The following is a 72,089-nucleotide window of genomic DNA, read 5'->3' on the forward strand; positions in this document are numbered from 1 at the left end:
ACAATAGCGTCTAGGCTGTTAATGGAGTTACCAGTTAATACTCTGAAGTGGAACTACTCCCTTGGGTTAGCTGCCCAGAGCGTCTGCTGTTTGCATGGCTCTAGTGTTACTATTTAGCTCTGGTAGCCTAAACGCTACCACTTTTGCCTGCTCTCTGCATTGTGTGTCTGATGTTCTATCTCGGAGTGTCCTTGATAGCTCCTAACAGCCTTAACCATGACAAACGAACCAGTCATTACGTCGTCAATATATGAAAAATTCCACCACTGTAAACAGAATAAGACTTTCGATCGATATTCCTTGGAATATTATTACCTATGGTCCAAGGTCATTGAAACACAAGGCCTTGTATTAGGTGTCGAGGTATCTAGCATCAGCAGACATGAGCACGCACGTTGCGCAGTCAAGTATTTATGTGGCTCAGTGATGAACAAAGGGTAAGCTGAAACAATGACAGAGAAGCACCACTGGCTTGTTGCTCCTTTCTAAGTGCTTGACGAGCAAGGTGTATCCAGAAAGGAAGGTGGAGAATCACAGCTGGCATGTTGTTGCTTGTTAACTTGTTAATTGTGAACAGGTCTTGGGGTGGTCCTGACCGATTCCATTGTCATGGTAGTTAGAGAGAAACGGTTCTTGTAGCACAGAATTGCAGCTGGCTACAGTTCGGCCATAGTAAACTAGTCTCCAGGTTTTAAGTGGCAACATGGTTTGGAGACATTATGGGGTTTCACTACAGGAAGTTTAATACTGTAGAGGATCTTGCGGAAGACTGTGCGAGAAGGCTGGATCCCACTAGTAATCCTCTGTTCGTCGACAAGCGCAAGGGGTACGCTGTTTATTCCAGCTCAGGCCTCACGCTATCTGCTGCCTTTGCTGCCACATAGAGTCGCCCTTATAGGTCATCATATGTTAGCGAGGAACCCCCTCTGAAGAGAGCCCCTGCTTCACGCAAGGCTTCCGTCAGCTGTCCGGGCTGTGGGTCACGTCTGGCCACCAACTAAGCTGTCGTCTTCATCTTCCTCGGTTCCCAAGTCTCTGTCCACATCAGGCTGAGAGGGTGTTTCCTAGTCCATGAAATGTTTTGGCGTGAACAACTCTGCGCAGCTCTCATACAAGCTACGTTACTGTTTGACTTATAGCTAATTCATACACAGTATATTGATCAAACTATAATGAACAATGGATGTAAAACAAAGAAATGTATAATTGGCTAACAATTAATTTTGGGTTGGTGAATAAGTTTGCAGCTTTTCTCCACAAGTTTTATAAGCACAACAGATACACATAGCAGTAACTTTAGTCATCAACAACACATTCTCCTTCACTATTTACAACAGCGTGTCAACGCTGAGAGTATCTTTTCGATTCCGTGACTGTAGAAATCACGTGGCTTTGAGGCAAAGAACTCGTTGAGCCATGTTTGGAGCGCATTTTCATCCTGAAAGGAAATTCCTTGAAAATTGTTCGATAGAGAGCAGAGAAGGTGAAAATCTCAGGGCAGAACAGGTGAATAAGGTGGATGTAGAATGACGTTCCGACCCAACTCCTTTATAGTATTTTATTGTAAGTCTAGCAGAATGTGCGCGCTCTCGTAAACTGACATACGGCCGCGAGAGCGGCGTGCTACCACATGCCCTTCCATATCGGCATCCTGTGACGCCTTTCGGCTGAGGATGACACGGCGGCCGGTCGCTACCGTTGGGCGTTCGCGGCCTGTTCGGGTGGAGTTTATTTTTTAGCAGACTGTGGGTCGGCAATCTCATGAAGTAGCATCACTTCACACAGTCTTCCTGGTCGTTTATCTTGGATTGCGCCTGCAAGATGTCTCAGTTTTTGACAATAAATGTCGGCAGTGATGGTTAAACCTTAGGGAAGCGGTTCGTAGTACACCACACCGTCGCTGTTCCACCAGATGCATAAAATTATCTTTTGTGAATGTACACAAGTGTTTGTATGCGGAGTTGCTGCTTTGTCTAGGCTCAACCATTCCTTTCTTTTCCTTATGTTACCATAATCACCATATCACGTCGCCAGAACAATACGCGGTAGGAATGATCGGTGTTGTTCATGAGCTACTTGAAGACGAGCAAGCAGAGATGCACATATGTCGACCCGCTGATTTTTGTGATTTTGGCTTAGAGCATGCGGAACACATACATCCTATTTTTGAACCTTCCCCACTACATGCAAATGTTGCACAATGGTGGAATGATCACAGTTCATCACATTTGCCACTTCCCGAGCGCACTGACGTGGATCATTGTAGATTAAGCTTTTAACGATCCTCAGCAAACCCCGAAGGTTTTTCTGAACATGGAGAGTCACTAACTTCAAAACGATCCTACTTGAAACGAATAAACCATTTTCTTGCCGATCTCTGTCCAATGGTGCTATCCCCAGACACGGCACATATGTTTACGGCTGCCCCCGCTGCTGTCACACCTCCACTGAACTCAACAGAAGAATACGTAGGAAATTTCCCGATTTCTCCACTTGGTACTCCATTTTCTAGCGTCCACAGCTCCAATAAGTATCTCCAAATGACAAAATAATGGTACAAAACCTCAGACAGCAACAATGAACTACGAATCAAAAATGATAATCGATAAATAAGCCATTAGGAACCGCAATACGAACATACAAAACAAAAACACTACGAACTTATGCACCAACCCAGTATTAACTATATATACAGGGTGGCGCACGAAATTTGTTACCAGTTGTTTCTTTCACAATTTACGACGCACATTAGATATCCCGCTGGGATCTCTACAGCAGTACCAGCAGAGCTTGGAAAAAAAATTAGTTACGAAATGACGTGTAATTCACGATACTGCCGCTAGGAGACTAGTAAGCAGCAATGGCTGACAATGGAAGACTGACGATACAGCAACGATCGGCAATTGTGTTACTTTTTCATGAAACGAAAAGCCTTGTTGTGACTCAGAGGCGTTTTCGACAATAGTTCAACACACGATGGGTCCCTTGCAAGAAGACCATCCACAGGTTGTACGATAAATTTTTACAGGAAGGAACAATATTGGAAGCGAAGCGACCTCGGCGTAATCCTGTTTGTTCGCCGGAGAATATTGAAGCGGTCCGAGCTGCTGTACAGAGAAGTCCCTGGAAATCTTGTAGAAAGGCAGCAGTGCAACTGGAAATATCGAGACGCTCTGTTCAACATATTCTTAAAAGTGACCTCCATATGTACCCATACAAGATGACCTGTGCACAGAAGCTCACTGAAGAGCACAAGCAGCGGAGACTACTGTTTGCTCAGTGGGCGGAGGATAGGGAAGAAACTCTCAACAACGTTTGGTCTTCAGACGAGGCGCATTTTCATTTAGACGGTGTGGTTAACAAAAAAAATGTACGCTTTTGGGCACAACACTGTGTAGGAGTTTTTACACGAGCATTTCGACATGCGGATCATTTCACTCAGGTTTCCATGTCGGTTCAATGACGGACAAAATTGGCCCCCCAATAGTCCAGACCTCAGTCCATGCGACTTTTTTCTTTGGCGGTACCTAAAGGAAAAAATTATCCCGAAACGTCCACGTGATTTAATGGAGTTCAGAAGACTTATTCTTCAAGCTTGCAGTGAAATTACGGAAGGTATGTGCCGTAGGGTAATCACTAACTTCAGTGTTCGTTTGAACGAAGTTAGGAAACGAAATGGTGAACATATTGAGCATGTGCTGAGTTAGAACAAATCTCCATGGACGGCTCTTCATTGTAGTGTATGTTCCTTTCAGATTGTATTGACAATAAAGTTTATATTCAAAAACAAAATGGTAACAAATTTCGTGTGCCACCGTATATATATATATATATATATATATATATATATATATATATACACGGTGGCGCACGAAATACAAGAGCAGAACTGTAGGATTTCACTTGCAGTACACAGAGTATCCAAAACCTGGTTTCTCTTCACTAATGACTCAAAAAGCTGTACTGGACCATTAAGTCCCGACGATTCTAGGTCTCTGCACATCATGATATATATATATATATATATATATATATATATATATATATATATATACACCAGAATACTTACCATATAGTTAAGGATAAATAAACGAAGCTCCACTATGTACAAAACTAGAGCGAATTTCTGCCATTTGCTGTCGACTCTACGTAATGTAATCAACACAAACAAACACTGCAAGGTTTAAAATACAATTAACTTTGTGGTTACATACCTTCTGCTTATCACTGACACATGAGTACTGTCCCGATTGAATTATTCGGCTGGTGGACGCACAGTTCAGATCCAGGTCTCTGCACATCATGATTTCTTGTTTAATTCTTTCTTACGTCTCTTGTGACCAGTAGCTGCAAGGAAGGCATTTGTGTCTCCTCGTGAGTACAACAAGTGGTCTCCATTCCCCACATTCTTTGTGTCATTGATCCTTCCATTTGACTGCAGACAAATTCTGATTCATATCCTAAGAGCTAAGAGGGGGCTATTACTTAATCAAAATGAGCTATCCAAGCTTTTGGAAGCAATGTATTACCACTGTCATTGTAATTCTGAACATTTTGCAGTGAGATGAAGTGACTGTGGTCAAAGTTTCTGTCAAATTGTACTTGTTGTTTCTTGTAGTCAGATACTTGCAGCTCGTCAATATGATGCGTGATCCCATGACCCAACTTACTACTGTTTCCTGCTGCACCGTCTTCCTCTCTGACATGAGAGTCGCAGTGCCCGTGTGGTACACACCTGTGTGACGGCGCGATGGTGTGCTCCCTCCTGGTGAACACACATGAGCTGGCTGACATACAGGGGATTCTATCAGATGTGCACGCTCCGACGTTGCAGAATACGATCCGTCCCTACAGTCATCTCGCTCCATATGTTTTATACAATCCTGGTCCTCTCTTCCTTTTCTAGCACTTCGATACTCTACTTGCGTAACACAATCCCATGTTTCCTTTGCATCTTTATTTAACTCCGTGTTTTTGAACGGAAACGTGAATGTGAACGTCCTTCCATTCAGGCAGATCTTTATGTGTGTTCCAGCAGAACATTTATCTCAAAGTTTTTTTTATATGTATTTCCTCTTTTCTTTCTTTCATTATATTCATATCCTGTTCTTGTATTTTTCCAAAACCTCCTTCATCTGAATAACTGCACTTTTAGCTTTCCTCTCATGTTTTCTCACTACTAGTACCTCAGTCCTCGCACCCAATGTTTCAATTCTGACTACCCTTCTTTCTTTGCTTCAATGACTGTTTTTTTTCTTTCCCTACTTCTCTACTCTCTTTCTCTTTGTCGTCTCTGTTACAACTTCCTTACGAATTCTAGGACCGAGTCCGTCTGTGTATTCATATCCACGCTTGTTATTGGCATAGATGACCGAGAACTCACAACTCTATGTCACTATGGCAGCGAAACTGATGTCTCATTTTGTGTTACTGGAGCATACTTATGACCAATGTATCTAAATGTCATGAATTTTCTTCCCCCTTGTCTTTGTTTTCACCTATTTCACAATTTAGCTCCTCGCAATCTGACGTAGATTTTTCAGACTAGCGTCATTTCTTCTGTATGAAAAATTACCTGCCTGTCAATAGACTCATGTCTCCTCCTATATTTGTCTTGACTTGAACTACTAAATCCTCTCATTTTATCTTCTGCATGAGCTAATCATGCCTTACTTCTTGCGAATATTCATGTAGCAGTCTACCACCTTATGATCCAAAACACTTTTCCCCATGACGTTTCCAACAGTAAAAAACCAGTCTACTGGCACACAAATAAATCAGTTAGCCAATCCCTCGAAAAGTGAACAACGGTCGTGGTGATTCATAAAGCACACACACAAATCATCTAAAGTGAAAGACAAACACATCGATTAGTATATTAGCACTAGCAGTTCTATCATGGATCTGACTGTTCACGGTTATGTCAAATAATTAAACTGAAAAAGAATCTGACTCCCAATTAATTTCTTATGTCACAAACATCAATAAAAAGGATGAGCTAGCTATTCATTAAATTATGCACTACATAACGTGACGAAGCTCTACGCGGCAAGCACTTAACATTTTGATGATCAACATTCAGAGTTCGAATTCTGCCAAATTCTATGCATAATTCCAACATCAGGATTCGGAAATTTGGCTCCCTGGCATAATTCTAAATAAAACGTAAGAGATCAGGGTGCCAGGAAAGGAGATCCCGGTACAGTCGCCAGTTATATAGAAAACTAGTAGCCGGCCGGTGCGGTCGAGCGGTTCTAGGCGCTTCAGTCTGGAACCGCGCGACCGCTACGGTCGCAGGTTCGAATCCTGCCTCGGGCATGGATCTGTGTGATGTTCTTAGGTTAGTTAGGTTTAAGTAGTTCTAAGTTCTAGGGGACTGATGACCTCAGATGTTAAGTCCCATAGTGCTCAGAGCCATTTGAACCATTTATACAAAATGTCTGCGCAGCGAATCGATTTTGGTAATATGGGATACCACTCTTTACTTCTGTCAGGTAATGTCCTTCATACAGAAGAAACCTTTAGCCACACCACTATAAAAAGTATGCGCAGTGGGGATCTGACTCTATCTGATTAATATTTTGGTCCTAATGGCCAGAGTGAAGTGGACGTAATGTAATAGACTCTCAACAACTTTAAGTACAGTCCATATAAATTAATCTAAAAAGTGTGACAGAGACTCGTTTCTACTGAAATTAAAAGCGTCCAGTACGATTACACAGATTTACTGTCGAAAAACGTAAGGGTGAAATTCGACGAACAAACAGAAATATCTCTGATTACAAAGAACACGAAAGGTGCTGCAGTGCTGCTGACAGAGTCGCCAATGCGTGGAGCCTCTACCACGGTTCCCACTTTTTTTTCTTTTTTGTTTTTTGTGTAGAGGCGAACGCCGTACTCGGTGAGCCATTCACGTCTGGTATTCCTTTCAAAGTGGAGCAGCACAATGCTTACTGTGCACCATCGGGAGACTGTAAAGCGGTGAACTGCATACCACTGTGGTGACTCGATCAAAGTACCACAGCTCTCACTGCTCCATCCAAGATCTAGAACTGCATTTGCAAACCGGACACTACATAGCGATGCAACGCGGATCAAGTCATTTGGTCAGCAAATTCGCTCAGATTGAACTCGCGGCAAGAAATCGAAATTTGAGTAGAGTTGCTTCGTACCTAATACGAAATGTATGGTGGGCCTTGCGGTAACCACATGACACCTCCTTCTGATTACAAGTCTCACTCCGGCAGTCTGATCACGATTGTCCTCTGTCTCCGCCTTCCTGCTACTCTCTCTTCCTCAGTCTGATCTCGACTCTCTTCTTTAGTGCTCTTCAGAAAACATACGCTCCACCAATGGTGGGGCATGCGCCTTTTTCCGTCTGTAGCATATCGTTTAATACTTGGTACTCGCTCCCTCCAATACATGGGCAGATCTTTTTCCACCAATCTTCTCTCTACTACAGCATCGAATAAGCGCCGTCCAGTACACGCCTCGATGTCACAGTCAGCTCCCCAGTCAAAATATAGATTCACCATTAATGCAAGAACACTGGTGTGGGAGCCAACGTATCGCTCAAAATAACTGACAGCTTTCGGAACGCCAGTGCAGCGGACGTCCAGCTGCGCCGACCCATTATGCCGACCGGGCAAAATGGTTTCTTTTACAAGTCAATAACGCGTTCCCAGGAAGGCACATAGAAAAAAAAACATTGCCAGGGCTATGTGCGAAAGCTGAGATATGCTCTCTCCTTTGCAGGGATCAGTTACGACCGCCCGAGGGCGCGGAATTCCCAAAAATTCTGTGGGTCCATATCGGAATGTAGTATCTGCTTTTGGGGGAGTGTCGATATTTCTTAAAATGATTACCTTTCATTTACAATCTTTTATGAACACTGCTTGTGTCGTAAAGATCTGCGCTGTGGTAAAGGAAAGTATACTGATATTGTAAGCATTCGTTGGGATTGCAATAGCTCAGTTGGTAACACAGCTCTGACTTAAAAGTAACGGAAATGAGATCAAAAACGGGTTCAAATTTACTTGGACGAACCAACAGATCCAGAGGCGTAACGTAAGTGATATGGACTCGCCTGCAAAAATCAAAATCCTGTTCCACTAACGTAAGATGTATAACCTACCACTTAACTAAAGTAACTTTCATTACAGTAGAAATTTAATGGTGTTGCAAAAGCCAATGCATATAAACAAAGAATTCATTCATTTAATGTATTCAAAGCATTCTACATCTACATAGATACTCTGCAAATCACGTTTAAGTGCCTGGCAGAGGGTTCATCGTACCATCCTTACAATTCTCTATTATTCCAATCTCGTATAGAGGTCAGAATGAACGAACACATATCTTTCCGTGCGAGCTCTGATTTTCCTTATTTTATCATGGTGATCGTTTCTCCTTATGTAGGTCGGAGTCAACAAAATATTTTCGCATTCAGAGGAGAAAGTTGGTGATTGGAATTTCGTGAGAAGATTCCGACGCAACGAAAAACGCCTTTAATAGAATCTTCCGTCGGTTCTTGGTAGAACAATACTATAATAATAAATGAAAAGAACCAGTTTGCTTTTGTTCTACAATACTGTAGAACAAAAGCAAACTGGTGCTTTTCATTTATTATTAAAAACGCCTTTGTTTTAATGACGTGCAACCCAAATCCTGTATCATTTCAGTGACACTCTCTCTCCTATTTCGCGATAATACAAAACGTGCTACCCTTCTTTGAACTTTTTCCATGTACTCTGTTAATCCTATCTGGTAAGGCTCCCACACGGCGCAGCAGTATTCTAAAAGAGGACGGACAAGCGTAGTGTAGGCAGTCTTCTTAATAGGTCTGTTACATTTTCTATGTGTCCTGCCAATAAAACGCAGCTTTTGGTTAGTCTTCCGCACAACAGTTTCCGTGTGTTCCTTTCAACTTAAATTGTTCGTAATTGTAGTTTATAGGTATTTAGTTGAATTTTCGGCCTTTAGATTTGACAAAAATTATTAACAGTGTTATTCAAAATTACTTTAAGGTGATTGACAGTCAGTATCAATAAGCATAAGTCTATAGTTCTATCTGTTATTTGATTCGTTTGTACTTATAAAATCTCACTGTACTCATACTGACCGCTAATGAAACTGGACTATGTGGTCTACTTTCTGTGATAGAAGGTACTGATTATTTCACTGGCTTCAGTATATCAGTTTGGTCACTGTGGAGGCTGAGCTCATTAACTCTCCCTTGGGTAATTGTATTTCACACACTGTTTTTTTTATAAATATGAACTTCAAATAAAAGCATTCAGCTGAAGAAACAACAACAAGAATAGTTAAAAACAGGTAAAATGTTGTGCATTAATCCAGAACGCTACAGCGACAATTGAATTCTGTGTTTTTAATAGTTTTGTTAATCAGCGACCGATGTTAATGAGGATATTTCTTTTTTCAGAGCTTTTTTGGTCTGGGAGTTTACTGGACAAATCCTCCTCATATTCATCTCTTCGTCGGAAACAGAGTTTATAACTTTTGGGAAAATAACTTGGAAGAAATAGCTAACATTATGCATACCCTCAAATTTACTCTTTTACTTAGCTACAGTGATGTCCAGACAGTCATTGAAATGCCCCATTTGTACTTCAAAGATGAATCCGATGACATTGTTTCTTGAAAATTGTGTCGATAGCAAGATAAATTATCAGCTACATCTGAACAAGGCAACACGCTTTATCAAGCTCTACATTTTTCGATTGCGTAATTTGAGATCCTAAACTGCAAAGCTTTGATTGCAGCGCTCTCTAAAAAATGAATTCACATTTATCTAATTGGTTTTTCGAAACAACAGCTTGTTCTCTTACTTCCCCTTACTTGGATGTCAATATTATTTTTTACGGAGCCTTAAGCAGCTTAATAGGCGTAAGCATCACGAAGGACTTCTACAGACTGGTATTTCGAAGGCGAACGTGTTTGGCCAAACTTTGTAAGGTAAAGAAGATAGTAAAACTTCCCTTCTTTTAATTTTATGATTGACGGAAAGATGCAACGTATCTACAGCGTCGTAAAAGGACTTGACTTATTGAATTCCACAAAAAACATTGTGAAGTGCTAGACTTGTAGCATGCACTTCACAATGCACATATTTCGCAGTCTTTCGTCTCTGATCAATTCTCGTTTTGATAGCTGTGAGTTATCGAGTATTTCGCTCTCATTTAAGTATATGGCCAAAAGAGTCAGCCTTCAGGAATTGTGAAACGAACTCTGTCGTCCAGGACCGTGTGCCACAAAGAGCACAGATTCGCCACGAGATGGGGAAATTCACAGGCCTAGGAGCTGTAGTGTGTGAGAGAGACAGACGAGAACCTACGTTATAGAGAAACCCTGTAGAATGAGGCCAGGGAGACATAGCAGTGTTAAATATGGCGAACGTAAGATTGGCCATAAAGGGAAACATTTATGAAAACTATTTAATTCTGTAGTAATTCAGGGAATTAAGCCACAGTGAGCCGGTGGGTTTCTGTCACCAGGCGATATCGATTCTTACTTCCATCTTTGAACGTTGTCCATGTGCCTTCGCATTCGGGAGGACGACGGTTCAATCCCGTCTCCGGCCATCCTGATTTAGGTTTTCCGTGATTTCTCTAAATCGTTTCAGGCAAATGCCGGGATGGTTCCTTTGAAAGGGCACGGCCGCTTTCCTTCCCAATCCTTCCCTAACCCGAGCTTGCGCTCCGTCTCTAATGACCTCGTTGTCGATGGGACGTTAAACACTACCCACCACCACCACCTCCATGTGCCTTGTTCTCTTTGCGTCTTTGAGGCAGGCTATTTATGGTGGCGCGCGTGCGCAAGTCGAGGAGAAGGGGTCCGCGCATGAGCCGAGTCAGTCTGTGACGTGAGGTGCTTTCGATGTTGTCGTTGTGGGGAGTTGGCGACACCATGTCACTAGGCACGGCCGTATGCCGTGAGGACGAGTTGAGTTCTACATCTACATCCATACTCCGCAAGCCATCTGACGATGTGTGGCGGAGGGTACCTTGAGTACCTCTATCGATTCTCCCTTCTATTCCAGTCTCTTATTGTTCGTGGAAAGAAGAATTGTCGGTATGCCTCTGTGTGGGCTCTAATCTCTCTGACTTTATCCTCATGGTCTCTTCGCGAGGTATACGTAGGAGAGAGCAATATACTGCTTGACTCCTCGGTGAAGGTATGTTCTCGAAACTTCAACGAAAGCCCGTACCGAGCTACTGAGCGTCTCTCCTGCAGAGTCTTCCACTGGCGTTTATCTATCATCTCCGTAACGCTTTCGCGATTACTAAATGATCCTGTAACGAAGCGCGCTGCTCTACGTTGGATCTTCTCTAAATCTTCCATCAACCCTATCTGGTACGGATCCTACACTGCTGAGCAGTATTCAAGCAGTGGGCGAACCAGCGTACTGTAACCTACTTCCTTTGTTTTCGGATTGCATTTCCTTAGAATTCTTCCAATGAATCTCACTCTGGCATCTGCTTTACCGACGATCAACTTTATATGATCATTCCATTTTAAATCACTCCTAATGCGTACTCCCAGATAATTTATGGAATTAACTGCTTCCAGTTGATGACCTACTATACTGTAGTAAATGATAAGGGATCTTTCTTTCTATGTATTCGCAGCACATTACACTTGTCTACATTGAGATTCAATTGCCATTCCCTGCACCATGCGTCAATTTGCTGCAGATCCTCCTGCATTTCAGTACAATTTTCCATTGTTACAACGTCTCGATATATCACAGCATCATCCGCAAAAAGCCTCAGTGAACTTCCGATGTCATCTACAAGGTCATTAATGTATATTGTGAATAGCAACGGTCCTACGACACTCCCCTGCGGCACACCTGAAATCACTCTTACTTCGGAACACTTCTCTCCATTGAGAATGACATGCTGAGTTCTGTTATCTACGAACTCTTCAATACAATCACACAATTGGTCTGATAGTCCATATGCTCTTACTTTGTTCACTAAACGACTGTGGGGAACCGTATCGAACGCCTTGCGGAAGTCAAGAAACACGGCATCTACCTGGGAACCCGTGTCTATGGACCTCTGAGTCTCGTGAAGGAATAACGCGAGCTGGCTTTCACACGATCGTCTTTTTCGAAACCCATGCTCATTCCTACAGAGTAGATTTCTAGTCTCCAGAAAAGTCATTATTCTCGAACATAATACGTGGTCCAAAATTCTACAACTGATCGACGTTAGAGATATAGGTCTATAGTTCTGCACATCTGTTCGACGTCCCTTCTTGAAAACGGGGATGACCTGTACCCTTTTCCAATCCTTTGGAACGCTACGCTCTTCTAGAGACCTACGGTACACCGCTGCAAGAAGGGGGGCGAGTTCCTTCGCGTACTCTGTGTAAAATCGAACTGGTTTCCCATCAGATCCAGCGGCCTTTCCTCTTTTGAGCGATTTTAATTGTTTCGCTATCCCTCTGTCGTCTACTTCGATATCTACTATTTTATCATCTGTGCGACAATCTAGAGAAGGATCTACAGTGCAGTCTTCCTCTGTAAAACAGCTTTGGAAAAAGACATTTAGTATTTCAGCCTTTAGTCTGTCATCCTCTGTTTCAGTACCATTTTGGTCACAAAGTGTCTGGACATTTTGTTTTGATCCACCTACCACTTTGACATAAGACCAAAATTTCTTAGGATTTTTTGCCAAGTCAGTACATAGAACTTTACTTTCGAATTCATTGAACGCCTCTCGCATAGCCCTCCTCACACTACATTTCGCTTCGCGTAATTTTTGTTTGTCTGCAAGGCTTTGGCTATGTTTATGTTTGCTGTGAAGTTCCCTTTGATTCCGCAGCAGTTTTCTAACTCGGTTTTTGTACCACGGAGCAACGAAAAAGCATGGGCCGCTGGCGGAAAGTATTATAGTTGTATTGACAGGGCTGGCAGTGGCGACCAGTATTTGCTAATACCTCGAGAGCTATGTGGATGGATGGCGTGTGAATTTCATATGAAGAAGAAAAAATTAATCGCCAAGCTTCCGTGTGGGTTCCTCCTTCTATATATAGTGAATATTATTGTGTACTTAAGGACTGTTGACTGTTACAGTTGCTCGTGCTAGTGGCCAGCAAAACATTCCTCGCATTTGTAAGTTTGGATTTGGTGCATACTGGCACGCTGAAGGTAGCTGTTTCACTTGAACGTCATTTCTTAATTTAGTTACAGATTTAGAATTTTCTGGTTTTACGAATTTGTGGTAGTTGTTGTTTCTTAATATTTTCTTGTGTGTATGGAAGGCAAGTGGCCATGATAAATACAGGTCACATTGTGTTTTATGGTCGGATAGAGCCCATGTGTATTTCGGTCTGTGGCCATTGGGGCCGTGCTTATTGCGTTAGCGACCTATTAAAGTGACATTAGTTGCTTATTGCAATTTCAAATACCTATCTGAAGGTTGAGTGTCACCAAAGACGGATTATCTTGTTAGCTTGCCCTTAAGTCATTGGGTGTGGACCGACACAGCTTTTCACGTAGTAGGATCAAAGGAAACTAAGCTCCTTAATTCTGTTCATTGGTTGACTTGTAATATGTTTATATTAGGGCACATTTACGTGCCGGTAACAACAACCAAAATAATAGATGAAATAGACCAGTTTTACACTTACTGAAAGGGTAAAATTATTTTTATGCTATCTGACCAGAAGGATACTGTTAATTGTTCTGTTTACACTTAGTATTCTGCTACACTCCAAGTCCAGAAGATTCTAGACTTTTTGCAAGCTTAAGGCAAAACGTCTATTTGATGAACATGTGATGGACGCGAGCAAACGTTAATCTATTACGATTTCACACACACACGATCCAAAAGGTGAACTTATACTCAGCTTTGGGCAGTAGGAAATCTTCTGCCTAAAACAAGCCTCTCGTTGAATGGAATAGAGAAATCGCTCGTTAACGGCGCAGAGGGCCCTGAGTTCAAATCCTGAGATTTCCGTCACACTGCAAGCTCGGGGCGAGATTTGCTCTCGTCGACCACTATACACGTTTCTGAAAAGAGGAAAACATGAGCGGCATTGCTTTCCTATATATAGAATCTTCTGGACTTGGAGTGTAGCAGAATACTAAGTGTAAACAGAACAATTAACGGTATCCTTCTGTCAGATAGCATAAAAATAATTTTACCTTTTCAGTAAGTGTAAAACTGGTCTATTTCATCTATTATTTTGGTTGTTGTTACCGGCACGTAAAGGTGCCATTGTCACAAGTGTGACGGTTAATATTGTAAATATATATAGGAAAGCAGAATCTAGCCTCTCTTCGAATTTTTGTTATTTCTGTTTTAAGGTAACAATTTCCCCTGCTACGGTGGAAATATTTATGGTATTCTTGTCTACTTTTTTCCAACACCTCTCTAAACTCACTTTTGTCTCATAAATTTGATTTCCATGTTTCTCTAACTTTTTACCGATAGAATCAAGCTTTTGATCAAAAACTGTTTTATGTTCATCAAACAATTTTTCAATGTCCTTTTCTGTTCTTACATTGATCTTTTTTGTTGTTCCGTTAACTGAACTAACCTATTCAAGGCTTATACATTACATTCAAATCCACGAAAGGGTGAACATACACTACTGTGATCACTATCCTCTCCCATATTATCTATTTCCTGGTCTGTTGCAGTAATACTTGTATTTTTATCAGTAACATCTACACTATTTTTCATGTTTCCATTAACCTCCCCATTATCCTCAACTTCCCTATTGTTGTTAACCTCGCTATTATCCTCCATAATGACAATGCAGAAGAAAAACAATTTCCAAAACTAAAAATTGAAATAAGTTTTGTACTTACAGTTGGTTCTCCAAGTTGTGTTTTCACATAAGTCTCATTAAGTCCTTTGTGGTGTTACTCAGTTTCTGCCTTTTCCAGTTTCCGAAAAAATGGAATAATATTTCAACAAGCGAACTAACTCTGAAACAAAATACAATATTAGTTTACAGAACTATACTGCATCACAGCTCCATACACCACTTATAACGTTCAATGCATTAATTTACTCATTGTAGCTGGCAATCTGTCACAGCAGAAATCCTGGAAAACAGCTACTGTAAAAAAATTACTATAAAGTTATTTTTAAATAATTAATCCAGTGTTATGTGTCAGCTGAACATTTATTACAGTCTCAAAGTAAATAAAAGCATTATGACAAATTTGAAATGAGTTGTAACATACTTACAATAATGAAATAAATCATTGTCAACAAGCTACATGCTTTCTGTCCAAAAACACTCAAACTAGTGACCCCCTCTGCCAAAATGGCTGTAACTATTTATACTATCCTAACAATCCCAAACAATCCTCAGCATTGTTCAGGATCATTTTTTGATTAATTAACAATTAACATTGACATAGAAAAACTAAAAATACATATATAAACGTATGTTTATTTCAGAACAACTAGTACACTACGATAGTAGTACATGTCTGTTATTTGATTCGAGAGTAACTTCTCGAATATGTATTTACAATATCACATTTTTTATTAATTACTAGAGACTCCCTTCATGGGAATTGTTCCCTTCATTTACAAAGCTTCTACACATTAGTGTAATTAAGATTCCATAATTATTTTCTTCGTAACTTTTCCACAAGGGTATATTTCCATACGCCTCTATGTCAGATATTACTGTTTATGGTTAAAATTTACGTGTTTAAATGGGTTTCAATTAGACTGTTACGTTTCAGGATTGAGACGCGAAAGCGGACAGTTGGTCTTTAGGCAGCTAGGAAGTGAAATGACTTAGAAAATTTCGCATTGTGTGGTATCGCGGGACTTTGTCTCTGAGTGGTGAGCAGCTGCGCGCTCTATCTTTTCGTGAAGATAACAAGTTGGAATATCGGCCTTGCATTTCGCTATGAGACTGTGAGTGATAGAACTGTGTCAAATGGATATGAGCTCGAGTGTAATAGTAGTGCTTAATACGACCACTTTCGCTATTAATTTGCTTTCTGAATAAACATTATTCTAACCAAACCGCAACTGTGTGGCCTACATCATTTATGGGTCGGTAATTTAGTTCCTGACATTACTGTTACTGTTATTTTGTGTCTTACTAACTTCATACAATTTCGCAAACTTGCCATCAGCCAGACAATTTAACCGAAGGGTCACAAGTGTCTAATTTAGGGTGTGTAATGCGACACGTGTGGTTCAACCCATAGACGAGTTTGAGGCAAGACATTTTGACGAAGAGGAACCACATGTGACCCCGGACATCTTTGGGATGTTAGCTTGGAATTGGGTAGGAATTTGGAAAGTGTTAGTTGCGGAATATAAACTCTCGAAAGGTTGCAATTGGATTTGAATACTGAAAAGTGTTTCCAAAAGTATTATCTGAACTTCGATACGCAGGACTTTTCGGAAAACTTAAATGTGAGATCGTTTCAGGACTTAATATTAGGTTTCTTTAACAGTTGTGAAATTACAGCTGTAATTTTCACAGTTAACAACGTTCTGTGACCTAGGACCCAAGTCTGTGGCAGTTTAGGCAGTTTGGGCGGGGGCTCTGAGCTACGAATTTTGCAACAGATGTGTGCACCGAGTTTTAGCAGTGGCCAAGAGTGATAAAAAAGTAGCACGCAAGAAGAGACGACATCGAAAGCACGTGGTTCCAGCCAGCAGCGGCATCTTCAACGGCGATTCATCGCGTAGCGGCGGATGCAATACCACAGCAGATCTTCAGCATCGGCTTCAACTGCAACATCGGCAGCAATAACATGGCAGAAGGATCCAGCACGACGAAGCTAAGTACCGGCGCTGGTAGTGAGATTATGTATGAATCTGTAGTTCAATTGCCAATAATAAACGTTGCTAATATTAATCAGTCGGCCAGTTTTCGTGGGTCCGAAAATACTACCGAGCCGCTTAGTCCGGAATCGGAGCGGGAGAGTGTGATCAGCGGTGAATTTGAAAGGTATGTGCTGAGATTCGATCAGGATAGAGCCAGTGAAAAATGTCGATAGTTCCCAACCGCAAGGTTGGACGAGTAGTACATCTTCGAGTAGTAAGATCTTTGACAGCTAACAGAGCTAGGTGCACGCGGTAAAAGTTTGAGTAATGGTGAGGAGATGCGCAGAGACAGCAGACGTGTTTCGAGTCGGAGCTAGATGCCTGCAGGAGGCAGCCGGGTCGTGACAGCATCAAAGTAAGAATTGGCGCTAAGCACATAATAAGCTATATATTGAGCGAAACTCGGCACATACCTGGGGAAACTAGAAAGAATAATTAATAAAATAGGTTTTCTTTGGTTAAATAATGTCTAAAAGCTAGATAGAAATCCCATTGTTGATGCAATAAGCGTTTTGTGAAACTTTCTCGTAAATCCATGCTATAGAAGTTTTTTTTTTTTAGATTTTCACATGTGCCTTAAAAGTTTGAACAATAAATATTTTTTAGATAAAATTAGAGTTTCATCTCACACCTTATGTCGTTCTCCGCATCCTTTGATTGCATTGAACCAAAAGGGACATTAAAGTAAAGTTCCCATGAGTAAAGTTAATAATTTAATTTATCAGAGCAAAATAATCTATATGCCATAGCACAGTTGGCAAATTATTCAGATCAGGACAGAATTTTTATTAAGTAACAAACAGGGACAAAATGAGTAAAGTTACCTAGAATGACAATTTTATGCCATTGCACTTCGGCTGAGTTGAATATACGTTTTATTATCGGCTAAACGGGAAGGAGTGCACGAGCTAAGTCCACAGACGCAGTCAGATGCAGGTTTGTGACTTTCATTTATTTTTACCACTAAACTTTCATGCAGTCAGATGTGTATTTTGAGTATTAATTTTCCAACAATATTTTCATGCAGTCAGATAAACTTCAGTTAAGTTAAATACGCATTCAGATGCAAGTTTTATTAAAGACTAAAACAGTCACATGCAGTTCAGTCTAGTTTAAATAGAGAATTTTTATTAACAACAGTTTCAAATTTAGCAGGGAAAATAGTCCGAAATCAGGAAAGGGAGACGAGTCTGGAGGAGACATAATATCGCAATTAATGCAAATGATAGGAGGATTGGAATCCAAAACTGATTCTGTTAAAACCAATATGGGATCCAAAATTGATTCTGTTAAAACCGATATGAGTGACGTAAATTTAAAAATTGATTGTGTTAAAACCGATATGAGGGACGTAAATTTAAAAATTGGTTATGTTAAAACCGATATGGTTGACTTAAATTTAAAGATTGTTTCGGTTCAATCCGAAATAGCTTTGGTTGAGAGAGACGAAGTAGGTAAAATAGCTTGTGGAGTCGAGGAATTTAAAGAAGGAAAAGTAAAAACCATTCGGGCTGCAATGGGCAAAATTTCTGATGAAGTTGGGATACTTGGCTCTAAGGTAGCTCAAGCGGAGAAAAATTTCAGTGATAAGGTGGAGAAGTTGCATGTAGATCTGGGAGGCAACATAAGAAATTGTATGAGTAGGCCAGATGCTCTGACTGAGACGACAGAGACTACTGGCAACTTATCCGTTCGAATAGGTAACTCAATAGAACGTATTGATTGCACAGTAGCGAGCAGTAGGAATAAAATGTGTTCACTCACGGACGTCATGTAGGTACCTTTTCAAGGAGCTAAGCATTTTAACTGCACTGTCACAGTACATATCTTTTGTAATGAAATTCGTGATTAATAATCCATCAGAATATGAGACGAACAGTGATGTACGTAGTCACAACACCAGGAGGAATGCCGTCAGTGGCTCAGAGAGTAACTCAATATGCATCAAAAATTTTTTGATCACTTGCCCAATAACATAAAACGTGTGACAGGCAGCGAAGCAAGCTTTAAATTTAATTTAAAATCATTTTCTTGGACAACTCCTTCTATTCCATTGTCGAATTTCTGCTTAAAAACCGATAGCTAATGAGTAGGAATAAAAGGATTATGAGTTCATTAATGTTAACACTAATCATGTATATACATCATGTAAACTGACTTGTTCCCCATTATTTCGATAAAAGAGTCGATCAAATGATCTATAGAACATGCAACTAACTAAGTAACTATAACTAGCACTAACTGAAAATCAAAAACGTAAAAACTCTAGTTCTTTAATTTTCTCTTTGTATTTTACTTTTATGCTTCAAGAGAACCATTACATTCACAAAAACATTCAAAGCTGAAACGTCGAAGTACCACGAACAACGCACGAAGGCACATATTCCGCAGTCACATTTCTTTGCGATTCTCGTTAGGAAAACATCCTTGAGGTCTGGCCATCAGTTCACGGTAAAGAGCGGATATCGAAGCATTCTCTAGAAAGCTAGAGCTTGCAGTTGATTATACATTTTAATTGCTTCGCTTGTACTTGTGTTTTTTGTTGTGCCATCAGAGTAGCGCACTTCCCTTATAGGCGGATGTAATACCTCACCTATCAATAAAAGTATACATCGCAAGTTTTACATACCGCTGCACACTTTGGCGGAATTATTTGTAATCAACATTCCGGTATTCAGATTACACCGACAATTAGCTCATTGTATAAGGAAGGATCGTTTTAACCCAAACCATGTGTCAATAATGCACAGAAATGGCTCCAATTTTATGTAAGTTTACAAAATTAAATGGTTCAAATGGCTCTGAGCACTATGGGACTTAACTTCTGAGGTCATCAGTCCCCTAGAACTTAGAACTACTTAAACCTAACTAACCTAAGGACATCACACACATCCATGCCCCAGGCAGGATTCGAACCTGCGACCGTAGCGGTCGCGCGGTTCCCGACTGAAGCGCCTATAACCGCTCGGCCACTTCGGCCGGCTTACAAAATTTGATGATAGGTTTCTTTTGTGAGATTTCCAGGTTTTGTGGCTGTTGCGTTCACATGGCGATGTAATTAATTGGTTCACATCTGGATGGAAAGTTTTGTCACTAACTTCTCAGAGACAAACGAAAACGGGTGGTAGCAGTTTTATGGAAGGTGTTATTCCGTTCCAGTTGCCATCACAAAATCTGTTTCTAATAGGATATTAAATCTGTATTTCTACTGCCATTAATTCCGTTGTACACTGAAGAGCCAAAGAAACTGGTACACCTGCCTAATACCGTGTAGGGCCCCCGCGAGCACGCAGAAGTGCCGCAACACGACGTGGCATGGACCCAACAAATGTCTAAAGTAGTGGTGGAGGGAACACCATGAATCCTGCAAGGGTGTCCATAAATCCTTAAGACTACGAGGGGGTGGAGATCTCTTCTGAACAGCATGTTGCAGGGCATCTCAGACATGTTCAATAATGTTCATGTCTGGGGAGCTTGGCGGCCAGCGGAAGTATTTGAACTCTGAAGAATGTTCCTGGAGCCACTCTGTAGCAATTCTGGACATATGGGGTGTCGCATTTTCCTGCTGGAACTGCCCAAGTCCGTCGGAAATCACAATGGACATGAATGGATGCAGGTGTTTAGACTGGATGCTTATATACGTGTCACCTGTCGGAGTCGTATCACTCCAACTGCACACGCCCCATAGCATTACAGAGCTTCCACCAGCTTGAACAGTTCCCTGCTGGCATTCAGGGTCCTTGGATTCATGAGGCTGTCTCCATACCCGTGCATGTCCATCCGCTCGATGCAATTTGAAACAAGGCTCGTCCGACCAGGTAAGATGTTTCCAGTCACCAACAGTTCAATGTCGGTGTTGACGCACCCAGGCGAGGCGTAAGGCTTTGTGTCGCGCTGTTATCAAGAGTGCACGAGTGGGTCTTCGGCTCCAAAAGGCCATATCGATGACGTTTCGTTGAATGATTTGCACGGTGACACTTGTTGATGGCACAGCACTGAAATCTGCAGCAATTTGCTAAAGGGTTGCACATCTGTCACGTTGAATGATTCTTTTCAGTTTTCATTGGTCCCGTTCTTGCAGGATATTTTTACAGCCGCAGCGATGCTGGTGATTCGATGTTTTACCGGATTCTTGATATTCACGGTACACTCATGAAATGGCCGTACGGGAAAATCGCCCACTTAATTACTACCTCGAGGGTGCTGTGGCCCATCGCTGTTCATCAACTATGACACCACTTTCAAACTCACTTAAACCTTGTTAACCTGCCATTGTAGCAGCAGTAACTGATCTAACAACTGCGTCAGACACTTGTTGTCTTACAAAGGCGTTGCTGACCGCAGCACCATATTCTGCCTGTTTATGTATGTCTGTATTTGAAGACGCATGCCTATGCCAGATTATTTGGCGCTTCAGTGTATTTCACGACAATAATATTGATGTCACATCCTTCCACGACAACAAAAGAAAAACAAGCGTAACACTGGATTTCAATACTTGGTTTTATGTAAGGCCAGCAGCCTGATGAAGTCGCGTCGAAATTTTGACCGTCGTTTTCTCGGCAATTCCTGTGTGTTGGCGCCTAAGCCAAACAGGTGTAAACTTCCTCTCATCCTATCACCCTACTACGTTTCGATTGTTTGAGCAAACTATTGCGGATTCCCTTGTTTGACAAGATAAACGTATCTAGCCAGGATATCCTCTTCGCAGTGCGATTCACTGTTTGTCTGTGGCGCGTAGCAGAACGCGGTAGTCACTGTACAAATTACTCATGTCATGCCATTTGTTGGCTAATGGCTTGAATGTACACGTGGTCTCCCGTTTGTCAGAATGCAACAGGATTACACGTGGTCTCCATAGTTGACGGAATGAGACCTTGGATTGAAGATCTGCAGTAATCAAACGGTTAATTTCTGAACGATCTGCCAGGCGCTCAAGGCATTCCGCAGTGTTATATTATTCCGCTCTAATCCATTGCGCTCCCATCATCTTTTGTTCGCAGTCCACCTCTAATAGCTGGGCGGACAAAGCTTTGTGAGTTGCCAACTTCCGGAACACGGGGCTGCATCAGTCTATGCGCCAATCCGAGCGGTTTGCTTTCAAATTATCCGGGCCGTATCCAGCGCTAATGTTGTCGTTCTGCCGTGTTAGTTCAGCTAAGTGCATCACGGTATGTATGGACTGGCATTAGCATCAGAAACTGCTTCAGTGGACCGCGACATTAAATCTGCGGAACGCACCAAATACTGAGAGAATACGTTAACAACCATAATTTCGCCAGTACTATGGACTGTTAAATGAAAACAATCGCTTATTCCAGAATTGTTAAATACAGTGGTATTAGAGATTTACAGTTTAACGCCAATAGTATACCAACCAAAAGGATCTGATCAGAATAAATGAAAAGCACCAGTTTGCTTTTGTTCTACGATATTACTTTTATAGTGTTAACCGGTTTTCGGCGTACAAACCGATCTTCAGATATTTACTGAGTACTGTCACCAAAGAAGTTACAATGTTTGCAAACAACACTGGAAGAGAAGTAACACATCTAGACTGAAGCAGAAACATACAGTAACTAACATCTTTGACAGTGTGGTGGTAATCCAATGATAAAGTAAAAAAACTGAACAGTAATTAAATAAAAATGGAGTAGACAGGAAAAACTTTAACACAAAATAGGAACAGCATGTCTTAAAATTTTGTGTTAAAGATTTTCCTGTCTACTCCATTTTTATTTATTTACTGTTCAGTTTTTTTACTTTATCATTGGGTTATCACCACACTGTCAAAGAAGTTACTTACTGTATGTTTCTGGTTCAGTCTATATGTGCTACTTCTCTTCCGATGATGTTTGCAAAAATTGTAACTTCTTTGGTGACAATACTCAGCAACTGTCTGAAGATGGCCTTGTAAGCCGAAAACCGGTTAACACAATAAAAGTAATATTGTAGAACAATAGCAAACTGGTGCTGTTCATTTATTATGATGTTGTTCTACCAAGAACCGACGGAAGAGTATGTTAACATGTATCTGAACAGCTTCAGGTATGCATTATTGATTGTAAAACGAAAACCCTCTCACGTCTTGTACTAGCTTTATCGTTAAGGCTGACAGCTTTTACTGCACGACGAAATGATTTTATTTTCAGATCAACTGAGTCTGTGTTAGAGGCACATTTTCTCGAAAATTTGGCTTTATAAAAATAATGAGCTTTGTGAACCGTAGGCAAAAATAATAGTTTCGCAAATGGGAATAACAGAAACGTTAAGAATGGGAAAACAAAACGCCAAGATTTTCAGACAACGGAGCACTGCTTGTTTGAACTAAAGAAGATTGATGAAAGAAATAGCCAGTCTACTTAGAGCAAAATATGGCTTAAAAGCAGATTCAGAAGGATGTAGGTTGCAGTAGGTACTGGGAGATGAAGAAGCTTGCACAGGATAGAGTAGCATGGAGAGCTGCATCAAACCAGTCTCAGGACTGAAGACCACAACAACAACAAAATGGCTTAAAATAACGTTTAAATAACTCGCACAGATGAAAATAGTAAAAATTAACAATGAATTCGTAGAACCAGTTGATGGATTGTTGTATTTTGGGCAGACAAAGACAAATGCTGGATGGACACGAAATAAATAAATAGAAGAGCAAAAATAACACTTGAGTATTTTTGCTTAACTAAATAAGAGTTTCAAAACTAACAAGGGAACTGTGCAGTATGACAGGACGAAAGCTGCCCTGAAATTTTTTGTGTAGGAAGAATATACCGAAACAAACACAACGTCAAAATTTTAGCTGCTCACAAACAGAGGTCCTCGAAGGTGCGATCGACGTTTTGAAACTATCTATAGAATGATGAAGATTAAGGTCCCAGGTAACACACACTGCAGCCATTCACCCTGGTAGGCCCTCGCTTGCGAGTAGTTAACAAAAAAACGTCGGAACTTTGTGTCACTCAGTAGCATTAAAAAAAGTGTGTTACATAATTTCGTTGCTTAGAATAATAGAATAAAAGGTTCAGATGCAGGGGGTTGAGGGTCCGAAACTCGTAAGGTTTTTTTATTTTCAGATCTTTATCGAAATGACTCTGAGCATCACTTTTATTGAGTTAATTGATTTAAATCTATTTTTTAAATTCCATTCCTTACTCACATAATTTTAATTATAATATCAACCCCTTCATTTGCTCTCATTTTTTGTCCAATGATTCTTTCTCCACTTGAAATTTTTGTTCATGTGTTGTTAATTCTGTTTATTAATTGCAGTTTAATTTCTTTTGTTTCATCATCTTGTTTTTTCGTCCAGGTTGTTGCTTTATTATATCTATCATTTTGCTTGAATTTCACTGCAGTTATAAACTCGACTTTCATTGAAATTTACATCTGCGTTATTTTGTCCATTGGTATTTAGGTTATGTTTTAAATGTTTTCATGACGCTTATGGTGCAAAGAATTGCACATCTGGTAACAAAAATATATTTCCCACACCTTTGCACGAATATAAATAGATTACTTCGTCTTTTGTTTTATAACTGACAGATCAGAATTTTCAAATAATTGAATATTATAATAGATAAATACAATTAAATTCATATTCACAAAAATTCCGATTGGAAAAAGAATGACATAAAGAAGAAATGAAACAAACGAAAAGTTCATAAAATGATTAATGTAATACGACAAAGGAATAGAAATAAAAAACTACATTTAAATCAAGTAATTTAATGAAAACGATGATAAAAATCAATTCGATAAAGATCTGAAAATGAAAAAAAGTAATTATTGCTCTTGACAAAATTCAAACCCACAACCACCCCCATATAAAGCTGTTAACCTATCCATTACACCACACAACCAGACCACAAGACGCAGCTGTCTTAATGCTGTTCCAAAGTTTTCTTTGTCAATTACAAGCGAGGGCCCAGCAGGATGAATGGCTGCAATGTGTGATACCTGGGAGCAGAACGCACATCACCGTACAGATAGTTTCGAAAGGTCGATCGCACCGCTGGTGATCTCTCCTTGTAAGACAAACTGCAAGTACTTAAAAAAAATTGTTGAAATCTTCCAAGTTCGTAGCTCGTCAGGCGGCTGGCGAAATGTACATCTCTGCCGTAGCTGTAGCAGACTACACAATGCGCAACACTGCGAGCACATATCCTCGGTTGACTGCACATCGACAAACAGATAACGCATCACAACGCGATCACAATTTCAGTGCCCACTGATAGTTTCACTGACACAATAGTTTACAGTTACTATTCGCTCGAATTTGCACCTCATTTAATATCCATCTTAATTAGCAGTTGCCTTTGCCACGTCGTTAGATGTTAACAATGGAGATAAAATTTCTTTGTGATTCCTTGTAACGTGCTTGCTGAAAGCAGCCGTTTTGGTGCAGGTTCCAGAGTTTCACTGTAATGTTGAATCAGTTAATGTTTTCAACCTTGCAAACATGAAATATGAAGTATATGATATGCAATCGAAATCACTTTTTTCTTCTGAAGTTCATATGTGTTATTTATTAGTTAATTTGTTTGACATTCATTCCAGTGATGTTGACATTTCATTAAAAGTCGTGTAAACGTTAAAACAATTCCATGAATTTCGACAGAAACATGATTGTTTTGCTAATTGAAGTCCACATGAAAAAGAGAGTAGCTTCCGAGGTGAAAGAAAACAGGTACAGCAACAGTCCCGAGTCAAAAGAAAAGGACTTTAAGTTCTTCCATTCAACGAAGGAGGGAGAAAATGCATTATAAGCGGTGTGAGAAGCCGATTGTGGTTCGTAAAAGCTAAAAGGTATCAGAAAAATTTAGAACTGCTCGTGAGAGTCGGCGCACCACTGCCGAAGGAGATATACGAGTGTGAGTCATATGAAAACCTTAAATTTGTAATAACAAATCGAAATTTCGCGCCGTTATCCTGTAAGTTGGTAAGCGTGCTACAGACGGCATGCAGAATGGGCTGTAGGTGGCAGCATAGTGCAGATGCACACATACCGTCGCAGTATCAGTATAAAGATGACCGCCCCATCTGCGACTTGCGCCAGGGAAGAACAGACTTCTGTTATTCGGTTTTTGCGTAGTGAAGATGTGAAACCTATTGAAATTTATCGACGAATGAAGGTTCAGTACGGTGATGCATGTTTGTCACAGCATCAAGTCTACGAATGGAGTAGAAAGTTCGCAAATGGTGTGACATCAGTGGAAGATGCTCCTCGTCCAGGTCAGGGACAACGAGTTGTGACTCCACAGAACATTTCAGCAGTTGAAGCCACAGTGAAGGAAAACCGCCGAGTGACACTGAATGACATTGCAGCATGTTTACAGATTAGTCATGGGTCAGCACACCACATTGTGCATGATGTGCTCCAGTTTCACAAAGTGTCTGCAAGATGGGTGCCACGGCAGCTGACTCCTGAAATGAGAGAACGACGTGTTGATGCTTGTGAAGAACTTCTTCGGCGCTTTGAACGAGAAGGTGATGGCTTCCTTGTAGAATCGTTACTGGGGACGAAACCTGGGTTCACTTCCACCAAGCGGAAACGAAGAAAGCGAGCAAGGAATGGCACCATTCCTCATCACCAAAATTAAAGAAGTTTCGAACAGAACCATCAGCAGGGAAGGTAATGCTGACTCTCTTTTGAGACGAAAAAGGCGTCATTTTGGAGCATTACATGCCTTGAGGGTCTACTGTCACCAGTGCATCATACACAGATCTCCTAAAAAATCATCTGCGGCCTGCAAAGAAATCAAAGGGACGTGGATTTGCTGTCAGCAGGTGTCCTTTTGCAACATAACAATACAAGGCCCCACACTGCCCGTACAACAGTTGCAACAATCACAGACCTGCATATTGAGTGTCTTCCTCATCCACCTGACCTTGCCCCAAGTGATTTCCATATGTCTGGACCACTCAAAGACACAATGGGAGAAAATAAGTTCGGTTCTAATGAAGAGGTACGCCACGCGGTGCATGAGTGGTTGCGCGGACTACCAAACGAATGTCCGCCCCGGTAGCTGAGTGGTCAGCGTGACAGACTCAATCCTAAGGGCCCGGGTTCGATTCCCGGCTGGGTCGGAAATTTTCTCCGCTCAGGGACTGGGTGTTGTGTTGTCCTAATCATCATCATTTCATCCCCATCGACGCGCAGGTCGCCGAAGTGGCGTCAAATCGAAAGACCTGCACCAGGCGAACGGTCTACCCGACGGGAGGCCCTAGCCACACGACATTTCCATTTTTTTACCAAACGAATTTTTTTCTAAAGGAATTTATGCACTTTGTAAGCCCTGGAGGACTTGCATTGAGCTGGGGGGAGATTATGTTGGAAAGTGATACAGATTTGTACCACTTCTGCACAATAAACAATATTAAAAAAATATTTAAGGTTTTGATTTGACTCACCCTCGTGTGAGACCAGGCACGCTGAGATGCAAGGGTTACTGATTTCCAGGCCTCTTCGACCTGGTTAAACAGATTCAGAAAATTATTCGTAAAGTGAGTCGAAAAATTACGAAGTTTATTTCAGGTAAACATATAGAGCAGATGTTATTAATAGGTAATCCTATAGAGAAATGCTTAGCTGGTGTGAAGATAAAGCTTGTTGTTATTTCATAAATACCGCATGTAAAGCTGATCAATCAGCTTTCATGCAAAACGCACTTTAGCCTTTCGAGTGGAGGAAAGACACAGCCGCTTGTGCAGACGATGATTGCTGTGACACATTCGTATACATCAAAGGCAAGGACTCTTATCTGCAGCTAGATCTCCGTCCTCAGGACCATAAAGGCAAACTAGGATCAAAAATTGAAAATAGAAAGTTGGCCGGAGTGGCCGAGCGGTTCTAGGCGCTACAGTCTGGAACGGCGCGACCGCTACGGTCGCAGGTTCGAATCCTGCCTCGGGCATAGATGTGTGTGATGTCCTTAGGTTAGTTAGGTTTAACTAGTTCTAAGCTCTAGGGGACTGATGACCTCTGAAGTTAAGTCCCATAGTGCTCAGAGGCATTTGAAAAGAGAAAATGATTGTTAACTTGCAAAAGTATTGCAATCAATGTATCAAAATCTCGAAAAATGAGAGAGAATAATTTTCAAGGTTACCTCTACATCTACATAGAGGGCCCGCAAACCACTATACTGTTGCGGAGGGTACCCTGTACACCTGCTAGTCGTAACCTTTCATCTTCCGCTCGCAGATAGAGAGAGGGAAAAATGACTATCTACACCCCTGGAAATTGAAATAAGAACACCGTGAATTCATTGTCCCAGGAAGGGGAAACTTTATTGACACATTCCTGGGGTCAGATACATCACATGATCACACTGACAGAACCACAGGCACTTAGACACAGGCAACAAAGCATGCACAATGTCGGCACTAGTACAGTGTATATCCACCTTTCGCAGCAATGCATGCTGCTATTCTCCCATGGAGACGATCGTAGAGATGCTGGATGTAGTCCTGTGGAACTGCTTGCCATGCCATTTCCACCTGGCGCGTGAGACGACGCTTCATGCAGTCCCAAACATGCTCAATGGGGGACACATCCGGAGATCTTGCTGGCCAGGGTAGTTGACTTACACCTTCTAGAGCACGTTGGGTGGCACGGGATACATGCGGACGTGCATTGTCCTGTTGGAACAGCAAGTTCCCTTGCCGGTCTAGGAATGGTAGAACGATGGGTTCGATAACGGTTTGGATGTACCGTGCACTATTCAGTGTCCCCTCGACGATCACCAGTGGTGTACGGCCAGTGTAGGAGATCGCTCCCCACACCATGATGCCGGGTGTTGGCCCTGTGTGCCTCGGTCGTATGCAGTCCTGATTGTGGCGCTCACCTGCACAGCGCCAAACACGCATACGACCATCATTGGCACCAAGGCAGAAGCGACTCTCATCGCTGAAGACGACACGTCTCCATTCGTCCCTCCATTCACGCCTGTCGCGACACCACTGGAGGCGGGCTGCACGATGTTGGGGCGTGAGCGGAAGACGGCCTAACGGTGTGCGGGACCGTAGCCCAGCTTCATGGAGACGGTTGCGAATGGTCCTCGCCGATACCCCAGGAGCAACAGTGTCCCTAATTTGCTGGTAAGTGGCGGTGCGGTCCCCTACGGCACTGCGTAGGATCCTACGGTCTTGGCGTGCATCCGTGCGTCGCTGCGGTCCGGTCCCAGGTCGACGGGCACGTGCACCTTCCGCCGACCACTGGCGACAACATCGATGTACTGTGGAAACCTCACGCCTCACGTGTTGAGCAATTCGGCGGTACGTCCACCCGGCTTTACAACAAAACGGAATCGGGTGGCCCCTACAAACATGCTACAATCAACCATGGTTGCATCTACGCCGGCTATACGCGACCAGCTTCAACAGAGATGAGATTTTTGTCAGCTGCTATGAACACTTCACCTCCTATGGCCTGTAATCTGTCTTTCTGATCTATGTTACAAGACTGAATAAATATCTCACAGCTGTCCATTTCAGGTTTCGGCCAGCTCTCGCTCCCAGAATGATTTGAGCGCAAGAACTTTCCTGGAGGGCGGTAAACTTGGAAACTCCGTTATGAATACTTCGACAATCAACTGATAAAATGTTGACATCGAAGCGTCTTTAGTCTGAAGACAGTCTGCCTCGCATAGCTGCATATCGACTGTCGAGCGTTCATCAGCTTACCTCAAACTATCGCGTAGCCTAAAGAAATCTCATGTGCACTCGACAAGTACTCTGCCACCCGTGTAGTTACTTCCTTTGTGTAGTGCACTCTTAACCTATTAAGAGGAGTCCTACAAATCCTCAACCAATAAGCAGGTCGAAAAATCTGCAGCCAAGGGTGAGTCGACGAAGCCTTTGGCTGGGACCCTACACTCGACTCTAAGCCAAAGGCCCACTATCAACTCTGGGAACAACGCTGGAAATTGTAAGCTTTGCTTGCACCTCACGTAAGAGACCAGCACCGTACACCCCATCCACCAATCGCCTGTATGAAATGAGGACGGCCTCAGAAGCCATGCGACAGATGTCATTGGTGCCGATGCGAGCCAAAATCTGCAGACGACAGTATCGGACACGCTCGATAGCCACAGGAAATGCTGCTTCCACATCTCCGATGGGGTCCACCCCCTCCCCTCCTCCCGCAGACATACCGATTGCACATTTGCTTTATTTATAGTCCTGAACCTATGTGTCTAAGGGGCACCTTAACGCTCCTAGCGTTGGAGCTCTCGGTAACCAGTAAAACAACCCCCCCCCCCCCCCTCATCCTCCCCCGTGTGCCTGCTCAGATCCTGCTGAAGCAGCGGGCACATGTCCACTCATAGGGTGAATGGGTGAGGCCAGACGACAGGTGTCCACTCTGACCCTCCGTCTCGAACTACGTGAACGCTTTACCACCTACCTCTCACCCTTCTGTGAGGCCCGATCCACCGCGTTGGGTGCGCTATGCCTGAAGGAGACTGGCCGTACTCGAAAGCGCATTTAGTTGTTCGCGAACTGCAGCCATCTTCTCCTGTGTCCGTACACAGCATGCACACATCTTTCCTATTCCGACAAGTCTAAGTTATCACTTTCAGAGAATACTTCATTGATTTTGTTGGACTCTTGGCCTGGACATAACGATACCTCCGTCTTTAGTAGGACGACGAGAAGGTTGTTAATTTATTTTGCAACCTCTCTATGTAAATATTTGTCTACAGTGTAAAGAATTTTTCAGACAAATGTTGAAAAGTGCAATTTCTGATGGCTCTTTGTTGTTTCAGGTTTGTCAGTGGAACAGGATGATTATTCTTCAATGATTTTTGTATTGGCAGTTTGCATCCCCGCATTTTATGTTGCTGATCAAGTATATCTGATTTGCAGCACAAGTAAGGGAAACGTTTGTTTTCAGCATCCATTACACATTTCACATTTTTTGTGACGATTATAGGGAATAAACAAGGAACTGTTTCATTGTTAGCAAAATATACATTATTCAGAAATTACTGTAAGAGCTGTGCAACTGCAATTGTTATAAAATATTTAATGCCATCAAGTTAAAATCCCAATTGATAAAAGTCGTCTTTAATGTAACGTCGTATAATTCCTTGGTTTTCTTTCCTCTGCTAGCCACTTCTGTAACAATTACATCTGCAACAGTTTAGCTATCGATATCCACTCCAAGTTATTCAAAATATTAATGAAGTGAGAAATTTTTGATATTTTATAAGTGCTTAAAATTCATCTGTGTGCACTTTGGACTTCGAGGTACGTGGCACCACAGCCCATTGTCATGGCTACGTCTGCTTATTCGATGATTCCAGAGCCGTACAAATCGCTATTATAAGAGGTTCTTCGGCGGCAAATATGAGTAACTTTAATGTTTATTTAAAAATACACTGCTGCCCAAAATTAAAGCCACAAACCACTATTTCCCCGTGTTGTGCCTAAATCATGGTATAATCGTACAAAATGTCAACAGATGCCCGTAGAATCGTGTTCTGCACGGAAGATGACATTCCAGTTCAGAGGGCAACTATGTCAACGATGACTTCAAGGCCCCTATCATACGAATTAATGTTTACCGGGTAGTCCCATATCCACAGTCGCTGTGTATACAATCACAGGCGGAGCAGTAGGGCACAAAGAAGACGCCTAGAAGAGACTCTGCGGTGGAGGGCATAAGAAGTATGAAAGCAGGACAGTCGCAGACTGATGTGGCCCCAAGGCTTCGTGTGAATCGTTCTGTTTTTTTTTTTTTTTTTTTTTTTTTTCTTTTTCCTCAGGCGTGGCAGGGCAGGGCAGACCACGTGTGATATCAAAATGAGAGGACCGTTATTTGCCCGTAAGGGCGTGACGGTACCGCCTTTGTACTGCACAGCAACTGGCATCTGAACTTCCAGCATCCACTGGACGTGCTGTATCGAGGCAACTGGTACACAGAAGGCTTCGGCAGAATAGCCTTTATTGTCGGAGACCTTCTGTATGTGTACCGCTGAAGTGTTTTCACAGAAGGGAACGTCTAGAGTGTAGTCGTAAACATGCCACCTGGCCGGTCGAAAAGTGGGCCAATGTTCTTTTCGCAGATGAGTCCCGATTTAGTCTGGAGAGTGATTCTCGACGCGTTTTAATCTGGTGGGAACGTGGAACACGATTTTGGGAACCAAACATTGTGGAAAGAGACCGATATAGAAGAGGATCCTTAATGGTGTGGGTAGGTGTGATGTTGGCCACTCGAACACCTCTTCATGAAATTGTACGAGTGAATCGGCAAGGTTTAACTGCTGTTAGGTACCGCAACTGGATCTTGGGACCACACGTGCGGTTGTTGCGAGGTGCTGTGGGCCCAGACTTCGTACTGATGGACGATAATGCTCGACCTCATAGAGCGCGGGTGGTTAGTGTTTTCTTGCAAATGGAAGATACTGAACGTATGGCGTGACGTGCTCCTTCTCCCGATTTGAATAGCCCGGAGTATGTCTGGGATGGGCTAGGGAGACAGGTTGCATCACGTCAGCATCCACCAACCACTCTCCAAGACTTGCGAGTAGCTCTGCAGGAAGAATGGGCGTTATTGCCTCAGAATGAGACTGATGATATCCTTCACAGCATGCACCGTCGTTGTCACGCCTGTACTGCAGCCAGACGTGGTAGCAACCTGTACTGAGCAGATTAACCAGTTGTCGGAGTACGTGTGGAAACACGTTAAGCTGGAAAAAACGAAGAACATTTTTGTCTACCGTTATGCATGTTGCAATTGTTTACGTTCTGTGTTCTTTACATTGTCTCTACTTTACCTGTTTACTTTGTTTTGTGGCAAAATAAAAGCAACCTTGCAAAATTTCCGTTTGTTGCTTTAATTTTGGACACCAGTATGCTTCCAGTGCGCCTTGGGAGCTAGAGTGTTGACGGTGTATTTCTTTCGGTGTTTTCTGTCTGCGTAAATAATTTCTGGGTAAGTTTCAACATGCCTGATTGGACCATTCTATTGTTAGACGCTAACATCCAGCCCGAGCGAATATGCAGTGTACGCAAGGCGAACTAGGAACTTTTAGCATAATTCGAGATACCACCACTGCAAGGAAGCGAATTTGATGTTAACGCCTAAGTCAACGAACTGGGGCACGCGTTGCTAACGGCGTAAGACAGAGCGAGCCCAACATTTGTTAAGGAGTCAAAAAATTTCGAAATTTCCTCGATTCTCACCCTACATTACTTAAGACAAAAAGTAAGGCAAGCGAGAAGATAATACTAGAGATCCTTAGAGGAAACACGACAAAAAGCAAAGAGAGGCTGAGTTTCTGTCGAGTGGTCAAACAACAATACAAGGAATTGTTACACCAAGCAAGAGTAAAAATAGCGGGGGGGGGGGGGGGGGGGGTGTTATACGTCAAGCACTGAATGACAACAGATATTTGAGGTTTTCCACGCAAACCTGTAACAAAAAAAGGTTCAACCACCCACTGTTTTATCAACATTGAGGCGATATGGTGGCACGATGATGAGGTCTGGGAGACATCAGTGCAGTACCTACTGAGAACACAGTTGTCGGACCATACGACGATGGAGGGCACGGAATACCATCAGTGCCTACTCTCTGCATTACTAGAGCAGCATGCGAATAATAGAATTGTGATTCCGTTTGCTATAATCGTGATTCCATTTACCCAGGAAAAAGTGAGTTTGGCAATAATGAAGTTAAAAAAGAGGAAAGTACCTGGGGCAGACAGAATTATGTCAGAACTGTTGCAACAGCTGGCAGACTACCATCTGCATGATGTTGAAATCAATCCTATTTTTGAGATTATTATAGTTATAGGAAGAATAATTCTTGATTTTTGAGACTTTATTTTCATTGATCCCGAATTTTCGGTATATGCTATTAAAGGAATGTGTTTTGCAAGGACAGTTCCGAAGAATCTGGAAAATCTGAAATATCGTTGTACTAAAAAAAGAGGGAAGATAAAGATCCAAGTGAACCGACATGTTGCAGGCCAATTTATTTGGTAAATGCCCTAGCCAATGCACAAGAAATGTTTCTGGGTCGCCGCCTGAGGGTTCACAGACAGCCAAATGACACGAGTCCCTTGAAGTACGGTTTCAGGGAAGGGAGTACACCGATGATGCGACAAATCACTCAAGGCATACTGTGAACATCTCAGACGAAAAGTACCTTGTAATCATAGTGATTGATGTAGCTGGCACATTCGATAAATTATAGTTGCCTGCCCTGTTGAAAAGGCTTGAAGTTATGGACTGTTCCAGGTGTCTCTATAACAGCTAACAGTTCACCAGTTTACTGCACAGAAAGGCAGACGAAATTAGAACGCTCCGGGAAGTAAATTATGAAATCATAGCTCAAGCGCTGCCCGCAGGCCTCCGTTTGTGGTCCAGAGTTGTAGGATACTGGCACAACGTATTTACTGAACCACCTGCAGAATATGACAAACACTTCCCAGACGATCGGCTAATTATAGTATCTGTTAACACAAGAAATAAATTAGAGGAAAACAGCAGGGAAGTTCCTGAAACATTTATCGGTTGCTGCAGAGAAAATAAATTAATGATAACAGCACTCAGAACAGTGTATGTTAGTAACAGTAACATTATCATGATTGAGGACCCACAGTATCAGATTAAATGACGAACCTGTGAAGATAAAAGTTTGTAGGTACCTAGCAATAAACATCGACGAAAATCAGAACTCACCAACACACGTCAAATCGTTTGCCAGAGAGACTTGAAATCCTGAACAAATTAGCAACAATCCGCCCAAGAAGCTTGCACCTGCCTCGAAGTTCAATAACAACCTACCACAAGGCAGCCTTAATAGTTATTGTGGGCAACGGGGCTCATACAGCCAGAAAGGTAAACATAGCATAAGCTCTACGGCGGGCACAGCCATGTGTACACCTGCGCCTGAGAGGCGCGTGTAGAACAACACCTACACAGACATTCTAGTGATACGAGGCATGCTACTTCTGGAAATATCTGTAGGAAAGAGAAGTACACGGTATAGACTGGAAAAGAGCGAATATGATAAAGCAAATGAGATACCGAGCGCGAGAGTCGCATCAAATACGGAAATAAAGGCATGCGTTGATAGAGAATGGTGAGGATACAGGGACGAGAAAGTAGCACTTCTTTTCCAACACAAAAGAAGGATAATAATGTCATCCTTCTTTCCGAGCAAGCGAGATACACACCACCTGTTGGGACGTGGTACACATCCCAGCTACTTTCTGAAAATATGACAACTAACCACAGGTGGTTGTGAATGTGGACAACCGTCAGCCCGCTTCACATTCTGGGAGTGTGCCGTTAGACAAGATGTTACATACTAGGACAGGAACATGTTTTGCAGTACATCTGTTTGTAACATAGTAAGAAATGAAGAGCTTTGGAACAAGTTGGATATTCTGACAGCCAAAATATCAGCTTACGAGCTGCAAGCCTGCATGGCCGAGAGACAACAAGGAAGAGGCCACACATCATGGAAACGAGATGCTCCAAGGGAAATCGATCTAGAAAAACGTTCCACAGGCAGCGACGAGACAAGTATCGGGGACGACCAGGAAAGACCTCCCGAGACCCTGAGAGCCATCATCCAATTTTTTCAATCTTGTGTGTCATGATAGCACAGCTCCTGTTAATCCTGAGTTGTACCTCAGGTTGACAGGCTTCAACTATCGAAATAAGAGAAGAAATACAGTTTCATTCTAAGAACAGGAGCGTAGTGTAATGTGTAGTGCTGGGCTGTGTAGTCTAGTCTCGAATTACAAATTATAAAATCTCTGATAGTGCTGTAGACCACAGCATGCGTCTTCTGGATTCCGGATGAACAGGTGACCAAAGGGTAGGGTTTAGAGTTTTAAAATTACTTTATATGTATATTAGTAAACACCCTGAAAATATATAAAGTGGATATTTTGTGTATATAGCCGTCCATAACTGTGAAAGTGATAATGATGCAGGTTTTGTGCACGAACTGACCTCTCGATTATGTCCCATAAATGTTCGATGGGATTCATGTCGGGCGATCTGGGTTTCAAACCATTCACTCGAAGCGTCTAGAATGTTCTTCAAACCAATCGCGAATAACTGTGGCCCGATGACATGGAGCATTGTCATCCACAAAAACTACATCGTTGTTTGGGAACATGAAATCCATGAATGGCTGGAAATGGCCTCCAAGTAGCTGGGACATAACCTTTTCCAGTCATTGATCGGTTCATTTTAACCAGAGGACTCATTCCATTCGTTGTAAACACAGCCCACACCATTATGGAGCCACTACTACCTTCCACAGTGCCTTGCTGACACTTGGGTCCATGGCTTCGTGGGTCTGCGCCACACTCGATCCCTACCATGAGCCCTTACCAACTGAAACTGGGACTCATGTGACCAGACTACGGTTTTCCAGTCGTCTAGGGTTCAACTGATACGGTCACGAGCCCAGGAGTCGCTTTGCAGGCGATGTTGTGCTGTTAACAAAGACGCTTGTATCAGTCGTCTACTGGAATAGCCCATTAACACCAAATTTCATCGCGCTGTTGTAACGGATACGTTCGTAGTATGTCCCATCTTGATTTCTTCGGCTTTATTCTCGAGTCAGAAACATACGAATTTACATTAGCCATACACATCAGTCCTTGTCGACAATCACAGGACGTGTCTTCTGTTATGAAGCATCAGAACCGATGAAACAGTAACCACGTTGAGATTACACCACTACCAGACTTCGTTTACAGATTATCTTTATGATGTCAAAATGCAGGAAAACTCTGGGTGAACCTTCTCTACCCATTTCGGCTACAAATCAATATACCGAATAGGAAACACTGGCCCATGTGATTCGAAACCTGCAGGTCCCACACTACAAGACATCATGACAAGATTCTAACATTAACAATGCATTTCAAACATGACTTGTCTCACTGGCAAATTATTGCAATATTTTTTGTAGTCCTGTCTTCCTCAGTTGCATGTAATATTACGGTATATTAATAATGTTTACTTATGGACCGTCTGACAGCAACTGAATAAAACAATTTTAGTGCCATACGCGTTTCGCCTTTATTTTCTGCAAGGCATCATCAGTGGCCTGGAATATGTACATATGTTAGCTATTTAATTTACATTTTTGTCACTGTGCCTATAGGTTATAAACAGTTCTGGTGGTTGGTATTTCCTATTAAGTAGTAATGTTTTGAACTGTACTTACAGGCTGCGTGGACCATTTCTTACATATTACGCTCCTGTTGAATTTTATGTGTTGTTCTTCTTCTTATGAACGCCAATTTGCAGTTTTTTTCCACATTCGACAGCACTGTGAACTGAATTCTTGTTTTTATGCAATGTTCTGGTTTCTTTTGCCGACTGTCAAATGTCTTTTGCCAAATATCGACTGTTATTGCCAACCCTATGATTGTAACTATTGAAGTATCTGTGGTCTGTTCGTGTATGCATACACAGCCACAGACACAATAATACATTCCACATCCAACCACCCCCACAGCCAAAAACTTGCAGCACTAAGACACATGTTACATAGATTGAACAGAATCCCACTCAGCAAGAGAAACTATGAACAAGAAATGAGTACAATCTTACAAATAGCTAGGAACAACGGGTATGACACGCATGTGGTACACAGGCTCAATCAAAAAATGAAAACACAAATACAAAACAAACACAACATTCCCAGAATACAAATGAACTCACAAGCTGAAAACCTACAAACACACTCAACTAACACACACAATGACAACACCACACAGAAAAGAACCAGATGGTACACCATGACCTACACACATAAACTAACACACAGGGTTGCAAACATCCTAAAGAGACAGGGTTTCAAAATAGCATATAAGCCTGGGCAAACCCTTCAATCACACCTAAGCCAGCCAGCTACCACGAGGGACAAATTACAACAATCAGGAATATATAAACTCGAATGTCAAACTTGTGATGCAGTATACATAGGCATGACATGCAGGAATTTTGAAACAAGATACAAAGAACATATCAGATGTTGGAAGTATGAAACAAACCATTCCACATTTGCAGAGCACTTAAAACACTATAACCATCATCCTACAAACATGAAACAAGAAATGAAAATAATGAGAATAAGCAACCATGACAAACATCTTATACAAATGCAAGAAAACTTCCACATCCAGAAAGCCATAGCAGAAAACAAACATGTGATAAATGAACAAACTCACATCAGTACAGGCTCCCTACTACACTTAGTAAAGGAAATGATAACATAAAACCAAAAGACTCTTCCCCACACCATCTGGATACACACACACACACACACACACACACACACAGACACACACACACACATGGCAAAAAAAAAATTATACCACACCATTATACAGACACAAACACACACACACACACACACACACACACACACACACACACACAGCACAAAAAATACACTCCTGGAAATGGAAAAAAGAACACATTGACACCGGTGTGTCAGACCCACCATACTTGCTCCGGACACTGCGAGAGGGCTGTACAAGCAATGATCACACGCACGGCACAGCGGACACACCAGGAACCGCGGTGTTGGCCGTCGAATGGCGCTAGCTGCGCAGCATTTGTGCACCGCCGCCGTCAGTGTCAGCCAGTTTGCCGTGGCATACGGAGCTCCATCGCAGTCTTTAACACTGGTAGCATGCCGCGACAGCGTGGACGTGAACCGTATGTGCAGTTGACGGACTTTGAGCGAGGGCGTATAGTGGGCATGCGGGAGGCCGGGTGGACGTACCGCCGAATTGCTCAACACGTGGGGCGTGAGGTCTCCACAGTACATCGATGTTGTCGCCAGTGGTCGGCGGAAGGTGCACGTGCCCGTCGACCTGGGACCGGACCGCAGCGACGCACGGATGCACGCCAAGACCGTAGGATCCTACGCAGTGCCGTAGGGGACCGCACCGCCACTTTCCAACAAATTAGGGACACTGTTGCTCCTGGGGTATCGGCGAGGACCATTCGCAACCGTCTCCATGAAGCTGGGCTACGGTCCCGCACACCGTTAGGCCGTCTTCCGCTCACGCCCCAACATCGTGCAGCCCGCCTCCAGTGGTGTCGCGACAGGCGTGAATGGAGGGACGAATGGAGACGTGTCGTCTTCAGCGATGAGAGTCGCTTCTGCGTTGGTGCCAATGATGGTTGTATGCGTGTTTGGCGCCGTGCAGGTGAGCGCCACAATCAGGACTGCATACGACCGAGGCACACAGGGCCAACACCCGGCATCATGGTGTGGGGAGCGATCTCCTACACTGGCCGTACACCACTGGTGATCGTCGAGGGGACACTGAATAGTGCACGGTACATCCAAACCGTCATCGAACCCATCGTTCTACCATTCCTAGACCGGCAAGGGAACTTGCTGTTCCAACAGGACAATGCACGTCCGCATGTATCCCGTGCCATCCAACGTGCTCTAGAAGGTGTAAGTCAACTACCCTGGCCAGCAAGATCTCCGGATCTGTCCCCCATTGAGCATGTTTGGGACTGGATGAAGCGTCGTCTCACGCGGTCTGCACGTCCAGCACGAACGCTGGTCCAACTGAGGCGCCAGGTGGAAATGGCATGGCAAGCCGTTCCACAGGACTACATCCAGCATCTCTACGATCGTCTCCATGGGAGAATAGCAGCCTGCATTGCTGCGAAAGGTGGATATACACTGTACTAGTGCCGACATTGTGCATGCTCTGTTGCCTGTGTCTATGTGCCTGTGGTTCTGTCAGTGAGATCATGTGATGTATCTGACCCCAGGAATGTGTCAATAAAGTTTCCCCTTCCTGGGACAATGAATTCACGGTGTTCTAATTTCAATTTCCAGGAGTGTATATATCACAACAAAACACAACCACACACAGCACAAAAAAAAATTCACACACACACACACACACACACACACACACATACATACATACATATGCATACACAAACAGACCACAGATACTTCAATAGTTACACTCATAGGGTTGGCAATAACAGTCGATCTTTGGCAAGAGACATTTGACAGTCGGTAACAGAAACAAAAACATTGCATGAAAACAATCATTCAGTTCACAGTGCTGTCGAATGTGGAAAAAATCGCAAATTGGCGTTCATAAGAAGAAGAACAACACATAAAATGCAACAGGATTGTAATATGTAAGAAATGGTCCACGCAACCTGTAAGTACAGTTCAAAACATTACTACTTAATAGGAAATACCAACCACCAGAACTGTTTATAACCTATAGGCACAGTGACAAAAATGTAAATTAAATAGCTAACATATGTACATATTCCAGGCCACTGATGATGCTTTGCAGAAAATAAAGGCGAAACGCGTATGGCACTAAAATAGTGTTTTATTCAGTTGCTGTCAGACGGTCCATAAGTAATAATTAATATACCGTAATATTGCAATATTATTCGATTTTCGCCGCTGGTCCTCAGAGAACATGTGGTTCTCAATTCTCTTATTAATTTCATTGATACAAACCCTGGCTACACTTGCACCTAAATCTCTATACTTCTCAGTATGTTTCATGGCAGCCGCTTCACTTATTATACCGCAGAACAGAACCGTCAAGAACGAATGAGGAAAACGTTGTGTGTCTCCAAAAGTTTGCAGGCTGCGCTGTTTCTGCAGTCTCCTAATAATTCCATTGGAGTACTATTAAATGTCCCTCAGACATATACTACACGAAATGGAAGTAATGTATTCGGAACTGCGTGTACGATTAGACCGTAGCTGTACACTTTGTTGGTGGCAATTGAAACTTTGTGCCGGACAGGAACTCGAACGCTGATACTCGCTTTTTGCGAGCGGTCACCATAACCACTTCGGTTATCCGAGCACGGCTTCAAGACCGTCCAAAACTTTCAAATGTCACTGAGTGCCCGCGTCCTGCACTCACAATAGCTATACTTATGCTGCAGAGAGAGACTTTAGTATTACTGTTGCGGCTTCTCTAGGCATGTAAAGTTATTTGCTGTGTATTTTTGAGTGTAGAATGCAGTACCCTTCAGACATGTATGCATGTCTGACGGAACAGATATTGCTATAGTGAGGGGAAAAATCGCAACATCAAAAAGGAGTTGTGTATCATAAACGAAAGTTGGCAGGTGTATTTCTTCATCTGAAAGATGTTGTCTGTTTAGATTTCGCGCCAGTCTCATAAGAGTGGCGCTAGTAGCACCACTCTGAGGATGAAAATCAGGTTTGCTTGAAACACATGCTGTAGCATCAGGAACCTTTGAGATTGCACGTGGTGAATTGATGTTAGTCAATGTGACAAAGGCGCCACTACCAGCACCTCAGTGACTTTGAACGAAGTCGTGTAGTAGGGCTAGGAGAAGCTGGATGTTCCTTCTGCAAAACTGCGAAAAGACCAAACTGGAATGTGGCCACTGTAGATAATTGCTAGCACTGATGGTCACGATATGTAAGTAGTGGCACAAACTATGTTGTGGTGCATTTGTTAGTGTGGGTTGCCTGTATCAAGGGCAGATATGCACTCAGGAGCAAACCTATTGTTCTCCTTTGATTTACAGGTCATTAACCTATTGTTCTGCTTAGAGGATCCTTACTTTTGATTGACAGGTCCTTAACTTACTTCCCCCCCTCCCCCCACTGCCCCCTCCTCCTCGCCCAACCCCTCAGGATAGCTCAAATCGTCTCGCTCTCCTCCTCGCTAATACAGGTACACTTTCAGCTCTAAGTTATTCAAATAGTTCCCTCTTATCAATTTCATTGAACAGTCAATTAAATACATCAGTTATTTAACCCCTCCCATCTGGTAACCCCCCTCACCTCTCCCTGCCCTCTCCCCCATACTACTCTACAGGGAAATTGGTGGCTCTGTGGTGGAAAGGAAGGATCTCATGGCAGGTAATTCAAGGGTATTATGTTTATTTAAAAAAAATATGTCTGCAAAGGTTGGATTTCTCCTGCTCATCATTCTCTGCTATTTGGAAAGATGTAGGTCTTGTAAGAAGTAATTAAATTGATGGCTCTTATTTTTCATTCCGCTCTTGCAAGGAATTCTGTCACGAAACACCCTATCACACATAATTACACTCATAACAATCTTTCGATCGTGAAACATGTGCCATCCACTGGAAAGCACAGAACACCACCGCACATGCTACGAGGAGTCAGGGTGCACCAGCGGCCCCCGCAATGTGATAACGCCTGCGTCAGCTTCTGAGCCACGTGCAGGTGTCCATTCAAGTCCTGCAAGCACGAAGTGATGGCAGCCCTTTCATATTTGACACCTGGGAAATTCCTGTCGAAACATGTGTTTACGTAGCCACCATGGCTGATGCATAGCCTTTGTACTTTCGGGTCCAGCGACATGTTTGCATAGTGGCTCACCCCTACAGGTGGAAAAATGTTCAAATGTGTGTGTAGTCTTATGAGATTTAACTGCTAAGGTCATTAATCCCTAAGCTTACACACTACTTAACCTAAATTATCCTAAGTACAAACACACACACCCATGCCCCGGGGGAGGACTCGAATCCCTGCCGTGACCAGCCACACAGCCCTACAGGTGGAGCTAAAAGGTTGTCAGTGTTATGCTAATTTCACAAGTCTACGCAAATAACCACCAAGTCTCCCTCTGGACTAGCTCTAGAAATCTGTTGCAACGCTTTCAGAAACTGTTTACGGAAACATCACAGAATAACACAGGACGCATTCTTCCCAGCGATCCTAACAGGACAGCCTGTCCGTCATGTGTAACGTTCTGCTTTCGACATACGTTTCAGAAATGGTAATCATTCGCCCTTGTTCTCATTGGTAAAAGCCCTCATCATGTCTGTGTATGATTGCGAAAACACCGTTAATCATAAAAGCGTTCTTGTTGTTTGGAAACAGAGCAGTGTCTAAGCACAGATGGGGAAATCAGAACAATTATGCAAACAGAATTGGAAGCACTGTCCTGCAGTGCAAGAAGAATTTAAATGTGCTTACTCCTATTACGATAACATTATGGTAGTTAAAATCTGTGACCGTGGTGACTGTCAGGAGTAGTTAGGGAAGGGATGATCTGTAAAGTTAAAGAAAGAAATGTGTGATTCATTTAACTATTATCTACATAGTAAATTTTCCAAGTTAGTTACGTGGTGTCAAGACGAAGCTACCATTTCTCCTACATGGAAGTGACAGAGTGACAGCAAGAGCAATACTTGATAAAATCGGCAAGGAAGCACTGGAAACCATTTCGAAGAAATATAAAAATCCTGTGGCTATACCGTATAAATGGCAATTAGCCGACGTCAAATGGATGTTCTAATGGAGGAGTTGCCCAGAATATTGAAGGAGCTACTTGTAGACGACTATTACCTTTCGGATTTGTCATATCGCAAGACTCTGCCGAAAATTTTATAAGAAAATGATGTGCGACTACCTAATATCAACCCACGACTTCTGCATGGAAGGAGGCCATTGGGGAACTAGCAATGTGATTGTGGACAATGATTAGACAGCTGGAATAGATTGTTTAACGTGGATGAGCTTCAACTGTAGAGTAAAGGTATATAACAAATTTATATGTCAAATCACAAGTCCAGAAGCGAACAAGTTATCGGTAACCATCTTCTAGGTTTTATACAGTGTCCAGACACGCGACTAAAGGAAACTTTTACCTCTTCTTTGGCTAAGGAACATGGCATTACCAGGCAGGAGGCTACAATGTACAACTACAGAATGGATCGTGTGTAAGACCCAGTGGAAAGCTGTTTAAGTGTGTTACACATCAACAAGCAGCATTTACAATGTACTCCACTTTACTGTGTGCCAATTGCGTCCATGGGATGTCAGCTAACTAATAATTTACAGAACAGTTGCTGTGTGCTATTTAATGACGTTCTGCAGTTTGTCTACTGGGGTAATAAGAAGACCCGAAAATTGATTGGCATGCATGTAAGTCTGCCAGACTCTTATACCCGAGAAATGCTTATACAGTTTTAATTACCTGCCTGTAAACTACGTGGAAATTATTAACTGTGGCTCAAACAGAGACAATGTAAGTATTACGCAGAAGTGTTATGTCAAAGTAGGAGAAACTTATTTTTCTCAGTATAGAACACTGTTCTTCACAGTACAGTCCGATGTAGATATCTCCAAAATGGGACTGGTTCCTACAAATAATGTTATACTCCAAGTCTTAAGAAAAAGGACCACTCTATCAAACAGACTTAAACCATTCCCCATTAAAGAAATTACTCCTTTAAGTGCAGGTATTGTATTAAGTGTACGGAAAAGAAAACTGGAAATGGAGGACACCGAAGTAAAGAAAAGCGAATTGGAGTATATGAGGAAAACAGCTACCACAAAGGAAGAATATAGACTGCAACTGGGAAAGCAAGATGCTATTGCGCATCTGCACGCCAGGTTTGCATCCAGATGTAAACGCAGACTATGGAAAAATCTTAATATGAGGGGGGAATACAAAATATTGTCATTTACAGTAAACAGCAATGGAAACTAGTCACATGTTGTGTTGTAGCCTGTTTAGGTTTTTACATTGGTAACGCCACGTAGCGCTCTGTCTGAAAATCACTGGCTGTGCTGCGTGCAGTCTGTGGCTGGTTTGCATTATTGTTCGCTATTGTAGTGTTGGGCGGTTGGCTGTTAACAGCGCGTAGCGTTGCTCAGTTGGAGGTGAGCCGCCACCAGTGGTGGATGTGGGGAAGTGAGATGCCGGATTTTTGAGAGCGGATGATCTGGACGTGTGTCCATCAGAAACAGTACATTTGTAAGAATGGATGTCATGAACTGCTATATATATTATGACTTTTGAACACTATTAAGGTAAATACATTGTTTGTTCTCTATCAAAATCTTTCATTTGCTAACTATGCCTATCAGTAGTTAGTGCCTTCAGTAGTTTGAATCTTTTATTTAGCTGGCAGTAGTGGCGCTCGCTGTATTGCAGTAGTTCGAGTAACGAAGATTTTTGTGAGTTAAGTGATTTGTGAAACATATAGGTTAATGTTAGTCAGGGCCATTCTTTTGTAGGGATTTTTGAAAGTCAGATTGTGTTGCGCTAAAAAATATTGTGTGTCGGTTTAGTGTTGATCAGAATAGGTAAAGAGCGAAATGTCTGAGTACGTTTAGTTTTGCTCAGCTGTTTGAAAATCAAATAATGTAAGAGATTTATCAGCACAGTAATCCAATAATTTTTCAAAGGGGACGTTTGATATGTCGACCCTTAGCCGAGGATACCTCACTCGAATCTTCTGCTTTTTTTCTTGTAGTTTATGTAATTAGTGTAGCTATTGTTTATTGCTAGCGCGTAATCATAGAGAGAATTTCTTTTGTAGTTGTAGTTTTTCATTGTTGTACAGTAAAACAGTTGGAGCATGCATGTAGATTTGCACCAAGTATTTCGCAGCTGCGCTTGCAATTACGTAGATATTATTTTCAGTGCAATGTTAATGTGTTCTCTTATTTTTACTCTTCAAATAGTGCTTTTCTGTGTTATCGTGTGAAATATTGTGACAATAATGGCGTGTGAAAAACTTAACACTAGGCTCCAAAGTAAACCGAGAAATAATAGAGACGACGAGTGTAGCTTATCAGCACCACTGTGTAATGAATTAACAGACATTCAAAGTAGTAATTTGGGAAATTGTGCACAGGGAAATGGAGCGGGCAGCAATAATGGTGAAGGCAGTCAAACAAGTAGTGAACAGGGAAGCATTATCGATCGATCGGTCGGTAACAGCTCGCCTCTGGAATCCAAAATGACAGAACACAATATTGCAAATACTGTAGAATCAGGTTTTGGGTCCTCACCGTTTTCTCAAATGAGTCAAGGCACATTTTCTGCTTGTCAAAATGTGAATGTTGCCGGTGAAAATGCACTACCAAAAAGCATAGAGAAACAGATTCCAGACACTAATACATTATTATCGCAATTAATGCAACAAATGGAACAAAATCAGAGACAAACACAGCAAAAGCTTCAAATGTTAGACACAATGGAACAAAATCAGAGACAAACACAGCAAAACCTTCAAAAGTTATACACAATGGAATAAAATCTTCGGAAGTTAGACCCCACGCTTGAACAAACACGTGAAGATTTAACTACTGAGTTACATAGCATTGAATCGAAATGTCAAAAAGTCTGTAATGACGTAAAAACACAAATTTGTGAGCATTTTCAACCTTTTTTTTCGCGGCATGAAAATGCATTACAGAATCACGAAGCAGCCATAAAAGAACTGCAAACTATTGTTTATGATCATAAGACCTTGCAAGCTAAGATTGACCCAGTTGCATCTACCGGTTCGGTTACGCAACTTGCAAAAACTCAGGAAAACTTAAAGGACACAGTAGATACTCTGAAAACTGGTTCAGAAAGACACATGGAGGAAATTAGTTCATTATCAGAGAAAGTAGTTGAACTTTCGGATCAGCTAAATAATTTATCTACGATGGTAGATGATAATCTGAATGACATAAAACCGGTAGTCTTTAATGACACAGAAGAGTGCGAAAAAATTAGGAAATTCAAACAAAATCAGAATGAAATTAATACGCAACACCAAAGAGAAATCCCGGAAGTACAAGATCAGCTGACACAGGTAATACAAGAATTACATATTTCAGAGGCCACTCACGCTCCAATACGGGAAGAGGGACATAGAAATACGAAACAGCCACAAAATAATAACACGGAGTACTTCGGAAATTATGAAAGAAATTGGCAAGGTACACTGAATTTTGAGATGGAACCGCCGAAACGAAGTAACAATGACCGACATGCGACTCGCCGACATGATGATTTTGACTATAAGCTGTTTATTACTACACGTAAATTCAAAACATTTAAGAATTCCGGCAACGACATTCATCCACAAGCATGGCTTTATCAATTCTCTCATTGTTTTCCTCCCAACTGGTCATTAGAGCACAGATTAGAATTTATGTGTGGCTATTTAGAGAAAGAACCAGCTGTAAGTATGCGATCGGTCATTCACGATTGACACAGTGAAGGAGAATTTTATCATGCCTTCCTCTCAGCATATTGGTCTCAAGCTACACAAGACCGAGTAAAACATAGTATCATAATGACGAAACATTTCGAACAATCTGAATTTTCCAGTCTTGTGAAATATGTTGAAGACATGTTGCACAAGAATCAGTACCTGTCAAACCCATACAGCCCCTCAGAACTCATCCGCGTTTGCTTAATCAAATTACCTGAACATTTACGACATATTATTTTGGCAGGTCGTTGCAAAGACGACATTGAAGCTTTTCAGGGACTCTTACAAGAATTGAAAATTGACACTGACAATCGCGGAACGCGAAAATAGGAGCACAACAATTACAGGTCACATCCGTTACAATTCTGCAATGACAGAAATAATAAATGGACACGACAAGGCTATTCTTACAACGCAAATCGTGAACAAAGCAGACACTACCCATATGACAACACTGGCAGAGTAATAGTTACAGAGGAAGATCGCATTTCCGTAGTAATGAATATGACAGAGACAGTCATAGAAACAGACAACGTGGCAACCAGAACTATTATTATCACAGGAGACATAATAACTTCAGACGCAACGGTCCACCGTGCAGTGATAATTCAAGGAGAAATTCTCCACCACTTAACCGACAAAAAAGAAACTACAGGAGCTACCAACATGACGACAGACGATATGATCATAACGATAGACCTGAATTTCATCAGAACTGGCGGGATTCAGACAGGGCGGGGCCCTCTCGACAAGGTGAATTTGTAGACGTTAGGTCTCCTAATCCCAATAACGACGCGCGCCAACAAAGAGACAATGACTCGCACTGCAGGCAGCCACGTGCGCCAGCTGGCTCTGCGAAAAATAACATAGACGCTAACCTTGAGAAACATTTTAGCATTCCTTACCGACGTATACAACATGATAATTGCTTTGAAGTTGAAAGTCTGCGCACTAGAAAGGGTAAAAGATTACACCATATTTCACATGTAAAACCGTTTATTGAAAGATAATCTGCTTTTTAATTTAGTCTTTACTATAAAATTTTTCACTCCACATTACTAGTACTCTTTGTCACACTTAGAAACTGTTAACATGCACCTATGTTCTAAAGTTAACTATCTAGTCAAGAACCTAGGGAACTTATTTAGACAACTAATTACAAATGCCTTGTTATAGTGAACAGAGGACACAGTGTTATTGTGTGTGTACATTCTTGCTTGTTAGTTGCACGATTACGTAACGACTATCAGGCTTACATTCTTAGAACATATAACAGTACTGCTAATGAGATTTTACTGCAACATTTTGGTTTACTTGAAAATACATTATGGATTTAAAGTGCTTTTTGAGAAATACCAGATGACACAGTATTTGGTTTCTTTGACAGCTACACGACTGTATCATGATGCTACTAATGTGTGACACAATTTACATTGTTGCTTTTGTGGTGTATCTCTTTTATATCTGCACAGTTTTACTGTATTATTCTGGAAAGAAAACATGTTTTAGTAGTAACTTTTGTGGTATAGCTACAATGAGACAGCCTTTTCCATAGCACAACAATATGTTACAGCACAGTACTTTCTTCATCATGGCAGTAAGCGTAATAACTAAGGTATCTATACGCAAAGCATGTAACTTTTGTTTATCATGAGGTAAGTACACTGACTTCTGCAGAACTTAGCTTTCGGAGGACGATAACTACGACACAGAGATTATCTTACAACAAGACGCACAGTTTAGCGCTACAGTACATGTGAGTGATTAATTTTGTACATGTGAGTGATTAATTTTGTACTTAAGACATTTATTTTTAAAGATTTTTGAATTACAATGATATGAAGTTTTTCCGTGTTACATTTCATTTCATTGCTGTAATCTGTAACACCTGAGGGTATAATTACATTAATCTTCAGGGGGCTACACGCTTACTTTGTGTACCATGTTTTGGCAAGCACAAGAAGCCCTAGCTAATATGGTATTTGCTTATACAACTTTACACATCAGTAACATATTTCTCTAACACATAATTACACAGCTATCTGATCATTTAACTGAGAGAGACAAACATTTTTTTTTTTACTATGTCAGTGAACCATGTTTATGCAGTTACACAGTTGGATAACTTCACACTTATGAAATCGTATTTTGTCTGTACTTTGTGAACTATTCATATTTTTTTTGGAACCATTGTGTTACTATGAGAGCTTTGACTGTCTCATTTGGTATGGGGGTCATGATTTTTAAAGTACGTTTGAGGTAGATGACACTATTGAAATGAGCAGAGAATATTTTTTAGGGTTTGAAATTAATGCAGAAAGCTACGACGTTTTTGAGATTTGGCTGAATTTTTATGAGGTTATTATTACGATGACAATGTGTAGTATGCTGTTGAGGTATGTTTATGATCAATAAGCTGATGCTATATGAGGAATCTGATTATGCTACGTATTTATTATGATGAAATATTGAAGAAGTGTCGACGAATATGTATATGTGTAATAAGGGAAGGAATAATGAGTACTGGTTAGGGCCTCTGACTTGTGAAAAAGGATGTTGTTAACCAAGAATCGTACTTTAAGGGTTATGAAATGTATGTAAATGTGTGAATGTATCGCAATGCCGACGAATATTTTTTTGACGCTGTTATATTTATAGGATTTTGTTTCTACAGATTTGTAACGCCAATTTTTATATGAGACTGTCAATGTAGTGCAAAATGGTGTCTTAAATATTTCGGTAAGAAAGTTAAGTGACCACCTTCACATAATGCATCGTGGGCACCCAGCTGCGCGACAGTCGCCTGGAAAAAAGCCATTAGTGTGTGCCTTTCAGAGGCACAGGTGGAGAAAAAAAAGAGGCCATTATCCTCGCTATTGACATTTCTTTGCCGGAAGCACCGCAAATACGACACGCTCAAACTTGAAAACATGTAATTACACTGTAGAACTCTTAATTTATGATATTTACTAAAATGCCTAATGAAATGATGAGAAACATTTTACATTTATTGTCTTTCTAGTTGAGAGATTGCTCATTTTGTTTAATATCTGGTTTCCAGATGTGTTGCAGCATTGGTTTTATAAAATAAAATTAAGTGCATTTGCTAATGTGAACACTTTCTTCCAACAGATCTATTAAATAATAATTTTATGATCCACATTCTTCGAAAAAGGAGCACTTGAAATGGAAAGAACAATAAGAAGGGATTAATAACAGTAACTGCATACATAATTTTCTTTTCAACTACTTGGTAATTTTTCTGGTAGAGTATCATGATGCATCACTCTAGTGTTAAGATGTGACATGGGTATTAAACATGGCCATTTTTACCATAATATTTTTTCTGCTTGAGCTTTGTCAGGTTTAGATATAAGTTATAGCATTTGCTGCTGTTGTTTGGCAGGCATAGTGTTACTGAATTTCACTTTGTATTACTCTGTTAAGCCAGTTTTACCACTGATTTATTTTTCTTGTTGCTGCATATTGACTCATATTAGTTGTAATGTTGCATTTGCTTTGCTAATTTAGATATACTGCTGCTTGCTTTGTCAATTTGCATTTTTTGGTCTTGCTGTTTGTGTAAATTTGTTATGTGCTGCTCTATTGCCTCGTCTCTTGGTATATATATATCTGAGCTCAGTAGATTTAAGTTAGCTTAAGATGGGGTAGGCTATATGAGAGAACGAGTTGTGATGAATTGGAAGAAATGCATTGAGAAGCTATAAGAAAATTGTTTGGCCAAAAAAGAATTTTGAAAGAGGATATGAACAAAAAAGTAGGGTTTAGGGACAACAGGATTAGGTAGGATTTTCTTGGAAAAAAATGATGAGATAAGATAACGGAAAATTAATAATGAGGTAAGAAATATGTGAACATATAAATACAGAAAGCATGCTTTGATAGGATTTTTTTGGTGGAAACAAATGTTGAAATAAGACAAAAGATCTATGGAATGAAGTTTTGGTTTGGACTGCAGTACCAAATGTTACACTGAAAACAAACCCTGCCCTTTCCTCTTGTGCTATTCAGCTATGTGTTTGTGTACCCGTGTGTATTTGTGTTTTTCCTGTCTTTATATGTTTAGCTGATAACAGTTATGTTGTAGAATTTTTCTAATACTATGTTATTTACTTTGCAGAGATGTTTAGACATTATTTATTCTGTTTTGTTTTAATGCTCAAGTGTGAAGCTGATGTTTCAAAAGTTATTCTGATCTGTATGTACTTATGTCATAATTCTTGTAACACTGATGTGCATGTTTATTTCTATTCTTTTGTAAAGCCTGTTTTACTTCAAATGTTATCTGTATTGTTATGTTCTTTAATGATGTATTTTGTACCTTTGTTATTGTATTCTTATGTTATAAAATTGTAATGGACACCAGTTCATCAAATTAAGTAACTTGTAAGCATTCATTTCACTGCACACATTTCTGTTGGTCATCGTATATGCACAATATGTGAAAAAAGGACTATTAGTGCTCGCATGTGTTGAAAATTCAGCAAGGGACTGATTAACAGCATGGCTAGTTCTAAGGACAATTCCAAAAACTTTGTGAGTGCACAAGTGGTGGTTTATGAACTTGCTATACTGTCAGCAAGACTCTTCGATGGTGATTGTGCACCTGCACAGTTGCAACAGATGCCTGCTAGTCGTCTCTACAAGGACTACAGTGGGTCTGCATGGAAATCCACTACTTCCATGTGCATCTTCTTTTACTGCTCAGACTTTGCAAAAAAAAAAAACAGTGCAATTTTACTGTGATGAATGATCAGGACTGTCTTTATGGACTGTGAGAAAATTTTAGCTTTTGACCAACATTGTATCAATAAGTGTGTGCATTTGATTTCATTGTTGTTGTAATTAGGAAAAATTTCTTCAAATCATTATTGGCCAGTGCCCAAAACAATTTGTAAAATTTTTTGTGGGGAGCATGGGGACTATGTAAGTAGGCTGTTCAGGTTTTTATATTGGTAACGCCACGTAGCGCTCTGTCTGAAAATCACTGCCTGTGCTGCGTGCAGTCTGTGGCTGGTTTGCATTGTTGTTGACTATTGTAGTGTTGGGCGGTTGGCTGTTAACAGCGCATAGCGTTGCGCAGTTGGAGGTGAGCCGCCAGCAGTCGTGGATGTGGGGAAGTGAGATGGCGGATTTTTGAGAGCAGATGATCTGGACGTGTGTCCATCAGAAACAGTACATTTGTAGCAATGGATGTCATGAACTGCTATATATATTATGACTTTTGACACTATTAAGGTAAATACATTGTTTGTTCTCTATCAAAATCTTTCATTTGCTAACTATGCCTATCAGTAGTTAGTGCCTTCAGTAGTTTGAATCTTTTATTTAGCTGGCAGTAGTGGCGCTCGCTGTATCGCAGTAGTTCGAGTAATGAAGAATTTTGTGAGGTAAGTGATTTGTGAAACATATAGTTTAATGTTAGTCAGGGCCATTCTTTTGTAGGGATTTTTGAAAGTCAGATTGTGTTGCGCTAAAAAATATTGTGTGTCAGTTTAGTGTTGATCAGAATAGGTAAAGAGCGAAATGTCTGAGTACGTTCAGTTTTGCTCAGCTGTTTGAAAATCAAATAATGTAAGGGATTTATCAGCACAGTAATTCAATAATTTTTCAGAGGGGACGATTCAGTTGGAGTACTGGCCGAAATTGATGCAATCGAGAACTAAATTAAGGGACACACGAAAAATGAGGTTTTTAATCTCTATTCCCATTTGCATCGGCTTAGAAAGGATGGTTAAACTCTATCTAAGTGTGGCGAGCTGGATGTTGTCCACCTAGCAACGGAACAGGCATTTGCCGAGTTTAAAACTGATGGAATAACTACATTTAATGGACACTCGTTTGCAAAAGTTGTAAGCTTAAAGTTCTACACAGAAATCCAGCAAGAATGTGGAGCAGGGGAGTTGCCGACGAACGCACTTTACCAATAGCATCATGGAGGAGATACGAGAAAAAATTAAAATCCCTGTGTGCCTAGAAGAACTGCAGGAAGGAACTGAGCTAATAGTTAAAGCCATAAAACAAGTATCTTACAGGAAGAAAATGAGATATGTATTAGAATTCAAGAGTATACCTTCCCTGTATTTGTAAAATTACTGTTTGGAGAAAAAATAGATGATTCAGATGTGGATTTAAGTTATAAGTTAGAAATTAAATTGGACATTGTTAAAACCACACCTAACGAAAATAAGGAAAGAGTTCTTTTCTGTGTGTAAATGTATATACAAAAGTTAATAAATATTTTGTACGAGAATATTTACCTGTCAAACATTCTAAGACATTTCCTGTATACAATTATCTATGTGCACGAATATCAGAAGTGAAAGTGGGTGGATGGATGACCTTGAAAAGTAGTTGAAACTATTTTGTTGATAGTGAAGGCTTTTAGCGGTGAGAACATGAGCAAACGTTTACCATTTCTGAGACGTATATTGAAGGCAGGATGTTAAACTTTCCAGGAAGGGTAACATGTTATGGATTGGATGTCCCAATAGGATCGTCATGAATGCATCCCGTGTTATTCTGGGCTATTTTCGTACATATGTCCTGTTCGAATACGAATTACCATGCAGACAAGCTGAGACATCACAAAAGCTTCTACAACAATAAAAGCAACCATTAGCTATTTCTGCAGCACTCTTACGATTTCGAGGAAGGGTTGATATGTAATGGATAGGCTGTTCTGTTAACATCGCTAGGAAGAATGCATCCTGTTTTATTCTGGGCTATTTCTGTAAACAGTTTCTGAGAGCATTGCAACAGATTTCTGTAGTGAGTACAGAAGGAAACTTGGCTGTTATTTACATAGACATGAGACATCAGCATAACACTGACAACCTTTTAGCTGCACTTGCGAGGGTGAATTGCTTGGCAAACCTCTTGCTAGACCCACAAATATGAAGGCTATGTGCGAGCAATGATACCTAGGTAAAAATGTGTTTCGACAGGAATTTCTCAGGTGTGAAGCATGAAAGGGATGCTGCCGCTACATGTTTGCAGGCCCCGAACAGACACCTGCACAGGGCTCAGCAGTTGATGGCCGTGTCGTCACTTTGCAGGGGTCATTGGTACACATGGACTCCTGGCAGTGTGTGCAGTGGTATTCTGTGTGGTGCAGTGGAATGTGCATGCTTCGTGATCGAAAGGTTTTTACCGGTATAATTCCATGTGATAGGTGTTTTATGATGATATTCTTCGCCCGATCAGAGTGAAAACAAAAAGGTCGATGTACTTACATCTTCCCAAGCAGCAGAGAATAATGAGCAAGAAAATTCAGCCCTGCAAACTGAATAACTTTATGTAAATAATCAATAAACCCTCGAATTTCCTGTCATGAGATCCTTCCTCTGCACCACAGAGCCACCAATTTCCAAGCAGAGGAGGGGCAGGGGGGAGGGGGGTGGGGAGGGATGGGTGGTCACCAGAGGGGAAGGGGTTATTAAATTGATCAAATTAATTAAGTAGTCAATCAAACTGATAAGAGTGAGAATGGGCTATTTGAATAACTCAAACCTGGAAGTATACCTAGTCTGGATCGATTTCCTGAAAAATTCTTTAAATAAATAAACTATACTCTATACACTGCCTTTAATCCCATGAATTGTTTAAATAAACAATATTCCACACATTGTTTAATTTGTTTAAACAATATTCCATACACTGCAATTGAATTCCCTCCGAATGACCGATCAACTGAGTCTTTTTTCCGCTAATTTCCAAATGGGGGATGGGAGCGGGAGGGTTGGGGCATTTCCCAGAGGGCGGATTTTATTAGTTGATCGATTTGACTTATTCACCAATCATATTGATATCAGAAGTGTGAGGGGGAGGGCGAGGGTTGGTGGTTTCCTGAGGTGTTGGGGGGGGTGGAGGAGGAGGGGAGAGAGTTGGGGAAACAATAGGTTGAGAACCCCTTAATCAAAGGAAGGATTATCCCCAGGGGATCTTAACCCGGTTAAAAGAACAATAGGTTAATGACCTATCAGTCAAAAGTAAACAATAGATTTGCCTCAGAGTGCATACCTGCTCCTGGTGTAGGTAACCCACACTAACAAAATGCACTACAACATAGTTTGCCCTACTACTTATGCACGGTCGCAAGAAGACCCTTTTCGGATGGCCACAAGGCACTATCGAGTGGGAAGGCAATGGTGTTTGGCTTATGTGTCTGGCGTACAGTACTGCATTTGCAGCAGCAATTTGAGCAGCAGTTAGCACTGACCCCAAGCCACCACCGTTTGCGATTTCAGTGGTGTCAAGGCAGAGCTTGTTGGAGGGCAGGGTGTCTGCTGATGGAAACTGGTTCTGCCTCGATGCCAGTGATGGTCCGTGTTGGTTGGGAGGCCAGTTGAGGGCCTGCAACAAACCTGTCTGTGCGCTAGATGCACTCGACCTACACCTGCGGTGCAATTTCGTATGGCAGTAGGAGCACTCTTGTAGTTATCCCATGCAGCCTGAATGCAAATTTGTTCATCAATCTGGCGAATCGACCTGTTGCGATGCTGTCATGAACAGCATTTCAGGGGGTGTTTCCCAATTGGATAATGCTCGCCTACATACCGCTGTTGTAGCTCAACATGCTCTAAAGAGTATCGACATGTTACCTTGGCTTACACAATCACCAGATCTCCCCAGTCGAGCACATATTGGTCATCATCAGACAACAATACCAGTGTCATCCACAAATAGAAATAATCGTACCTGTAGTGACCGACCAAGTGCAACAAGCATGGAACTCTATCGCATAAAAGTGACATCCGGCGCATGCACAACGCGATGCATACACGTTTGCATGATTGAATTCAATATTCTGGAGGTAACATCAGTTATTAACCCTTTCTGACCGTCTTGGTACAATTATTACATTGCTGGCTGGTGTGGCCGTGCGGTTCTAGGCACTTCAGTCTGGAACCGCGTGCCCGCTACGGTCGCAGGTTCGAATCCTGCCTCGGGCATGGATGTGTGTGATGTCCTTAGGTTAGTTAGGTTTAAGTAATTCTAAGTTCTAGGGGACTGATGACCACAGATGTTAAGTCCCATAGTGCTCAGAGCCATTTGAACCATTTGAATTGTTACATTAACCTTTACTTTGTGTTAGCTGCAACAGAAGAATTCTTTCCCAGTGGTAACGTGAGCTGCATATTTGTGAATGTTCAGTCTTTTCATCATGTGCAAGTGCTGCCAACTGTTGGGCATCATTATGAAAATATCAGCAAGTCAATACAGCAGTGCGCAGCAGCTCATGAACACCAGAATACACGGATGTGATTTGCTCGCTATATCCGTCTCTATAGCTGTACACTGTTTTTGCTGTTTTGCATGTTAATTATCGAGCGATCATTTTACTGTTTATTACAATAAAGAATATGTCATAATTACTTATTTTAGTCTATAAAATGAAGCCAAGTGTACAAAATGTGTTTTGAAAACGGATGCAGAAAAAAATTAAGGCTGAAAGGGTTGAGGTACAAGCATTTCACGTTTGCAATGGCTTATCACTAGCATACATTAAACTGTGATCTCTCAGTGTTAATCATTTGAATTAGTTATGTATTCAAATGCATTACCCAAATTTCATTACTCTATAGTAATTTTTTGCTACTGTATTTTTTTCGTCAGTTTATCTTCATCTACATCTACATGGATAGTCAGCAAATCATATTTAAGTGACTGGCAGAGGGTTCACCGAACCACCTTCACAACTCGCTATTATTCCAATCTCGTAAAGCGCGCAGAAAGAATGAACACCTATATTTCTCCGCACGAGCTCTGATTTCCCTTGTTTTATCATGGTGATCGTTTCTTCCTATGTAGGGCGGTGACAACAAAATATTTTCGCATTCGGAGGAGAAAGTTGGTGATTGGCATTTCTTAAGAAGATTCTGCCGCAACGAAAAACGCCTTTTTTTTTAATGATGTCCACCCCATATGCTGAATCATGTCAGTGACACTCTCTCCTCTATTTCGCGATAGTACAAAACGTGCTTCCCTTCTTTGAACTTTTTCGATGTACTCTGTCAGTCCTATCTGGTAAGAATCCCACACCACGCAGCAGTATTCTACAAGAGGATGGACAAGCGTAGTGTAGGCGGTCTCCTTAGTAGATCTGTTATATTTTCTAAGTGCCCTGCCAATAAAGCGCAGCCTTTGGTTAGCCTTCCCCACGACATTTTCTACGTGTTCCTTCCAGTTTATGTTGTTAGTAATTGTGATTCCTAGGTATTTAGTTGAATTTACGGCCTTTAGATTTGGCTGATTTATCGTGTAACCGAAGTTTAACGGTTTCCTTTTAGCACTCATGTGAATGACCTCACACTTTTCGTTATTTAGGATCAATTGCCAATTTTCACATCTTACAGATACTTTTCCTAAATCGTTTTGCAATTTGTTTTGATCTTCTGATGACTTTATTAGTCGATAAGCGACAACGTCATCTTCAGACAACCTAGGGCAGCTGCTCTCCCAAATTGTTTATAGAGGTAAGGAACAACAAAGGGCCAATAAGATTACTTTGAGGAATGCCAGAAATCACTTCTGTTTTACTCGATGATTTTCCAGCAGTTGCTGCAAACTGTGGCCTCTCTGGCAGGAAATGACGAACCCAGTCACATAACTAAGACGATATTCCATAAGCACGCAATTTCACTACAAGCCGCTTGTGTGGTACAGTGTGAAATAAAACTGCAATCCCTTGTCAATAACACTCAACACTTCATGCGAGTAAAGAGCTAGTTGTGTTTCACAAGAACGATTTTTTCTAAATCCATGTTGACCGTGTGTCAACAGACCGTTCCTTTTTTTTTTTTTTTTTTTTTAGGTAATTCATAATGCTCGAGAACGATATTTGTTCCAAAATTCTGCTGCATATCGACGTTAATGATATTGGCCTGTAATTTAGTGAATTACTCCTACTACCTTTCTTGAATATTGGTGTGATCCGTGCAACTTTCCAGTCTTTGGGTACGGATCTTTCGTCGAGCGAACGGTTGTACATGATTGTTAAGCATGGAGCTATTGCATCAGCATACTCTGAAAGGAACCTAATTGGTATACAGTCTGGACCAGAAAACTTGCTTTTAAGAAGTGATTTAAGTTTCTTCACTACTCCGAGGACATTTACTTCTACGTTACTCATGTTGGCAACTGTTCTTGATTTGAATTCTGGAATATTTACTTCGTCTTCTTTTTTGAAGGCATTTCGGAGGGCTGTGTTTAGTAACTCTGCTTTGGCAGCACTATCTTCGATAGTATCTCCATTGCAATCGCGCAGACAAGGCATTGATTGTGTCTTGCCGCTACCATACTGCACATACGGACAGAATCTCTTTGGATTTTCTGGCCTGTTTCGAGACGAAGTTTCGTTGTGGAAACTATTATTAGCCTCTCGCATTGAAATCCGCGCTAAATTTCGATTTTCAGTAAAAAATCCCCAATTTTGTCGATTTTGTGTCTGTTTAAATTTGGCATGCTTGTATCGTTGTTTGTGCAACAGTGTTCTGACCCATTTTGTTTATCAAGGAGGATCAGCTCCGTTATTTGTTAATTTGTGTGGTAAAAATCTCTCAATTGCTGCCGATACTATTTCTTTGAATTCAAGCCGTATATTGCTAATTTGGATGGAGTGGAAATTGTCTCTTAGGAAGGCGTGAAGTGAATTTTTATCTGCTTTTTTGAATAGTTATATTTTTTGTTTATTTTTGGAGGATTTGGGGGTTAGAATATTGAATCTCTCTACGACAACGCTGTGTTCACTTAGCCCTGTATCCGTTTTGACGCTCGTTATTAGCTCAGGATGTTCAGAGAATGCATTTAGCACAATTTCGGATGATGTTTCATGCGTACCTCCGTAATTAAAGCCGTATTGTCGCCAACATATCGAGGATAAATTAAAGTCACCAAGAACTATAATCGTATGAGTGTATGACGGGAATTACGAATACGACTAGATTGCAGCTGCACAATGTATTACTGACGAATTGCACAGCACGCCGAGAGTCACAGACATTGCAGATGTAAGTAGTAGTACATGCCCAGACAGGCCGTGACGGATATAATGAAGTCCCTCCCTGTGCGGGAATCACAGCAGTTGTGCGAGTGCAGGACGTGGTCACTCAGTGGCATATGGAGATTTGGGACGCTCCCGAGGGCGTGATCAGATGGTCGAAATCATCGCTACAGTTACATACAAGCAGATCTCCCGTACACCTGAGTCCCTATTGCGTGTGATATTTACAGGCCGATTAGAACATAACCGGATAATGATGGAAGGCCGTCAACCTACTATAGTTCGGCTCGTAGTCTGGCGTTCAGTACGCTAAACCCTCCTCGACCAGGACGCCCGGGCGGCCTTGTATCCGCTGGTTAACCAACGGCATATGACGCGGCAACGCCTCGCTGCCATTAATATAGGCAACTCGCCCTTCGGTCTGACTGACGCGGATGTACATAGCCTGGAGTGCGGATCTTATATGCAGATGTGGCTGTTGATAATGAAAGTACTTTCCCTTCTTCTTCCCACGGCTCTACACGGAGTGGTCCCAGAGTCGCTTTTGTTTCTGGATGAGACGGTTTGCCTTTGCCCTAGGACTAATGGCGTGACATGGATCAAAGCAATGTCGATATCTTATTTGTTCCGCGGTGGTGATCAGAGCGTTCCAGATTTTTGGTAACATTTCACTTGTCTTCATCACCACACATGTTATTGACAGTACTACGCCAGTTTTTTGGACAGTGTTTTCTTGGATCCTCCCCGCAGCTGGTTTGTACCGGAAATGAGGAGGTAACTGCGTTATGAGAGCCTAGTTCTCAACAAAGGAACTGTGAGAGGGACATACAGCAGTTTTCTTCGAGACGACGTGACTGAAGCTCACCTGCAGCACAAAGGAATCAACTTGTAACTAGTAATCCCGACCAGCTGATGTCGTGTGGCCTTTCGTTTGTTCCGCCGGGAACGCGGTCTTCCCCAATGTGTCATTGTTGTACATTGTGTTGTTGTTGTTATCTTAACACAAGAAACCCATTGTGCAAAATAAACTTTGATGTTTTCCCCTAAAAAATAAATAAGGAAAAAAGAATGTTAAAGGAGTGGTTGAGGTGATCACCTGTGCAAAGCGGAAAATTCGATTTCGAGTCCACACAAATTTTCGTTTGTCACTAATAAATTATACAGCTGCAATCGAATCGTATTCACAATTTCGAACCGCGCGGGTTTAGCAGAGCGGTGTAAGGCGCTGCAGTCATGGACTGTGCTGCTAGTCCCGGCGGAGGTTCGAGTCCTGCCTCGGTCATGGGTTTGTGTGTTTGTCCTTAGGATAATTTAGGTTAAGTAGTGTGTAAGCTAAGGGACTGATGACCTTAGCAGTTAAGTCCCATAGTATTTCACACACATTTTTTTCACAGTTTCGATTATGTTGTTGTTGTTGTGGTCTTCAGTCCTGAGACTGGTTTGATTCAGCTCTCCATGCTACTCTATTCCTTCTAAATCTGAAGTTACCAGAGAACTCCAACGAGTTGACATTGGAAATGCAGGCAATGATTTAGATAATCAAAACTACTTATGTTTTGATGCTTAGCGTTACGGAAATTTACTCTCATTTTCAGACGCATTTGTGCATTTCTTTCAAATGGCTCTGAGCACTAAGGGACTTAACATCTGTGGTCATCAGTCCCTACTTAAACCTAACTAACCTAAGGACATCACACACATCCATGCCCGAGGCAGGATTGGAACCTGCGACCGTAGCGGTCACGCGGTTCCAGACTCAAGCGCCTAGAACCGCACGGTCACACCGGCCGGCTGTGCATTTCTTTACACCAACACACTTCACCAAGTATATTCAAGCAAACAAATGCACAAATGCACTTGAAAATGAAAATAAATTCTCGAAACGCTTTGTACTAAGCATCAAAATATAATTAACTGTGCACTTTTCATGTTTTAAACCACGAAAGACACAGTTACAGACTTGCCTGAAACATCTAATATGATGAACGAAATTAATGCAGACAGTGTCGAGTGCGGGTTACAGTGATGGATGCGTCTAACCGCAGTCGGGAGACGACAACATGTGTAACTGAGAACCGGCGAGGTCCCCAACCGTGAGGTATGTGCTGTTCTGCGGCAGATCTCTCCATTACGTACGTCGGCCGCGTGCCATGTCCACTGTCGTACGGACACGTCTCTCCGGCCGCAGCTGTTCGGTTGGAGCTGCGACCGCGCCCGCGCCTGTTAGCACTGTTTCCCTTCAAATTGTTTGCCGCGCCGCCGCTGTTGTTAGGCCTTGTTAGCTCGGCTAAGTGCATCGCGATATGCATAACGGTTGACGGCCGGACGCGAGATAGGCCGGCCTTCCGCCGCCGACCGGGACGCGTGGCTATCGTAGGGGCCATCCAGCCACCCTCCGCTCACCCCTCCCACCCACCACACACACACACACACACACACACACACACACACACACACACACACACACCCTCTCTCCCACCCTTCCGCCACGCTACACCACGCCACCCGCCGGCGCCCCATACACCAACACTCATAACGCGTGCGATGGAAACAGCAGACAGGCGCTTGGACGCGATGCCCGTGCTCCAATGGCGAGCTCGCAGCGCGCATGCCCTCAGGAGCAGAATTCTGCTCGTTGTGAGGGTGTTGATCGGCAGAAAACTTTGGCCGTGGCGCCCGACGATTTGCGCTGTTTGCTCGATGCTGAGCGAGTTTTATATCCGAGCGAGCAGTTTCTCTCGGTTCTGTATATCGCTTTATTCGGAACGTTTCGCGCACCGTTAACATCGCTGTTCGGTATTATCCCTACCTACCAGGGAAGGAAAACAACTGCCGCGATGACTGTTGTGAATTACGGAATTACGGAGAGAGGACGCGGGGCTGAATGGGAAGACGGCGGGGGAGGGGGGGGGGGGGGGAGTGGGGAGGAAGGAGGGAAGTGATGTCGGAGTGCGTGAAACATTCCACTTGAAATACAGCAGCTTTTTTGAAATTAATTGTTGGACCCACCACTTACGATCAGCGTGCGTGAAAATTAAAATTAGTTTCATGTTACAAATGAATTTATGGCAATTCATTTTGTAATTCGTATCTCTGCATTTCACGGTAAATGAAAGAAATTCCGAAAGTCAAATGTGACTTTCTCTCCAGAATGTTCGGACTAATAGCGTAATCTCCCAACTGAATAACGATCTACACGAATAGAAGATAGAAATCGAGACATCTGTCTAGAAGGTAGGTAATCGTAGGTAATCGTTCATTTAATAGAACACTTTTTCAGTGCTATTGTATTCTCGATCTCCGTTGCATTACCTTTACTTAAACTAGATATCAAACTATGGAAAAAGTTAATCATGCGGTAGCAGACAGCACTTCTTTATGCCAAATTGTGCTCCCCTCTAGAATTAAAAAATTTGAAAGATACGAGAAGTGGTTTTCGTTGACTATAGTTCTATCAGAGAAAAACATAATGATGTGTTTCTGTCCTGGTATTGTCACGAACAAAACGCAGTGCCTCGATGTTAATGGCACTTAAAACAAATAGCTTCTTCCTACCGTTTTGTCAAAAACTGACATTTTTGAGACCATGACTGTGTACAAAATGCAAGTTGATTTTTGAAAAAAAACGTTTCAGTAACCATCCATTGTTATGGATGCTATTTATTTACTCAAATAACGCCGTTAACGGTTTCGAACAGATAGATGAGTCTTCAAAGGGCTGTTCGTGTTTATATTAAAGTTGTTGTTTCTGTGAGTTAGTTGGACAAAAATCTGTGAACAACTAATTCAGACAATAACAAACGTAATGTAAATGTTAAAAGCCAGGATAAGATGAATCTGTCGGTTCGAAACCGGTTATGGCACTAACTGTGTGTGTAAGTAGCATTATTAACAGTAGCTAGTTTCTGCGTTCTTCTTAGCAAGAATAAATTTACAGAAAATCACTTATTGGCGCTTAGAACCAGTATCCTGGTATGGCACTTACAATGTTCTTAATCCTTCGATCACTACTGGTTTGAGTCTTACACCGCCATTTTATTAATTTTATTTTGAAGACCAGTGCCTTTCTGTGAAACTGCCGATACTATTGCACAACAGAAACATCTGACAGTACACATAAGTAAAATCAAACAATGGAAAACGCAGGATGGAATAGAACAATTTAACGAAAAGGATAGTTCCTATTCACCACACAGCGGTGATGTGACTCACCATCTCCGCTATATGGTGAGAAGCAACTATCTTTTTCATTACATTAGTACACGCAAGTACTTCTACGTAACGCATTATAAAGGAACACAAATGTCTAAAATATGAGACTGACAGAAAGTACAAAATGGCTAAGCGGAAATGGCTAGAGGACGAAATACGGGATTTAGAAACATATTTCAGTAGGGGTAAAATAGATACTGCCGCAGGAAAATTAAAGAGACTTTTGGAGAAAAGGAAAGCAGCTGTATGAATAACAAGAGCTCAGATAACAAACCAGTAATAAGCAAAGAAGGGAAAGCTGAAACTTGGAAGGAGTTTATAGAGGATATATACAGGTGAGACGAACTTGAGGGCACTTTTATAGACATACAATACGACATAGATGAAGATGAGATGGAAGATATGATACTGCGAGAAGAATCTGACAGACCACTGAAATACCTAAGTCGGAATAAGGCTCCTGGCGTAGGCTGACATACCGTCAGAAACACTGATGGTTTGGGAAAGCCAGCCATGAAAAAACTCTTCCATCTGATGTGTAAGATGTATGAGACACGCGAAATATCCTCCGACTTAAAGAAGAATGTAATAATTACAATTACAAAGAAAGCAGTTGCTGACAGGTGTTAAAAGTACCGAAATATCAGTTTAGTAAGTCATGGTTGCAAAATATTAACAATAATAAATTGCAGATGACTGGAAAAATTGATAGATGCCGACGGATTTCGGAGAAATGTAGGTACACGCGAAGCAATACTGATCCTGCGATTTACCTTAGAAGATACACTATGTGATCAAAAGTTTCCGGACATATGGCTGAAAATGACTTACAAGTTCGTGGCGCCCTCCATCGGTAATGCTGGAATTCGATACGGTGTTTGCCCACCCTTAGCCTTGAGGACAGCTTACACTCTCGCAGGGATACGTTCAATCAGGTGCTGAAAGGTTTCTTGGGGAATGGCAGCCCGTTCTTCACGGAGTGCTACACTGAGGAGACATATCGATGTCGGTCGGTGATGCCTGGCACGAAGTCGGCGTTCCAAAACATGCCAGAGGTGTTGTGTATGATTCAGGTCAGGACTCTGTGAAGGCCAGTTGATTACAGGGATTTTATTGTCGTGTAACCACTCCGCCTCAGGCCGTGCATTATGAACTGGTGCTCCATCGTACTGAAAGATGCAATCGCTGTCCCCGAATTGCTCTTCAACAGTGGGAAGCAACAAGGTGCTCAAAAAATCAATGTAGGCATGTGCTATGATCGTGCCATGTAAAACACCAAGGGGTGCAAGCCCCCTCCATGAAAGACACAACCACACCACAACACCACCGCTTCGGAATTTTACTGTTGGCACTACACACGCTGGCAGATGACGTTCACCGGACATTCGCCATGCCGACACCCTGCTATCGGATCGCCACATTGTGTACCGTGATTCGTCACTCCACATAACATTTTTACACTGTTCAATCGTCCAATGTTTACGATCATTACACCAAGCGAAGAGTCGTTTGGCATTTACCGGCGTGATGTGTGGCAGCTGCTCGACCATGAAATTCAAGTTTCCTAACCTCCCGCCTATTTGTCATAGTACTTGCAGTGGATGCTGATGCAGTTTGGAATTCCTGTGTGATGGTCATAATATGTCTGCCTATTACACATTAAGACCCTCTTCAACTGTCAGTCAACAGACGAGGTCGGCCTGTACGCTTTTGTGCTGTACGTATCTATTCACGTTTTCACTTCACTATCACATTGGAAACCGTGGACCTAGGGATGTTTAGGAGTGTGGAAATCTCGCGTACAGACGTATGACACAAGTGGCACCCAATCAACTGTCCACGTTCGAAGTCCGTGAGTTCTGCGGAGCACCCCATTCTGTTCTCTCACTACGTCTAATGACAACTGCGGTCACTGATACGGAGTGCCTGGCACTATGTGGCATCACAACCCACCCAGTATGAAAAACATATGTTTTTGGGGGTGTCCGGATACTTTTGATCACATAGTGTAGGTTAACGAAAGACAAACCTACTTTTATAGCATCTGTACACTTAGAGAAAACGTTTGACAGTGTTGACTGGTATACTCTCTTCGAAACTGGAAGTTATCAGGTGTGAAATACAGGGAGCAAAAGGCAATTGACGATTTGTACAGAAACCAACAGCAGTTATAAAAGTCGAAGGGACGACAGGGCAGCAGTGATTGACATGGGAGTGAGACAGGATTGTAGTCTATCCCCGATATTTTCAATCTGTACATTGAGCAAGCGGTAAAGGAAAGCCAAGAAAAATTTGAAATATGAATTAAAATTCAGATGGAAGAAATAAAAACTTTGAGGTTTGCCGATGACATTGTAGTTATGTCGGAGACAGCAAAAGACTTGGAACAGCACTTGAACGGAATAGACAGAGTCGCGGAACGAGGTTATAAGGTGAACATCAACGAAAGTAAGACAAAGACGATGGAATGTACTCGAATTAAATCAGGTGATGCTGAGGTAATTACGTTAGGAAGGAAGACGCTTAAAGTAGTAGACAGGTTTTGCGGTTTGTGCAGCAAAATAACTGATAATGGTCGAAGGTGAGAAGATATAAAATGTAGACTGACAATGGAAAGTAAAGCGTTTCTGAAGAAGAGAAATTTGTTAATATCGAATATAAACTGTTAAGAAGACTTCTATGAAGGAGTTTGTGTGTACCCATGTATGCAAGTGAAACATGGAAGATAAACAATTTAGACAAGAAGGGAATAAAAGCTTTTGAGATGTGTTGCTACAGAAGAATGCTGAAGATTAACCTGTTAGATCACGTAACTGATGAGGAGATATTGAATAGAATTGATGAGAAAAGAAATTTGTGGCACAGCTTCACTAAAAGAAGGGATCAGTTGACAGCACGCATTATGGAACATCAAGGGATCATCAGTTTGGAATTGGAGGGAAGTGTGAGGGGAGTAAAAATTGTAGAGGGAGACCAAGAGATGAATACTGTAAGTAGATTCAAATGGATGTAGGTTACAGTAGTTATTCGAAAATGAAGAGGCTTGCACAGGATAGAGTAGCATAGAGAGCTGCATCAAACCAGTCTTTGGACTGAAGACCACAAATACAATTAATTATTCATATCAACAGTGGGCCCGGAGTTCTTGATATATGGCTGTAAGAAATTGTGAAGTGTGACGTTTTCATAGCGATCGTACTGACGAGAGACAGTGAAATTTAAGTAAACCCAAAGTTAGCGTGATGTAAGTTTGATCACAAACTATTTTATATTCCGGGGATCCGAAGATTTTGAAAGGCGTTTTGTTTGGAAGAATTCCGCTAGCAGCTAGTAAAATTGTTGTTTATTGAAATACGACAAGTTTCTCGACCTACAGCCGTATCAGCATGTTCAACAACATCAAAACATCATAGGCATACCCATCGCTCTTATCAAAATTTGCTTTCAGGGAATGTTGTCAGTACTATGGCAAACGAAAGGTATCGAAGACGTGCTCCACTGTTAGGACAAGTTGCTCATAGTTACTACTAGTTTTAACGTTGTTTCTCCTGATGATGCGGCTTTAGATCGTGAAACCAATTGTGTTTTACTGAACAAAAATTTTAACAGCTGTTAACCTAATTATTCCTAACATCACATACGTTTGAGTTCGTACTACTGGATTTATGATTGGTTTCGACTTGAAACCACTACGGCAGTATGTTAATTTTGTATATAAATATAAATTTATTAAATTTTTGATCCGTTAGTTCTTTGTTATTTAGTACTATGATTTGTTTTGGGCGTTATGAGTTCATGGAAGTTTCGAGATGCGGAATTGCGTCTAGGATAAGTGCGAAATTGCTTTCAAACATATCACATGAAATGATGAGTGGTTGAAAACTGTCGCAGTGGTTCCAAAGTGAAACCACCTTCTTGAAACAACTGATTACTTTTTGCGAATTTATTTTTGTATTCGCTGCGTACTATGGTAATAAAGGTCGATTTTGTGAAAAAAATTTGAAGTTATATTGTTTTTCAGGACTGAAAGGGTTAATAAAGTAAATAAGGTTCCAGTATCACTACTTGAGCCATTTATTGATTATTACGACTGCTGTTTCGAAAGATTTCCACTTTCAAGTACGTCTACATCTTCCTGACGTATATATCACATCTGGTGTGGCTGTATCTGGTGACTGTTATTGTTATATTTCACGTGAATTTCTAAAATATCGATTTCACGTCGATTTTGTAAAGTTTCATAGTGTAGCGTAATGCTTTGGTACACTATTGTAGATATTGCCTGTGATTTTTTGACAGTTCACACCTTACGTTCTTTATATTTACGTAGTAACTGCCTGTTCACAGCATAGATGTTTTATATTTACTTAGTAACAGTCTGTTAGTATGTAAATACAAAAAAATTATGGTGTGAGCTCTCAAAAAATTATAGGAAATATCTACAATATTATGTCAAAATATTACGCTACACCGTATAAAACAGCACAAAATCGATGTGAAATCGGTATTTTAGAATTTCGCATGAAATATAACAACAACAATAATCAGATACAGTCACACCAGAAGTTATATAACAAGGTAGATCTACTTGAGGATGGAGATATTCTGAAACAGCTGTCGTAATAAATCTATAAATAGTTTAAGCAATGATATTGGAACCTTGCAATGTTCTTTCAAGACATATACTTCACCGCAGGCTTAATCAGCAAGAAAAAAGGGGAAAAATGTTAATAAAGTATTTATTTTCTAATCTGTTTCAATTTTTAACAGTGAGAAGCATAAAGCTGTGGTATCTCAATACCTTCTCATTTATTTGGCTACACATCAGCTATGTACAAACAGAGACCATTTGTTTTTCATTCCCCTGACAAATGTCATATTTCTCTGTTGGTCCATTACGGCGAGGGGACATAGGCTGGAAGGTACTTTCCAATTCAGTAAACTTTACCAACAGCCGTACATTTTAAGATATTTTATTTTATTTTGAAAGCAATCAGCTTCTGCAATTCATTTTGCCGTCTTCAGGTCCCATACGCTTTTTTCGAATCAACGAGCTTATCGTATAGCGCCATAAAACTGGATATCGTGAATCCCAATCGTTGTGGTGCTGATTCATACGAAAGCGTGACAGCAATCAGTTGCACAACGATTGCAGCGTATGGGGCTTGAAGATGGCAAAATGAACTGCCGAAACTGGTTGCTTTCAAAATAAAATAAAACGTCTTAAAATGTACGGCTGTTGGTAAAGTTTATTGCCCGCTTCCGTAGCGTAGCGGTAGCGTTACCGCCTACCACGCAGGGGGCAAGGGTTCGATTCCCGGTAGGGGACTGGGTGTTTTGTGCCCATCATCAAATGGTTCAAATGGCTCTGAGCACTATGGGACTTATCATCTGAGGTCATTCGTCCCCTAGAACTTTAAGAACTACTTAAACCTAACTAACCTACGGACATCACACACATCCATGCCCGAGGCAGGATTCGAACCTGCGACCGTAGCGGTCTCGCGGTTCCAGACTGAAGCGCCCAGAACCGTTCGGCCACTTCTGTCGGCCCTTCATCATCATTGACTCGCAAGTCGCCGAAGTGGCGTCAACTAAAAAGGACTTGCATGACGGAGGCCGAACTCCCCCGAAAGGGGTCTCTCGGCCAACAATGCCATCCGATCATTTCATTTCACTGAATTGAGAACGTCATAGTTGGTGCTTAAAAAGTTTGCATTTCTACTCTTCAGTTAAGGTTCTACAGCAGATACGTCCCCTTCAATGAGAGATATTTAAGCCTTATAACCTCCCCCCACTCCCCCCACCCATTCCTATTCCTCAACCATGCCTCTTTAATTATGGATTTCATAAATAAGACGTTTGCGTTAGGTTACAGTTCAAAACATTCTTCAGGGTGTGTTTTGTCATTATGTGCAGCAGCTAAAGACTTTTCAGCTCCTATTGCGGGCTAACATCCTCTGGTTTCTGCCCACAGTGATGAAAGCTGCTTGCAGATAGTAATCGAGACGTCGTTGGTTTCAGCACATGATGGGCATTCACCCAGAAGAATTGAATAGAGATTTCATAAATACTTGTGGGTAATCGGGAGAACTGGAAATAGTCTTTCGTGTCAGGTATGTAAATAGTGTGAAGGAACTTCATTCCCAATCATAGTAGTGTTTCATTTCTTCGCCTCCTACAAGTTATGGCTGTAAATAATAAAGAAATGATGATCGATATTGCTCTGTCACATTGTCAAAAATATAAACTGTATGAAATGATGGTAAATGGTAATTCACATTACAAGTTCAAAGAACGTCTCATTTGGCTGAAACTTTCTCGTTATTGACGTATTAGTGTATAATTTAATAAAAATCACGTTACACTTATTTGAACAAAACGTGTTTCTCACGACAAATTTCTTAGATAAGTTTTTAGTTTTTTTAATCCTTTAGGGTAAATTACAGGTAGCGGACTTGCCGCAGTGGATACACCGGTTCCCGTCAGATAACCGTTGCTAAGCGCTGTCGGGCGTAGCCGGCACTTGGATGGGTGACCACCTGGCCACCATGCGCTGTTGCCATTTTTCGGGGTGCACTCCGCCTCAAGATGCCAATTGAGGAGCTACTCGACCGAATAGTAGCGGCTTCAGTCACAGAAAATCATCACAATGACCGCGAGAGCTATGTGTTGACCACACGACCCTCCTACCTGCATCCTCCTTGAGAATGACACGGCGGCCGGATGGTCCCGATGGGTCACTTGTGTCCAGGAGACGGAGTGCTGTGGTACATTATAATTAAAGTAAAGAACGATTTTCCTCATCATCATCGTCAGGAAATCTTTAGTGACTGATCAGGTGCAGTCACACAAGAACGAGACAGATGAAAAAGAAGTATGTAAACTGTTTATATTTAGAAAGTGATCACAGTATCTGTTAATACATCTATGGCACTGAGACACGAGACGGTCCATGCTTTCCTGGAAAAATGTATGCGGTTTCCTGCCAAACCATCACGAATACTCCTTGGAGAATCTCAAAAGGAGGAGATGAAATTCCGAAAGACCCGGAGACTCGAGAACATCCAAGCTGCATTACGTCATGGTGAGAGAGACAGAATCCGAAATCAGATATTGGACTGTAAGGTGTACCCAGGAGTAGATTCAGATTCAGATCATAATTTAGTAAAGAGGAGACTGAAGTTTAAGAATTTCTTGCGGAAGCATCAGAGCAGCAGAATGTGGGTACTGAACTACTGAGGAATGATGAGACGCGTTTGAAGTTCGCTAAGGATGTGGATACTGCGAAAAGGAATATCACAGTAGGTAGTTCATTTGAAGAGGAGTGGACATCTCTAAAAAGGACAAACCGATATTATGTTGTACAGTCAGACATAGGTACAAGGAAGGTAACGGCGAAGAAATTTTGGGCGACAGATGAAGTACTTCAGCTGGTCGATGGAAGGAGGAAGTAGGAAGTACAAGAATGTTGAACGAAAGACAGGAACATAGCAATAAATCACTCAGGAATGACATAAATAAGAAGTGGAGGGAAGCCAAGGCAAAATGGCTGCGTGAAAAATATGAAGCAATCGAAAAAGAATTGATCGTCTCGAGGACTTAGCATATGTAAAAGTCAAAACAACCTTCGTTGAAATTAAAAGAAAGAATGATAACGTTAAGAGTGAGACGGGATTTCCACTGTTAAAAGCAGAGAAGAAAGCGGATAAGTGGAAAGAGCACACTGAAGGCCTCTATCAGGGTGAGGAATTGTCTGATGACGTGGTAGAATAAGTGACTGGAGTCAGTAAGGGAAACATAGGGGATCCAGTGTAACAGCCCTAATATGGAATAAAGCAAACGGGATGTATATGATTCCATTCGAATTTCTAAAAGCATTGTGGAAAAGGCAACAAAACAACTATTAAAGTTGGTGAGTAGAATCTGTTGCGATGTACCATCAGGGCAGATAAATGCGGCAATTATTGCACAATCATGTTAACCGCTCATGCGTCCCATCTGTTGACAAGAATAATATAGAGAATACTGAAAAGGAAATAAAGGATCAGTTCGATTCATATCAGTTTGGCCTTAGGACAGGGAAATACGTTGAAAATTCTGAGAAAAATGTGAGTAAGCTACAGGAAAATTTGGATGACATTCAATATGTACAAGAACCAAGAGGGAACGATAAGACTGGATGACCAATAAGGAAGTGTTCGGATTAAAAAAAGCGTGTAATGCAGAGATGCAATATTTCACCCCTACTGTTCAATCAGCGAATCGAAGAAGCAATGACTGAAATACGAGTAGAAGAGAGGTTGAAGACTTTTTTTTTAGTAAATGTGTGAAATCTTATGGGAATTAACTGCTAAGGTCATCAGTCCCTAAGCTTACACACTACTTAACCTAAATCATCCTAAGGACAAACACACTCAGCCAGCCGAAGTGGCCGAGCGGTTCTAGGCGCTTCAGTCTGGGACCGCGCGACCGCTACGGTTGCAGGTTCGAATCCTGTCTCGGGCATGGATGTGTGTGATGTCCTAAGGTTAGTTAGGTTTAAGTGGTTCTAAGTTCTAGGGGACTGATGACCTCATCAGTTAAGTCCCATAGTGTTCAGAGCCATCTGAACCATTTGAACAAACACACACACACCCATGCCCGAGGGAGCCATAGCGTACGGATCTCCGTGCCGGCACGTTCACAGGAGCTCAGTCCGTCAGTTCACCTGATGATGGCGACATGTATGATCGCAGAAATATTGTGCCCGTTGGTCACTATAGACCGGCAGGACACCCGTGGATATTTTGGTTATCAAATACGCCGGGAGAAACTCAGGAATCACAAAGTTAATTTGTCTCCACTGTGTGCGGCGCACCGTGAAGCGGAAGATTTGAACGTGATCCTATTTTGAAATATATTTAACATGCAGACGATTCATTTCCGGACGTGTCTTTATCTTTTTAGACAACATAGTTGTATGGAGATAAACAGCGATTAATTTACTTATAATC

This window comes from Schistocerca piceifrons, chromosome 3 (genome assembly GCF_021461385.2).
Source record: "Schistocerca piceifrons isolate TAMUIC-IGC-003096 chromosome 3, iqSchPice1.1, whole genome shotgun sequence".
Taxonomy (NCBI): domain Eukaryota; kingdom Metazoa; phylum Arthropoda; class Insecta; order Orthoptera; family Acrididae; genus Schistocerca; species Schistocerca piceifrons.